Source organism: Euphorbia lathyris, chromosome 7 (assembly GCF_963576675.1).
Source record: "Euphorbia lathyris chromosome 7, ddEupLath1.1, whole genome shotgun sequence".
NCBI classification, from domain to species: domain Eukaryota; kingdom Viridiplantae; phylum Streptophyta; class Magnoliopsida; order Malpighiales; family Euphorbiaceae; genus Euphorbia; species Euphorbia lathyris.
Genome location: NC_088916.1, coordinates 48,545,987 through 48,618,075, shown reverse-complemented (window position 1 = coordinate 48,618,075; position 72,089 = coordinate 48,545,987). Strand labels below are relative to the sequence as shown.

General features: G+C 36.7%; 2 protein-coding genes across 2 annotated transcripts; one reads left to right on the top strand and one right to left on the bottom strand.

Moving 5' to 3' along the window:
- The first annotated feature begins 38,568 nt into the window (after positions 1-38,568).
- On the top strand, positions 38,569-48,890 carry LOC136234816 (kinesin-like protein KIN-4A). Its single transcript, XM_066024300.1, has 26 exons — positions 38,569-39,086; positions 40,170-40,316; positions 40,418-40,567; positions 40,904-41,157; positions 41,286-41,473; positions 41,585-41,709; positions 42,153-42,189; positions 42,325-42,416; positions 42,537-42,647; positions 42,721-42,834; positions 42,945-43,038; positions 43,151-43,263; positions 43,631-43,726; positions 43,812-43,925; positions 44,030-44,146; positions 44,288-44,368; positions 44,653-44,724; positions 45,106-45,199; positions 45,431-45,462; positions 45,540-45,637; positions 45,718-45,816; positions 45,960-46,181; positions 46,691-46,853; positions 47,427-47,597; positions 47,676-47,987; positions 48,447-48,890. The coding sequence occupies exons 1-25, from the start codon at positions 38,916-38,918 to the stop codon at positions 47,886-47,888; spliced, it is 3,168 nt and encodes a 1,055-aa protein (XP_065880372.1). The 5' UTR covers positions 38,569-38,915; the 3' UTR covers positions 47,889-47,987; positions 48,447-48,890.
- A 1,471-nt stretch (positions 48,891-50,361) lies between these two features.
- LOC136234984 (uncharacterized) lies at positions 50,362-52,467 on the bottom strand. Its single transcript, XM_066024489.1, has 2 exons — positions 52,246-52,467; positions 50,362-51,084 (listed from the first exon to the last, which is right to left on the bottom strand). Exons 1-2 carry the CDS (start codon positions 52,396-52,398, stop codon positions 50,719-50,721), a joined length of 519 nt encoding a protein of 172 aa, XP_065880561.1. The 5' UTR covers positions 52,399-52,467; the 3' UTR covers positions 50,362-50,718.
- Positions 52,468-72,089: the final 19,622 nt, after the last annotated feature.

Sequence of the window (72,089 nt, the reverse complement as noted above, 5' to 3'; positions counted from 1 at the left end):
TCTTATATTCTTCCAATAGAATAATTATATTGTTCCAACAGAATACTTATATTGTTCCAACAGAATTGTTATATTGTTCCAACAAAATATTGCAACACATAGTACTAAAAGGTAAGACCAAAACATGTCCAAAAAATTATCAAAAAATTCTAACATATGTAAAACATAATTTTAAGAAACTTTAATTCTTGGCTCAAAACGAGATTTCTTACGGTTTTGACCCAATAAATTGTTGAAGCATGTAAAATGGATAAAATTAAGGAAATTGTTTTATTGGAACTAAACCTTAAGAAATCCTGCTTCCATCCGAGAATTAAAGTTTCTCAAAATAGTGTTTTACATTTTCTAGAATTTTTTAAAAATTTCCTGGATACTTTCTGTTTTCTCACCGGAAAACGCCCACCTAATCGCCGGATTCCGTTGATTTGGGATTAAACCGTAAGGAATCTCACTTTGAGTCAAGAATTAAAGTTTCTCAGAATGATGTTTTACATTTTCTGGATTTTTTTGAAAATTTTTTGGGCATTTTTTTCTCACAGAAAAACAAATCGCCGGATTCTATTCACCGGAATTTTTTTTACCTAAGCTTTTGGGATCTTAAAATGACCGTCTATTTAAGACGAGTCCAACGGTATAAAAGTTTTTGAAAAACAAGGTTGGAAAAGTCGAGAAAATGCATTTTAAAGAAAAGAAATAAAACAATTTTCTTTTTCCTTTTATTTACAAATTTGCCACTTACAAAATTGGTCCTTATCACATAATAAGGCTTGTCACACTATAAGAAATGTGTCACACCTGATCTCTCCTATATATATATATATATATATATATATATACTCAAAACTACGTCATTTTGAGTATATAAATCAATAAAAATCAATGAAAAACACTACTGCTGATGATGGGATTCAAACCTTGCACCCTTCTATCTACATTCCACCATACTTACCACTAAGACACTTACTTCTCTTATGCATTATATCATGCGCGCTGCTTAATATATCATTGTGCTAGTAGTTCTATTGTTTAATATTTTTTTAAAGGACTATTGTTTAATATTTGACGCATGCACTTATTAATATCGATTAAATATGCATAATAATGAATTATTAATAAAAAAGAAATATGCATAATAGAAAATTATTAATAGAAAAAAATGCAAGAACATGCTCCAATTTCTTATTTATTTAATTCCTTTATATTTTTGTAATTTATGTTATATAATTTTTAAAACATACGTTAGAACATATATTTTAACTTTTAAAACACGAACTATGAAGTTTAGAACGTACGACATATTTTTTTATAACATACGTTATGTTTTTTAGAACATGTGTTATGTTTTTTCGAATATGAGTTATAAATTATATTATAGAACAAATAAAAAAACGATCCAGATATCTACTGATTTTTTTAGAACATTATACTTAATTTTTGGAACACAAACTATAAACTTTAGAACATACGTTATGTTTTTTAGAACATACGTTATGTTATTTAGAATATGAGTTATAAATTATATTATAGAACAAATGTAAAAATGGTCCATATATTTATTGATTTTTTTAAAACATTATACTTAATTTTTAGAACACAAATTATAAAGTTTAGAACATATGTAACAATATTTAGAACATCGTCCTTAACATTTTAAAACATAAATTACAAAAATATAGAGAAATTAAATAAATAAGAAATTAGAGCATGTTCTTAGATTTTTTTCTATTAATAATTCATTATTATGCATATTTCTTTTTTTCTATTTATGCACATTTCTTTTTTTTCTATTAATACTTCATTATTATGCATATTTAATCGATATTAATAAGTGAATGCGTCAAATATTAAACAATAGAAGCTACAAGGGTAGTAGTATATTAAGCAGCGCGCAACATAATACATAAGAAAAGCAATTGTTTTAGTGGTAAGCAATGTGGAATGTAGTTGAAGGGTCCAAGGTTCGAATCCCCTCATCAGTAGCAGCGATTTTTATTGATTTTTATACTCAAAACGACGTAGTATAGGATTAGGCTATGACAAAAATAAAGTATAGGATTTTGATCCAAAATGGAGCTTTTAATGAGATAATTCATCATAAAGTCCGGTTAATTTTTTTTTCCTATATGGTGCTTGTTTAACCGGGTTCAAAACCGATTGAGAAGCTTCTTATTTCAAATTGTAAGGAAACCGGAAGCTTCCCTACCGGTTTCCAATATGTGTCAGCCAGAGACTGACACAATATGGAATATATTCCAAAATCAGAGAGCTATCGGCCTCTCTGGTTTCTTCTTTGAAACCGGTAGCACAGCTAAGCAGTGACTACACATTCAGGGTTTCGCTAACTGTGAATACGTATAACGTCAACCGGAAGGAAATTTGGAAACATACTCCCCCCCATCCCCACCATTTTCATTACTCTTATTTTTTATATCCCTCGTCCCACTTCTATTATTTTTCTTCAAAAACACTATAATTTCTCAATATCACTTCTATGACATATTAACTATCATTAAAATTTACCTACAAAAAAAAAAACTATCATTAAAATTTGGTATCTTTGTCCTCCAATTTCTCAACTTATTTTCCAAAAAGATTAAGGTATGTATACAAATGTGTATAGTTAAGTAGTTATTTTTATTATTTAGAATAATGTAGATGTGTATGATTAAGTAGTTATTTTTAGTTACAATTGGTATCAGAGCCGACTCTCCACGTACGATGTGTGGTTCGGGGACGAACCAGGCGGAAGCTGGTGGGCCTGTAACGACCCGGTCCGGAGTGGGTGGCGCCGGGGTAAGAAGGCCTGAGCAAGGAGCGGCCCTAAGGGATGGCGATGAGGACAGGAATGAACCGAATCCCACATCGAAAATGGAGAGGGAGTGATTGGGGCTTATTAGTAAGATGAGAATCCAATACATGCAGACGCGTTTTAAAGCCGTGCGGCCCAATGTGTTGGAATTGGGCCAGAGCGGACAATATCTACATGGTATTGGACCAGGGTGTTACAATTGGTATCAGAGCCGACTCTCCACGTACGATGTGTGGTTCGGGGACGAACCAGTCGGAAGCTGGTGGGCCTGTAACGACCCGGTCCGGAGTGGGTGGCGCCGGGGTAAGAAGGCCTGAGCAAGGAGCGGTCCTAAGGGATGGCGATGGGGACAGGAATGAACCGAATCCCACATCGGAAATGGAGAGGGAGTGATTGGGGCTTATTAGTAAGATGAGAATCCAATACATGCAGACGCGTTTTAAAGCCGTGCGGCCCAATGTGTTGGAATTGGGCCAGAGCGGACAATATCTACATGGTATTGGACCAGGGTGTTACAAAATGTGTATGATTAAGTAATTATTTTTATATTTTACAACAATGTAAATATGTATTATTAAGTAGTAATCACGAACTAAAATAAATTTTGTATGTAGAAGTAGTAATTATGAATTTAAATAAAAATTTTGTTTGTAGAAGTAGGAATTATGAACTAAAATAGATTTTGTATGTAGAAATAGTAATTATGAACTTAAATAAGAATTTTATATATAGAAGTAGTAATTATGAACTACTTTAATAAGAATTTTGTTTGTAAAAGTAGTAACTATGAACTAAAATAAGATTTTTGTTTGTAGAAATAGTAATTATGAACTAAAATATATTTTGTTTGTAGAAGTAGTAATTATGAACTTAAATAAGAATTTTGTTTTAGAAGTAGTAATTATGAACTAAAATAGATTTTGTATGTAGAAGTAGTAATTATAAACTTAAATAGATTATATATGTATGTTTGAAAAAAAAAAGTAGACATGTTCATGGACCCGATGGCCCGCCCAGTCCGTCCAAACCCGTAGATAATGGGACGTGCTTGGTCAGACTAAATTTTTATCTAGCCCGGCCCGACCCAAGCCCGAAGATACCCATGAATTTATAGGTTGGGTTTGGGATCTATTATAAAAGCCCGTCTTAGCCCGACCCGGCCCGTAAAATATTAGTATGTATTTATATTTTATTTGTATATTATTACAGGTTATATGTTAATTAATAAAACTCAAATATAAAGATCAAGTCTAAAACTTATCCCTATCCTGTTATACAAGTTATTCATATATTTACTTATTAATAATATATAATAATAATAAAACTAAAAACTATTTCAACCTAATATATAAAACATACCTAAACAAACCTAATCTAAACATGATTGTTTTTTTTTTTCACATTCCCTGCCTACCTCCCTCCCTCCATCTCCATACCCATTCACTTTAAACCTCACTTTTTTTTATAGTACTGTTAATTGTAATTTCATTGAAATGTTTCATTAAAAAAAAAAGTTGAATTGAAAATTGAAATTTATATATATAAAATATCAGTATGGGCGAGCCTGGGCTGGACCTAGGATTAAGGTTTTTTGATCCAGCCCGGCCCGGCCCGAGCCCGAAACATATTTAGCATGGGTTGGGCTGGGTTTGGGTAGAAGTTTTTATTCATAAGCCCGGTGTAGCTCAGCCCAGCCCATGAACAGGTCTAAAAAAAAAGTAAGTTAATGATATTTAGTAGAATGAGTAAGTTTATGAACCAAAATGACTAAAATGGTACAACGTAAAAGTTTAATAATTTATCAATGTTGATTATATAAATTCTTCTAATATGGCCCATAAATCGTCAATTATCGGTCCTGAAGTTATTATTTGTTGAGGTCTGTTTTGGTAGGCCATTTGTTCCAAGTTATCCTACATAATATACAAGTAGTTAAATGTTATCTCAATATTTCTAACATCAAACATACTTCTAACATAATTCTAACATTTAATATATTTAACATAATTCTAACATTTAATAAAATTCTAATATTTCTAACCTTTTACATAATTCTAATATTTCTGACCAAGAAATGAAGCCGGTAGCAGAGCTACTGACTTCTCCTTTTTATATTAAAAAATAGAAACCGGTAGCTCTGCTATCGGTTTCTATTTTCGTAATTAAAAAAAATCCGGATATTAATAAACCGGTAGAGAAGCTTCTTGCAATTTTCGAACCCTGTTAAATAAGCACCTCATAAAAAGCCCAATTTTGGGTCAAAATCCTCTCTCTCTATATATACATATTATAACTGAATATTTATAATGCATATTATATATATATATATATTTTTTTTTGGTTTGAATAATGCATATTATATTTAAAAATAGTTACTTCAATAATTTATAAAATATGGTATTTATATTATGGTCTAGCTGGGCTTAATATTACTTTTTATAAATATCAAATTCAATTTATAGGGATCTTGGGCTTAGGCCAGGTCCATATATGATAATGGACCTCTAATGCACAACGGCCCTAAATGCCTTCAGGCTCAATTGATAAACTATTGGGTCAAATACATGAATATCATAATAATTAAGTACAAAATTACAATTAAGTCATATCACCAAACTTAATTTTTAATATGTCATTATTCTTTATATATTATAATTTTACACCATAATTTAAAAAATCTAGACTCCAATTCATAAATCATAAACCCAAGAAAATATATTCTAGACTTCTAATTTATAAATTTTAATCTTTAAAATATATTAAAAGTACTGATTTTACTAGTTTGACATAATAAAAAATTATAACTTGATATAGTTGTAAATGATTTTTAAAATATGAATTTCTGTGTAATTTTTCCTAAACTATTTTAGGCTTATTTGCTAGAAAATATTAGATAAGGGATTTTTTTTGAAAAATAAAATATTTTTTGGTGTTTAACTACAATACTAGAAAATGAAAATGGAAAAAAGTTATGAATATCTATTGTTTTTAAAATGGTAAGATGAAATAGGGTATATAGTACCAAAAAGTAAAACATTTTCTTTACTTTCTTCTTATATTTTTGTGTTAAATAACCTAATATTTTACTGACTTATTTTTTTAAACAAGTAAATATCGAAAAATCAGGAAATATTTTCCTGCACAATATTTTTTGAGAAATAAATAGGACCTTAGACTTTAAATTCCTAACTTTTACAATTCACTTTGACAATGATTTAACCTATGAATAAGTAAATAGTAGCAAGTAAAATGATTAATGAATGTTGAATCTTTAAACTAATTAAGGTGTTTGATGATTAAAAAAAGGCTTTTAAAACTATTAATTTTTTTTGGTGGAAAAACTATTAATTTTTTTTGGTAGGAAAAAGAAGGAAAAAACAAAACACTACAACAAGTTAGTCCGGGATTATCCTAGGAAAGCTAACTTCCACATTATCTTCCGAAAGCAAAGACAAAAGGAAATCAGGGGGAGACGAGAAAATCGAGACGCCAAAGCCCTCTCATGGCCTTTTGTAGCAAGCCGATCTGCCATCCGATTCTGCTCTTTGTAACCATGGCAGAAGTTGATACTATCGAAAGAGGAGCAAATCATTATAATTGCATTGATTAAATTATGGCTCCCTAAGCACATAACCCTTTTATCAAAAATTAAATTGACTGCTTCGAGATTGTCTGACTCCAAGAGCAGCTTCCTAATTTCCAGACCCTCTGCCATCCTAAGCCCAGAAAAGATACTCAGAGCTCAGCAATAAACGAAGAGCCCAAGTCCAGATTCAATGTTAGTAGTTTTTAACTTATTTGATAACATGATTTAAAATATTAAGTTAAAAATCACTTAATTTGGTGAGTGAAATAATATTCCAAACTTTTATGTAAGAATTGATTTATATACTTTTTAAATATATTAAATTTCCATCTCTAGTAAAAAAATCATAATTTTTTTATACCTTAAAAAACTTCATATCTTTAAATTCAATACTTTATTTTTCTTATTTTATCAAACAACTTTATCATTTAACAGTTTCAATATTTATAATATTAATCATTTAAAATTGAATATTTATTTTTTTGAATGCTTAATTTTGAATTTTATAAAAAAGATATGAAAATGGTTTAGGAGAATTAAAAAATTAGATATGTTTAAAAAATTAGTTGACCAAAATAGTTGTGTTTAGTAAAAGGTTAGAAGAATTTAAAAGATAAATAGGAGATAGACAAAAACAAGTAATCTTGACCAGGAAAACAGAAGAGAAAAGGAAGGGCCATAGTGTTTGATTGGTGGGGAAGCTTGATAACAAAATGAAATAATGAAGTTAACCTTTAGATTTGATTGGTGATGGATGGGCTAACCCTAAATATCGAGTTCAACATATAGAAAAATAGTAATTTAAGTGGAGAATTCTGAATTCAGAACCCCACTACTTGACTAGAGGATATATACTCATCAATCTTTGCACATGTTATGTTTCTCTTTCTTTCTTTCTTTTATTTAAATAAAAAACAAACTGAATAGATATTCTTAATCCTAATTAAAGAAGACAAGATATAGTGAATGATAATTATGTTAATTTGGAATTATGCAAATGATGTCTGTAATGCATGAAAAAAAGATTATGTATTAAAAAGAGTGCACTGAGTAACAAAAGAGGTAGCAGGATTAATAATGGTGGTAATAATTGTAATAAAGAAAGGAGGGTGTGATTATAGAGGGAATGAGAGAGAGAGGGGACATAAAAATGTTTGAGTAATTGGATTGATATGTAATGTAAAGGAAGTGGAGCATGTGATTCTTATTACCTGTCCACATGGGGTAACAAAAAGAAAGATGGATGCCCCAACCATTTTTACAGGAAGGAAAAAGAAAAGCTACCTTTGATACCAATATGCTAATGCTAATGCTAATGCATGTGCCTTCCTCCAGGGACTGATTGAGAGGGAGGTTTGTGGGGTTTGAGCATCCGTTGATTGGTTATTAGAAAATGCTAAAAATTTTATGAAATTATCTAGCCGGTAGTAAAAATATAAAAAATATTAATTGAACACCCATAAATTATGAGAGACAGTGAATTCTGAATCCGTCACTATCTTCCTCCATTTCTCTTCTCTTACCAAAATATGTACTACCAAGTTTCCAACTTTTACTTATGATACGTTTTCTATTAAAAAAAAATTAGAAGAAAGTTTAGGTAACAAGATGTTTATTCATTTCCAAACCCAACAAATATCAATTCTTACATTAATATTGGGAGCAAAGGTAAAAGAAATAAGAATATGTTTTTCTTACTAAGGTATGGGGATGAATGGGAATGCCCATACATTTCCCCAAAATTGGGGAGCAAAACTTTGGACAGATGATATTAAGGATACTTGTTCTTCTACATGACGCCATCACATTTTATTTTTCAACTTTCTATTTAGGAGATAATCATTAATAATAATTTCCATAAAAAAATAATAATAATAATAATAATAATCAATTTGAAGTTGTAACAAATTGACCTTAATTTAATATTGATGGAAAGTGTCTTGTATATATACTCTTATATTACAGGATGTTCATTAATGCATGCATGTAATTTAGTATGAAATAAATCCATGATCACTAAAGTACAAAGTATGTGTAGAGAGATTTTACTATACACTTCAGGCCAATAATTTAATGTTAAGTAACATTTTAGTATTAAGTAATCAATTAATTAACTATATATGTATTTTAATTATTTATTTATATAAAATTCTAAACTTCAAAATATAAACTTTTAAAAAATAAACTCGCAACCCTAAATTATAAACTCTAGACCCTAAAATATATAACACAACACGAATGATGTAACACACCAGCTATATAGTGATGAAAAAATGTGAATACTTTGAAGATCTGGTTTCAAATTATAGTGGATCCTCCTCACCCTTTATCTGGACGTTCTATCCATGCTTCCAAAAGCTCATTTATTTATGAATTAGAACATCCCACATTCTAACATGTTTAGGAGTTCTTACCGCACAAATAGCACTACCAAAAAAATTTACTTCAATTAGAGTTTCTTCCTTAGTAAAATAAGAGTTAGTTTTCTCCTAATTAAACTAGGAGTTTATACTCTTATATAAATGGTATGAACTCCCTTCAAAGATGCATAATTCTCTTATTTCTTAGGAGTCCAAATTGACTTGAGCGTCAGAGTATCCGACACTAGGGTCTAGCCAAGCTCTCTTTTGCAGCGTCATAGTAACTTTATCGACATGAAAATACTAGTTAATAACCACTAACATGTATATTGATAGTTAGTGAGATGTAATATAGATGGAAAGAATTAAAGAATAGAAAGAAAGGGGACCCAAGATAGAAATAGTTGATTATGATCTGAACATAAAACAACAAAATAGATCCACTTTAAAAATGAAGTGTAAAGTAGCCAAAATGTCGTTATTGAGGCACAGAAATGGAAGGTTAAGATTAAACAAAAAGTAGGTAAGATGGGTTCAAAAAGAGATTAGTGCAGTGCAGGCAGTTGTTATTTGGTCAGCATCCAATCGGCAACGGTGAGATTGTGAGAAAATCCAATGAATATAAGTTAGGTAATTTCTGCTGTGTTTCTCCATATTCCTTGTAAATAAAGCACACTCACACTCACTCTGTTGCCAGAAATTGATATATATCTGGATGGGTTTTTGCTTAACTTGGAGTCCAACTCTACCCTTTCTAGACAGTTGCACCAGCAACCGTGAATATGCACAGAATGTTTCTTTTCTTTTCTTCTTTTTTGTCTTTTCCCTTTTTTTTTTTTTTTTTAAGATTCTCGCATAAATAGAATTGCCTAGCAAACCTACCTATATCTCACTTTTTTATGAGACTGGAGGACAAATTCATTTATATCCACATCCGTACCATCAATACACCTATGTTTTTATATTATTAAATGCCTAATTACCCAGATTTAACATTCTAACCAAATTATTAGTGTTAAAACAAACTCGGTTTATTATAAAAAATATATGAATTAATGGCAGCAACCAACCAAGTGGGGTTACAGCCTAAAAAATGATAATAAAGAGATATAGCCATGAAAATAGAAGAAATTATAATTCATGTTAAATAAGGAATCCATGTCCTTTTATTTCTTAACTTACTCCGAATGCGACCTTTTCCATATAAACATCAGATCCACCCTATAAATTACTGCACTAATCTTAATTTTGAAATTTCAAAATCTATCTAATATCCAACTTAACCATTACACATTCCAACCTAATTTATATATATTCTTCTCCTAAAAATTTTTTGGTCTTGAAACTTTTCCTAAACCCTTCCTCTCCACAAACTTTTTATTAATATTGTCAGACTCAAATCGGGCTGACCGGTCCGATTAGGAACCAGTCAAGTCTCTATCTTTAATCATGATGTGTTTGTTAATTTTCAATAACAAGTAAGCAGTGGTAAATGTAGGATTGGTTCGTTGGGGGACCATAAAAAAAAAAAAAATTTGCTGAATCAAACTCGCTCAATTTTTTTTACATGTTATCATCTGAGTGATCTATAATCAATTTTTACGCACCAATGTATAACTTCTCAAAATTAAGCTACATTTGGACTGGAAAAGTAAGATTAGATAATTTTTAACAAAGTAAAGAAATTTATTACCTATCACATATTAATCAAGTTGGATTATGTAATTAAATACAAAGTCAATGAGTTAATTAACCATCCTAAACCTTAATTTATCGGAAATTGGAGGTCAAAACATCCATAGTAAGGAGTAGTTCCAAAGGTTGGACCCCCAAAAACCATCCATGATAAGGGTGGTTTCGACGGCATGAAAACCCGGACTCGTCCAGGTCCCCCTCTGTCTCCGCCTTTGCAGATAAGAATCAGGATAAACTAGGACCCATCGGTCCAACCGGTACATGGGGTGACCCCAATTTTATATTTTTATGCCTTTTTAATTATATAAAAGAAAAATTAAAATAATAAATTAAAAACAATTATTTTTGAAAAACTTTAATAATTTCATAATCATAATTCGCGGAGTTTTATATTTCTATTTAAATAATGAAAAGCTTAATTTTGTAATATTAACAGTTTGATGCGAAAATTATTATAATAAATTGAAATATGGTGATGAAGAATCTGTCTAGCTTATTAGGTTACATTTAAGGTATATTGAATACCTTTTGACCTAATGCTCTCACCGACCTCTTCGTCCCCAACCAATCCCCCATTGCCGCCACCGATTACCCCCCCTCCACCTGATGATTCCGCCGCCGGCAACCCCCAGTCTCCATCAAAAGCTAGTCACCCACGATCCTATCGAGACATACTTCAAGATACCCCTATGAATGAGCCAAACCAGCCCACCTCAGACCTTCGTGAAACAGGTATGGGTAAAATCGAAGCCATTGACGGCAACCCCCTCTTCCCGGATATCACCATCGCACCTGAGCTAGTTGAAGAATGGTCTGCTTCGTGGTCTGATGCACTGATAGTGAAAATTCTTGGGAGAAACATTGGCTATATAGCACTTCGGAACCGAGCTACGGAACTATGGAAAACTGAAGGCAGTTTCAATATGATTGATTTGGGTCATGGTTTCCATCTTGTTACTTTTGATAAAGCCTCGGATAGAGAACATGTGATGCAGGATGGTCCCTGGATGGTACAGGGGCATTACTTAACTATTAGAATGTGGTCTCCGACCTTTGTTCCGTCCCATGCCACTGTGGATTCGACTCTGGTTTAGGCCAGGATACCTGAATTGCCTCTGCAATTCTATCAGCCCGAAGCCCTGATGTTAATTGGTAATTATGTGGGAAAAGCAGTACGAGCAGATAAGAATACAACAGGAAAAGCTAGGGGACGGTTTGCACGAGTCTGTGTGGAGATTGAGCTGAACAAGCCCCTGGTGGCCCAATTTCGTCTCAATGGAAGCGTCTTCCATGTGGAGTATGAGGGCCTTTACATAGCCTGTACTAAGTGTGGAAGGTATGGACATGGGAATTACTCATGCAATTTTCAGGGAGGACAGACCCCAGAGTCGTCTAGCATTCCTATCTGTAACTCGGGCCCTGCTGAATCACCTCAGTTCCGCACCCCAGCAGGCCAAATAACACAAACTAGCCGTGTCAGTAATCCGGATCATTCTTTGAACACAAATAATTCCACAGATGACAACGAAAGTTCTCTACATGGGGAATGGATGTGTGTCCCAAAGCGAAAATATACCCCTTGTGGAAGAACTAATCAACCACCTAAACAATCCAGTGAACCGATTGAACAGCTCCAGCACACAACCGTGACTACTCCCGAAACGGATAAAACAGGTTCCCCTACTACTGCACCCAATCCTCTGTCTTCTAAAGTAACTAACTTCACCTTTGAGGCAGAGCCTTCAAGGGTATCTGTTTTTTCCAAAGGAAATGCGGCTGGCCCCTCAGTGAAAAGGCGTGTTGCCCCTCGCAATAGCTTTGGTTCTTTATTGAATAACGTCGCTGACTCTACAATGGATGTGGAAGCCGCAAGGAAAGGAAAGGAAAATGCCTATCGACCGGATCAGCTTCCAGACCGAGCCAAGAGGAGTCGACCAGGTATAAGCATCAGAGAGCCATTGACGATATGTGATTTAAACACCTTACAGCTGGTTCCGGGCAAGCCTGCTGCCCAAAGTTCCTAATATGGAGGTTATGCCCTGCTTTTTTATCATTATGATCTTGTCTTGGAATTGCTTTGGAGCCGGTGGTAATGAGTTTCATCGGGCTCTTCGACACCTGTTATTTATGTATCATCCTGATGTTCTGATTCTTTGTGAAACCCGCCTTCCATCTTCCCGAGCTGAGGATCTCAGGCGTAAACTTAATTTCTCAAACTTGGAAGTTGTTGATGCGGAAGGCTTTAGTGGTGGGATATGGGTTTTCTGGAATTCCTCTGTAGTCTCTATCCAGATTATTGCTCGCGACAGGCAGTTCCTGCATACTGAAGTGACTCTGTTAACTGGTGGGACAATGGGGGCTTCCTTCTATGCGACAATGGTTTATGTTCGTCCTCAACTTGCTTTCAAACGGGATTTTATGGATAAAATGCTCCGTCTTCAACCAAGTATTCTTTCTCCTTGGATGTTGATTGGGGATTTTAACTGCATCAAAAGTCTAGAGGAAAAACAAGGAGGGGCCCCGAGTATCTTGGACCGCTGCTCTCAGTTTGCTCAATGGATCAATTCTATGGAACTTGTGGACTTGGACTTTCTGGGCCCTAATTTCACTTGGTTTCGGGGTAGCACCGTCAGAACCAGAATTGCTTGCAGGCTTGATCGGGTACTTTGTAACACCCATTTCCGCCTCCAATTCCCCGAGGCAGTCCTCAGGCATCTTCCCAGGAATCGTTCTGACCATGTCCCAATTTTACTGGATCTGAAATTGCAGACTAGGGGCCCGCCACAGCGCCCTTTCCGCTTTGAAGATGCTTGGACACAACATGCGGCTTTCGATCAGTTCGTTCAAACCACTTGGAATGGCTCTGCTCCCATCTCTGATAGCCTCACGGCAATGACTCAAGAGCTAATTCAATGGAATAAACATGTTTTTGGCAACATCCAGATGCGTAAGAAAAGATTGTTTTGTAGATTGGAGGGAGTACAACGCAACCTTACTGCTCGGGTCACTAGGGGTCTCCTCCGCTTGGAATGAATTCTGCTTAGAGACCTAAACTTAACCCTCTTACAAGAAGAATCCCTCTGGTTTCAGAAGTCCCGGATCCAGTGGCTTAAATTTGGAGATATGAACTCACACTTCTTCCATTTAACCACTGTTATTCGAAGAAGAAGGAATAAGGTGGACTGTTTGCGTGATATAAATGGTTTATGGGTTTGGGAGGTGGCGGACATTAAGAATATGGTAACCAATTTTTTTTTGCACAGCTCTATACTGAGGAAAATGAGTCTCGTCCTCCTCTTATAACGGATTGTGGCTTCCCAAGTCTTTCTCTTCCTATCACGGGGGATCGGCAGGCTAGGTTTTTGGGTAAGGCAGTCCACATGGCCTTGTTTGATATGGGTGCTTTTAAGGCCCCGGGGCCTGACGGTTTCCAAGCTTTGTTCTTCCAACGGTATTGGTCTATCATCGGAAAGCAGTTTACTGAGTCTATCTTACAGGCCCTGAACTCTGGTATTATTCCCAATGATTGGAATGACACTTTCCTCTCTGTCATCCCAAAAGTTGCAGCTCCTGAGACGATCTCCCAATTTCGCCCTATCAGCTTGTGTAATGTCAGGTACAAAGTGGTGACTAAATGCGTGGTTAATTATTTGAAGCCTCTTCTCCGGTCAATTGTCAGTCCGACTCAGAGCAGCTTTGTTCTGGGAAGGCAAATATCAGATAATATCATCATTTTGCAGGAAACTATCCATTCCCTGAAGAAAAAGAAAGGTCGTAAAGGAGCTATGGTCCTTAAACTGGATTTAGAGAAAGCGTATGACAGAATTTCTTGGACTTTCTTACAGGATACCCTCCAGGTGCTTGGACTGGATGAGCACCTCATAAAGCTCATTATGGCTTGTGTCTCAGGCCCTAGAATGAGAGTTCTATGGAATGGGGAACCCCTAAATCCTTTTACACCAACCAGGGGCCTTCGACAAGGAGATCCCCTCTCTCCCTATCTTTTTGTTCTGTGCTTGGAGAGGCTGGGACACATGATCACTAATGCGGTAAACCGAGGAGACTGGAAATCTGTTAAATTATCTCGTGATGGACCTTCTTTATCTCATCTGTTTTTTGCTGATGACATTGTTCTGATGGCTGAGGCTTTTGTGGAACATGCCTATCTTATTCGGGAAATTTTCTGTGACTTTGCGGACTGCTCAGGCCAGAAGGTTAGCTTACCTAAATCACGTGTCTTTTTTCGACAAACACTACTGAGTCCACATGTCAGAGTGTGTGCAACATTTTAGGTATTGATAAAAACTAATGACCTGGGGCGCTATCTGGGCATGCCTATGGTTCATAAACGGGTAACTAGAGCAACCTATGGCTATATATTGGATAGAGTCCAATCGAAACTTGCTGGTTGGAAGGCTAAGTGTTTAAATATGGCTGGTCGGCTTACTTTGGTGAAATCAGTGATGTCTGCCATCCCAAACTATGCTATGCAAACGGCTTTAATCCCCCGTGGTACTTGTCAGCGCTTGGATAAACTCAACAGGGGCTTCATTTGGGGATCCTGTGGGGCTACACGCAGAATTCACTTGGTTAATTGGGAACTTGTCTGCAACAAAAAATGTGAAGGCGGCCTTGGGATCCGACAGATGGAATCTTTTAATCTAGCCATGCTCACTCGCCTTAGTTGGAATATCCTTACGAATCCAAGGGCGCTGTGGGTACAGGTGATAAAGTCGAAATATGGAGGAAGAAGGAATGGGTTAGATATCTTTCAAAATAATTCCGCTGCTTCGGGAACCTGGCGCGCCATTGTTGCTGGGAGTGACCTCCTGTCACGAGGAGTAATCAAGCTCATCTATAATGGCAATGGAACAAGCTTTTGGAAGGATCGCTGGTGTGGGGATGCCACTCTTGAAGCTGATGCTTTGATTTCGCTGGATGAGAGGATGATAAACTGTCCAGTTTCTAGCTTCTGGGACAAAAATCTGAACACATGGCACTGGGACCTTCTTCAACTGCTGCTGCCGCCTCTTAAGTTACAGAAAATCGCAGCCTATGCCGTGACTATTGACTGCGATGTTGAGGATCAATGGGGTTGGAAAGGATCGACGACGGGGGCTTATCGTGTGGCGTCGGGCTATGAAATGCTGCGCGGATCAGTTGCTGGCACTAGAAATGTGGAAATTTGCCCTTTAATTTGGAGCCAAGTTATTCCTGAAAAGATGAAATTTTTTATCTGGCTCATTGTGCAGGGTGGCTTGCTTTGCAACTCGAATCGGGTAAAGAGACACATTGCTACGTCTAATTTATGCTCAATGTGCAGGGACGCTGAAACGGAAATACACCTCCTCCGGGACTGCCCCGCTGCTCGTAGGATCTGGTTCGATATTTTGCCCCATAATCTACGCGCTCGATTCTTTTCCTCACCTCTCATGGAATGGCTACAAAACAATTTGGCAAGCTCGGACTCCTATCAGAACCTAGAATGGTCTCTGCTGTTCTGTTTCAGCGTCTGGTGGATCTGGAGGTGGCGGAACCAACACACCTTTGACGGAAGCCCGCGACCGGCAAACTATAAGGACCACATTATCCGCCTTTGTATGGAGTTTCATCAGTCCCGCAAGGCTAGTGCGACTAGTAAAGAGAGATCTCCGCAGTGCATTTGGATTCGTTGGCTTCCTCCGGATTCGGGATGGGTTAAAATCAATACGGACGGTGCTTGCAAAGGAAATCCTGGATGTGCGTCCGCTGGAGGGCTAATTAGAGATGATAAAGGCATTTGGTTGGGCGGTTTTGGTGTGAACTTAGGAATCTGCACGGTTACCCTAGCAGAATTATGTGGCCTTTTCTATGGTCTTCGCCTCGCCTGGGACAGAGGTTATAGGAGAATAATTATGGAACTCGATTCGAAGACAGTTCTAAGCATGATACAGGAGAATTGGGATCCCCACCACCCGTATGGCTGGCTTATTCGTCGTTGCCATACTCTAAAGGCGAGGGATTGGTCTATTAACTTTACACACACTTATCGGGAAGGCAATAACGCTGCTGATTGGTTGGCGAACTTCGCAGGTTCATGTTCCTTGGGTCATCATGAGTTTGATGTGCCTCCTGCAGGCCTCCAAGTAATTCTGTCATCTGATGGCAGAGGTTCGATGCTTAGTCGTTTTGTCTCTTCTTAGCTTTTGTTTTTCTTTTTCTTTTCTCTACTTTTCTTTTCCGGGCCTTGAGCCTTCCTTGTCTACCAAAAATTAGGTTACATTTAAAAAAAAAAACAATTCTTTTTTTTTTGTAGAAAAGGAAAGGAAAGCAAAGTAAAAAAATAATTCTAATTTCTTTCGTTTATCATAATTTTAAGTTAAGGCTTAATACATCATTTGCTCCTTGAACTTATTCAAAAAACTTGATTGACCCCCGACTTTTAAAATATCCCGACAGCCACCTCAACTTGCTTAAAATTTTCTGATAGCCCATCAACTTGCATAAAATGTAGTTATTTGGTTGCAAAAAAAAATCAAGTTGCATGCGGAAGGTGTGTTGCACGGGTATTGAAAAAGTAAAACGATCAAAGTCGGGGTATGAGGTTCTAATATCAGATAGGGCAAGTTTTATAGTTTAGCAAGTATGAACTTTCTTTTTAATATGTTTTAATCTATTCTATGAATTATGAATTATGTAGCGGCCTCTTGCCAAATAAATTGGCAAGGGAAGACTTGCCCCCAGTACACCCTTATGGTGGGACCTCTCCCCGGACCCTCGCTCAGTGGGGACGCGTAATGCGACCGGGCCGCCCTCTTATGAATTATGAATTATGTAGTAACATTGCAAGCCGCGTGCAACACTTCTCCCATATGCAGTTTATATTTTTGCAACTGAGTAATTGGTTGATTACATTTTAAGCATATTGAGGGAGTTTTTGGGACATTTTAAACAAGTTAAATGGGATATCGGAATGTTTTGAAAATTCAAGGGTCAATCAAATTTTTTAGACAAGTTCAAGAGAATGGATGATGTATTAACCCTTAAATTATATATATATATATATAATTTATTATGTTATTTTGTCTAACCAATTCAAATCATTTGATTCAACTAAGTGACTCATGATTTAAATATGAAATCTGATTTAATGCCTGATCCAATTCTGACAATATTATTTTTTTCTCACGAAAAAATTATATTCATTTTACTTGCCATTTTTAGCTATTAAAGTCCAAGTGTTAACTTTTAGAGATAAAATACAAATTGTCTTCTAATACTTTTGGAAAAGTGTAAAATATAAAATTTTGTCATTAACATTTCCAACTTGATGTAAATTGGGTTTTAAATAATGGCACATGAAGCAAATTTGGTTCGGATAACAAAACTCATAAAACACGATTTTTATTTAGAGCTAAAAAAGGCGAAAACAAATGATATAGGATAACTCCGCTCATCGAGAACCACCCCTCATATAGGGATGATTAAGAAGTGGTTCTTCTTCTGTCCATTCCTCTATTTTCATCTGTAAGGTGGTCTACACCGGCAAATAAAAGGTTATACATTTTTTTTCTTTTGCAACCTATGCTGAAAGAATGTTATTTTTAATTTGTCTATCCTTCTATCTTCATCTACGAGCTACTTATTGCATCCCGAATAAATAAAAGGCTATGTATCTTTCTTTTTTTTGTCGCAACCTAAAACAAAATAGAGTCATTTAAGTTTCAGTACAGGAAAAAACGAAAATTAAACTTTATATATGGATGGATAGAATTTATCTTTTACACTTCAACTCAATATTAGTCCATGTTAGAACTATTTTTGGATGAAATTTCATCATATGTTATGTTAGATTACAAAATATATATTTTAAAAATTTGGAGCATAACCTAATATTGAGATGTTAATAGAGAGTATTTGGAGCAAGAAAGGAAAGGAAACATGAAATGATGGTTCGGGTACGGCCCACCGGCATTGATGAAAAGCTTTTAGCACGCTCTCTTCTATCATATTGATATTGGGTGAGGTGAGGAGATACCATCCATCCATCCATCTTCCAAATATTATAATATATGATTTGGACCTTCAACCCTATTGGCCCTCTAACTATTGTTTTCAATGGATTAAATTATATGCTTTTAAGGGTCCCCTCCCCTCCCCTCCCCTCCCCATTTTCGAAAATTAATATATCTCCCCTAACTTACCTTTCTATGCCATTGATTGAACTCCTTCATCTACTTTCTATCTTTCTTTTCTACCCTTTTCTTTATTAACATCAACAACCTTAATTACTTTCATCTTTCACATTAAAACTACACCCATCATCCATTCCTTTCATTTTAATCATAGAAGTTAAATTAATTTCATTTTCTTTTCGAATTTCATAAATAATTTGGAGTAAAATTGAGGTTGTTTGTAATTTACTAAACATTGGGGTAAATTTAAATCTTATCCCAATTAAATAATATATATGTAAATGTCCAAAATTTAATTTATAATTTTTGCTCACTATCTATTGTTAGCAAGGAAAGTGAAACCGAAAGTGATACTGAATCAGCAAGCATAGGATCAATTTCATTCTATATTTGCTTATAAAGTTTATAATACTCATTTTATACATATATGATATTCCCTTAATTATAGAAACTAATTTTATATATTTTATTGTCCCTTAAAAACCCTAATAATAACTATTTTTTAATTTGCTGCTAAATGATTTTTATATGTTATTCAACTTGGCATTATAAGTCAAACTGAGCCAATACAAAATGAATTTTATATAGCATTCAACTTGGCATTATATATATGTCAAACTGAGCCAAACATATATTAGCATAAAATATATATTGGTATTGTTGGTTTTTATCTTTAACTTCCAAAAATGGGTAATGAAACTAGATTTATCAATCAATATTCAATAGATATATATGTTTATTTTGTATAGTGTAAATTCGTTGATTTGCAATAGAAGAAACGAACTGTGACTCCATTTGGTGTCTAGATGAATATTACACTAAAAGAGCAATCACCGTGGATTCAAAAACTAAGAACGCTTTCATACAGCGCAAATTTGCAATAGAAGAAACGAACTGTGGCTCTATATCACTGATCTAGATGAAGGCTACACTAAAGGAGCAATCACCGTGGATTCACAAACTAAGAACACACACCGAAATGGATGGAGGCAGCGACTAGGTAGAGAGAACGGAGTGGAATTGCCTTTTGCAGTTATTCGAAGTCTCTATGTATTGTTGACGAGTGCTTAAAATAGCAAGTGTATTAGGCTTCCTTTTATTCTTATTCTTGATTATGTGTATTGCTTTAGAGCCTTTTTACTTGTTTTATCATATAGGCACTTGCAGGAGTTTATTTGGAGAAAAGGAAGCTAGTAGGAGTAGTGTTTTGGAGCTGTTTCGTTTGGAGTTGCAGTTTTGTTGCTAGTGTTGGCTTGGTCTTGCCCAAGACTAAGGAAGGTCGACTTATGCAAAATTGCCAAGTCAGCAGAAACATGAATTAACTTATCTCTCAAGACTCTAGACGTATTTTGAACAACTGAAGATCCTAAAATCAAGGGAAGATAAGAAATTTTGTTAGGTTAGGGATTTAGTTCTCCTTCCCTACTTAGATTAGGAAGCCTAAACATTATTTAAAGGCATTTCTATTGCTTTGTTTTGGGTACGTTTTCTTTTTGGAGATAATCAGATCTTAGCTAGCTTTATTTTTCCAGAATTTCAGATTGTCTTTGATGGTTATCATAGTCGCATACATGACTATGTGTAGCTAAGCACTTTACTCGGTTAAGGGATTAATCAAAGGCGGGCATTATTTTTCATCGTGAAATTGTTACTCTTTAATTTAGAATCTGAATTTATATTGGCTGTTTGCATGCTTGTTAATCTATAAAGTTAGACCATCATTGAATGTCCAGGTAACGGTTCGGCTGGACTTTTGCTTTTTCGTTCATTGAACAACATTAAAAAGTAGGATCTGTAATCATCTGAATATCTTAACAATGATTAAGCGCATGAACATGTGATTTGGTTTAAATCGGAGTCGCTAAGAGTTCGGTTAACTTAGATTGGGTCTTTCTAATTCATAATGCATTCGATAGATTAAATTCTAACGCTAAGGTAAAACTGTTTAATCGAATAAGGGCTTATTTTTAGGAGTACTTGGATTTGCTGTACAATCAAGGAAGGATTAGGTCGGGTGTTAAGCCCAAAATATACCTAAAATATCATCAATATTTATATCAGTTTTGTTACGAATTTGTGATGTTTATATCTATTTAGAGTACTTTTACGTCCGAATATGTTTCTTTCATACAAGGTACCTAAATATTTGGTAAAATCCAAATAGGAGCGAAAAAGGTCAGAAACGAAGGAAAAACCCTACGAAAAGAGTCAAAGACGAAGAAAATCAAAACGCACCGAAACGAAGACGGGAAACAAAGTCGACACCGGGAATAATCACCCGTGTCGCGACCGAGATTCCCTATTCTCGGTCGCGACACACATTGCCCAGTCACTTCTCTCCTCCATTCTGAAGACTGAAAACTTACCCCCCAATCTCGATAAGTTCATATTTTCAGGCAGCACATCTTACACATGTTCGATTTTAAAGATACGCGTCCGTTCGAGTGGATAGAAACGTCTCTTCGCAGCAGACACGTCCCTTAGACACGACTCTTCAACATCTATAAATAAAGAGTTGATTCAGAGTTGTGGATGACAATTAAGAGTTAAGATTTAGTACAGAATTTATGCAGAAATTCTGAGTCAAACAATTTAGAGTTAGAAGTTCGATTTTGTAAAAACGATATGATGTACATGTTGAAACACCTTTCCACAAGATTTTGATTTGACAAAATCATTCATGATTAAGAGGCAATTAAATTTAAATGTTTTGATTTAATTGTACTAATGTGTTTGTTCAATATTGAGTGCAAGAATATATATATAAAGTAAAGACATGACAAAAGTCAGCACAAGCAAAGCTGAGCAAAACGGAAACTCAATGTAAACGGAGTGGAGTAGAACTCAGAAGCAAAACGAAGCTGACTAAAGTTAAAGATTTCTTCAGAAGCGGTTAAACAGAACGGAGCTGACCAAGAAGGAACTCAGCTCAGAAGTTGAACATCCAAAGATAAAGTTGAGTGACAGTCAGGACAGCATGAAGGATTCGTTCACTAAAGGACAAAGTCTGCCAATCTTCTGCACCAATAATTGGAACCTCGAAGACACACAAAAGACTAATTCCAAGAGACATGGGTCATTGGATTATTGGTAAAAGACAACTGGCACAAAAAGACAAGCCAAACGCAAGAAGAAAAACCTGACGCCTGAAGAAAACTGAGAAAGGGAATGGCGGAACAGTCTGAAGCTGACCAGAAATTATTCCCCAAAAGAGCCGTTTTGGTGTTAACGGTAACAACAATTCAAAGGATCCAAATCTGCAATTTCCTTCTATAAAAGGACAATGAAGAACCTTGGATCATCACTGAAGCATCAAGAGAAAAATACAAAGAGAGAAAATCTTGAAAGCACTCAAATACAAAAAGATCTTACACCAATTTTTCTATTCTCTGTGTAAATGCTAGATTGATTGTTGTGTAATCATCTAAAGTGTTCTTTAGTATAAAAAGAACAAGTTTCGTGATCAATAGGAATATTGAGAGTGTTAAGCTGAGTGCCTGGTTGTAAGCATTCAGTGGTAGAGAAATCTAGGTGCTGGGTTGTAGCACTTAGTAGGAGTTAAGTAGACGAATAGAGGAAGGTACTCTTGCATATTCAACTGCCTTGTAATTGGTTTGTGCTCTACCGTTAAAGAGCTCAGTATTGGATTCAAAAAGCCCGGAGGACTCTGGGGACTGGACGTAGGCAGAGAGGCCGAACCAGGATAAGTGATACTGAGTAATCTCTGAACTCTCTCTTATATTGTATGTGTTGTTTGCTATATTTACTCAGCATATAAATTGCCTAAGCTGACCTTGAGTAAATAAGTGGTGCTGAGTTAGAAGCTGACCTCCAAGAGTGTCAATTCTTAACTCACAAGAAAACAACTTTAGTCAACATCTGACTAAAGCTGTCTTGAAATATATCTCACCAAGCTGACTAAAAGCTGAGTTAATAAACTCTCAAAATAACTTCCAGTCAGCTTAATTAAAACGCGAAAAAGTTATATTAGTTCATAACCCCCCCTTGGAACTAATTACTAGGGACCAACAAGTGGTATCAGAGCCTAAGCTCACTACTCAAAGATTTGACAATCTTGAGCTGATCCCTAAAAATGGGTGAGAATAGCACTCGGTTCCTTCTAGGAAACCAAACAACACAGATACTCCCTGAGGGACTATCAATCACTAGACCTCCCCTATTCTTTGGGTCAAATTATACATTCTGGAAGAATAGGATGAAAAACTTTATTCAAGCCACAAACATGAGTGCATGGCTTGCAATTGTTCAAGGTCCACGTGTGCCATACAAAACTGTTAACGATGAGAAAATTGTTAAAAGTGAGGCTGAGTGGACAGAGGATGACCTCAGAAAATTATAAAATAATGCTTCGGCTATAAACATGCTTCACTATGCGTTAGATGCTGCAGAATACAATAAGATTTCAGGTTGCGAATCAGCACAGGAGATTTGGAAGAAGCTTGAAGTAACCTATGAAGGCACAAGCAAAGTTAAGGAGTCTAAAGTCAATCAACATATGAGACTCTACGAGCTGTTTGAGATGAATGAGAATGAAGACATCTCAGAAATGAACGCAAGGTTCACAAATATTATAAACGAGCTAAAAAGGCTTGGAAAGAACTTCACTGAAGAGGAACAGGTGAAGAAAATTCTGAGAAGTCTGCCTAAGAGTTGGCAAGCAAAGAAAACAAAAGCTCAAGACTTGACTACCTATAAATATGATAAGCTGATCGGATCCCTGCTGACTCATGAAATCTCTATGAAAAACTTTGAAGCTAAAGAGAAAGAAAAATCAGAAGATAAGAAACAAAAGTCACTTGTCATGAAAGCTGACTCGACTGAAGCTGAGTCAACTGATGATGAGGAAATAGCCATGTTCACCAGAAAGATGAAGAAGCTGTTCAGAAGGAATGATAGAAACGGCAAAAGGTCATTTAGAAGAAATGACAAGTATAAAGCCGAGTCAAGTGACAAGTACAAGAAGGACAGCTCGAAGTCTGTCACATGCTTTGAGTGTCATCAAACTGAGCACATCAAGTCAAGCTGTCCCAACCTCAAAAAGGAGAAGAAGGGAAGCAAAAAGGCTATGGTAGCCACATGGAGTGACAGTGATGTGTCAACATCATCCGAAGCTGAGCAAAATGAAACAGCCAATATATGTTTCATGGCAGATGATGGAGCTGACCAATCCCAATCTGAGCAAGCTGGCCTCTCTGAAGATTCCGAGTAGGAGGAAAACAACAATGAGGTAACATCCTTACTTTTGCTTAGAAATGAAATGGTAAATGCCCTGAGTGACTTATATACACTAACTAAGAAGTGTAACAAAAAGATTAAGGCACTCAGCAGGCGCTGTGATGAGATTGAAGAGGTCAAACTGAGTGACCTACGATATCTTCTCCAGGACAACTCCGACTTGCATACCAACATGCAAATCTTACATAAGTTTGTCACGGAGGTTCAATCTGAGTCAAAGAAACTTAGAAAGGATATCACAATGTTACAGAGTCAAGGGAAGGGCTCAAATAGAAATAAACCCCATGCTGAGTACGCAAATACTAGTCAGCATAAGCAATTTACTCAATGTGAGTGTTGTGGAAAAAGGGGACACACAAAGGATGTGTGTTGGCATAACAAGCGGATTGTCCAATGTGACTTCTGCGGAAGAAAAGGGCATACCACAAAAGTATGTTGGCATGCCCAACACAATAATGCTGACCATACTCAGTTCAACCCACAAAGGGTACCTTTTGTGATTTCTGTGGTAAGCCAGGCCACACCATAAAAGTATGCCGTCACAAGTTAAAATATGATTTTGCACCTGTGTATACTAACAAGAAAGGACCCAAAAGGCATTGGGTACCTAAAAATGAATAGTTTAAACTGCAGGTCAGCTTGACATGCGTGGAGAAGTCAAAACTATGGTATATAGACAGCGCATGCTCAAGGCATATGACGGGTGATGAAACTCAGTTCATCACACTAGAGCTTAAACGAGGTAGAAGTGTAAGCTTTGGAGACAACAAGAAGGGTAAGATAGTCGGCTCAGGTACTATCGGAGGTAACCCAACTATTGAGTCTGTCTCCTTAGTTAAAGGTCTCAAATACAATCTGCTGAGTGTAGCTCAGCTTTGCAAGAGCGGCAGAAAGGTTGTATTTGATGATACTAAGTGTCAAATACTTGAGGGAAATACAAATGAATTGATTCTAACTGCCCCTCGTGTAGAAAATGTATACATGTTAAACCTAGAAAAACAGTTTTCTAAAAACATATGCTTGGTGTCTAAAGAGGACAACTCCTAGCTATGGCATAGAAGACTTGGGCATGTCAGCATGGACCTTCTTGCCAAATTAGCTAGAAAGCAATTAGTTGAGGGATTACCCAAATTAAAGTTTGAAAAAGATCAACTGTGTAAAGCTTGTCAGCAAGGCAAACAAACTAAAAAGTCATTTCATAGCAAAAATATTGTCTCAACCAAAAGACCATTGGAATTACTACACTTGGATCTTTTCGGACCTATCCAGCCACTCAGCTTAGGAGGTAAGAAATTTTCCTTGGTTATTGTAGATGATTTCTCTCGGTACACTTGGATCATCTTGCTGAGCAGCAAGGATGAAACTTTTGAGATGTTTACCACACTGATTAAAAAGCTTGAAAATGACAAAGACCTAAGAGTAGCTCACATTAGAAGCGACAATGGTGGAGAATTCAAAAACCAACAGTTTGATGAATTCTGTGAAACCAGTGGTATTGACCACAACTTCTCTGCTCCTAGAACACCTCAACAAAATGGGGTCGTTGAAAGGAAAAATAGAACTATTGTCGAAATAGCTAGGACAATGCTGAGTGAAAATAGGCTTCCAAAGTACTTCTGGGGTGAAGCTGTTCACACGACATGTTACATACTGAATAGGGCTCTAGTTAGACCTATACTTAAGAAAACCCCATATGAGCTTTGGAAAGGATGAAAGCCCAACATTGGATACTTTCGTGCCTTTGGGTGTAAATGCTTTATACTCAATACAAAAGACAACCTTGCTAAATTTGATGCTAAAGCTGACGAGGCGATCTTTTTAGGGTACTCAACAAACAGTAAAGCATATAGAGTATTTAACAAAAGAACTCAGGTTGTAGAAGAGTCTGTGCATGTTGAGTTCGATGAAACTGACCCTACAGGTAAGCCAGCTCAGCCTGAAGAAGATGAACCAAGCTCAGCTTCCGCTGATCAACCAGAAGCCTCTGTGTCATCTATACAGGAGCTGACCCAAGGTAAGCAAGAAATTGAAATATCATTTGCTGACCAATCTATTCCTGTAGAGATTGTAGAAACACCTCTTCCAAACGACTCAACATTGCCCAAGGAAATAAAGATCCCAAGAGGACATACAGAACAGGCCATTCTTGATGCTGCCAACAACAAGTTGATGACCAGAGATCAGCTTAGAAAATACCTTAGCAATGTTGCCTTCGTCTCAATGCTTGAGCCAAAGAATTTTGCTGATGCTGAGCAAGATGAATATTGGATAAATGCCATGCAAGAAGAACTTGATCAATTCACCAGAAATGAGGTATGGGATCTAGTACCTAGACCTAGGAATCAAAAGCCCATAGGAACCAAGTGGGTCTTTAGAAATAAACTAGATGAGCATGGAAATGTGATTAGAAACAAAGCTCGACTTGTAGCCCAAGGCTATAGTCAGCAAGAAGGTATAGACTATGGAGAAACATTTGCACATGTTGCTAGGCTAGAAGCTATACGTATATTGTGTGCCTATGCTAGTTTCATGAATTTTAAACTATACCAAATGGATGTGAAAAGTGCATTTCTTAATGGCCTTATAAACGAAGAGGTATATGTTAATCAACCTTCTGGGTTTGAAGACTCAAAGTTTCCAAACCACGTTTATAAACTCAAAAAGGCCTTATATGGCCTGAAACAAGCTCCAAGAGCTTGGTATGAGAGGTTGACCAATTTCCTGCTGACCAGGAACTATGTCAGAGGAAAAGCTGACACAACCTTGTTTATTAAGAAAAAGGGTAAACATACCCTACTTGCACAGATATACGTAGATGATATAATATTTGGTGCTACTAACGAGTCCTTATGCAAAGAATTTAGCCAACAGATGCAAACTGAGTTTGAAATGTCAATGATGGGTGAACTCAACTTCTTCCTTGGACTTCAAATCAAGCAAGGTAAGAATGGCATCTTTATAATTCAGTCTAAGTACACCAAGGAAATGTTAAAGAAATTCAGCATGGTAGATTGCAAACCAATATCAACCCCCATGGGTACTGATACTGTCCTATGCAAGGATGAGAAGAGTAAGTCAGTTGATAGTAAGCTCTATCAAGGTATGATAGGTTCTTTACTCTATCTCACTGCTAGTAGACCGGATATTCAATACTCAGTATGCTATTGTGCTAGATATCAAGCTGACCCCAGGGAATCTCATCTAACTGCTGTGAAAAGAATTTTTAGATACTTGCAAAGCTCAGTTGATGCAGGTCTATGGTATCCAACCTCAAATGACTTCACACTCATTGGATATACTGATGCTGACTATGGACAAGATAAGCTAGAACGGAAGAGTACTTCGGGAGGATGTCATTTCCTTGGAAGCTGTCTAGTATCTTGGTTCAGCAAGAAGCAATCATCCGTAGCTCTATCTACAACTGAAGCTGAGTACGTGGCTGCTGGAAGCTGTGTTGCACAAGTCCTATGGATAAAGCAACAGCTTGAGGATTATGGAGTCAAAACAAAGACAATAGAGATCAAATGCGACAACAAAAGTGCCATTGATCTATCTAAGAATCCAGTCCAACACAGCAGGATGAAGCATGTTAGCATAAGACATCACTTCATCAGAGACCATGTACTAAAAGATGAGATCAAGCTGACCTATGTGCCAACAAATGATCAGCTTGCAGATATCTTCACTAAGCCCTTAGCACGAGAACAATTCAATATACTGAGGGAAGCCATTGGTATGTCAAATCCACTCTAAATAATTCTGTATGATTGAATGACTGCTATACTGAGTGAAAATTTGAATGAATGTGCAAATGCCATGCTAAGTAAATTAACAATAAATATCTACTCTCTATTAAGTTTAAAAATAGAAAAATAACCTCATGCTAAATAGACATAAACATTGAGTGGTTATACTAAGTAGATACAAATGTTGAGTAAATATCCTATGCTGAGTAGATAGACATATTGAGCCTTCATCTTATGCTGAGTAGAAGCACATACTGAGTGCTCAAACGTATGCTGAGTTATTTAGAGATAGACAAAACATGGGCACTCAACATCACGAATGCTTCGAATTCTAGAAAAATCAAAAAAGAAACCCACTCGCGTAAAATGAACCTACACGTGTAACCTCTGGCACCTTGGAAAGACGCACATTAATGGCAAATCCCATGCGCCGAAGATGTCATAAATGACAGAATCTTTGTCGGTTGAACGTCCCTAGGTAAAACGGCTAGTTAATGAATAAGGGCCGCCGTAAATCTATATAAAAAGTGGAAGAATCCCCACTCTTCACTCTTTACGCTTGTAATCTCCAGCAATCGAACTTCTCTCTCTCCTTAAAACCTCAAAACCTTCAACAATGGCTTCCGGCAAAGACAAAACCCCTAAAACTCAAACCTCAAACAAACCCACTCAGGCTGACCACGCGGGTCCTTCGACGCAAATAGAAAGGAAAATGATCAAAGTACACAAAAAGGTCAACAATCTGAAGGTTCTGAAATGCAGATGGTTCTCTCCAGGATTCATCACCTCTGAGAAGCCCTTTTGTGACTGGATCGAGAAGAACAAGTGGACTGGTCTCTTCTCTCTCTCGGGAACAACCTACCCTAGGTTAGTACGGGAATTCTACTCAAATCTATATGTTGATGAAGATGACTCTGATTATTTGGAGACAACGGTTAAAGGTCAGAAAATCATTGTCACCCCTGCATATCTAGCCACCTTACTAGATTTACCAGACGAAGGAATTGAGTTTAGAACAACAAAGGAGAAAGTGCCAAAAGACACGGCTGAGAAGCTCAAGGGGTTCTATAAACCCAAGGATCATAAGGGTGAAATACCCAGCACCTGTATGGGTAAAGAACAAAAGATGGTCCACTACATGCTGACCAACTTTATCTTCCCCAAACTCAGCTCAGCTTCATCCGCCTCCAACTTCGAGCAGTGCTTCATCTGGCACATGCTGACCTACACTCCACTCAACCTTCCCGTCTTCCTAGTTGGAGCTCTTCAACGAGGTGGTAAGAAACTCCGCTTGGGATCTCTAATCACAAAAATTCTCGAAGACAAGCAGATTGAGACGAAAAATGAAACAAGTAGCTTGGGGAGTGAAATCACTGCAGTTCTGCTGGATGGACTATTATACAATCAACCCTTGAAAGGATATGAAGGAGCTGGAGATGCTGAGGAAGATGAAGAAGCTGAGCAACCAGATGCTGAGCTTGAACATGAACCTGAAAAAGAAGTGGAGACTCATACTGAGTCTCCTAAGATAGCTCAGCCTAAGCAAAAGAAGAAGAAGAGGAAGGCTCTTGAAACCTGCTCTAAAGACATCCATGCTGTCCCCAAAAAGGTGAGACTTATGTCTCCGGAAAAAGCTAAAGCTGACAAGGCTAAAGAGCAAGCTGAGTTAGCAGAGAAGAGAAAAAGGCAAGAAGAGCCTCAGGATGAAGAGGAAACCCCTGAATCCCCTTTGATGAAAAGGAAGAAGGTTAACACCTTACAAATAGTTGAAACTGCACCACTCGATGAGGCTATCTCTACAGGTCATGGAACTAACCTAGACGAAGCAGCTGAGAAAGGAACTGAGCAACAAGCTGTAGATGAAACTCATGCTGAGGAAGAAGTTAATACTGAGCAGGAAGAACATACCAATGTTGAGAAATCTCAGGATGATGCTGAGCAGGGAAAAAGAGAAAGTAATGATATTGAGGGTCATATTGAGCAACTTGTAGAAGAGGAGACAGTTGCTACTGAGTCCAGCGACGAAATTCAAGCTGACCCTTCATCCCCAAAAGCTCCGACACGACGAAGACTTAAGAAGAAGGCGCAAAAGCAAATTGATCTTATGGACGACTTTCCTATTGATGAGCTTGAAACCGATCTCTCCACAATCCAGTTCCAGTACTTCTCGAATGAGACTGAGTCACCACCAGAAAATCCTGTAGAAAAACAAGCCTCTGTTACTCAGGATGAGGAACAAGCCAAAAACCCTGAAGATCCAATCCAAGCTGCTCCAGGTGGCACACCTCCTGTTTCAACTTCACCTCTCCAAGCTGAGAAGACTCCACCTTCAACCCAACATATTGATGACTCAGCTCCAGAAATCCATCAAAGTCCAGTTACCAATCAAGGTACTCAATCTGGCAAAGAACCACCTCCTCCACCACCATCAAGCTCAACACCAGCCTCTGAGCCTAATGCTGATCAATTTGCATACTTGAATGCTACTGAGTCAGGACGCCATGTCATTGCTTCTGCTCAGTCCTTGCTTCAAGATTTAACCACTCCTCAAGCTGATGCACACCAATCCACTCAAGCTGAGTCCTCTCAACTATCATGTATTACTCGGCTTCTAAATGAACTTCGAGGCCTTAAGGATCTGGTCAGTGTTATTACTGCGGTTCAAACTCAGCAACCAAATCAAGGCCATATAGCCAAACTGACTGAAATGATGCTGACAATGGCAACCTATATGAATTCGCTTGAAGGCAAAATTCATCAACTGTCAGAAGTCAATCCAGGGTATGCCACTTCCACTGAGCTTCAAAGCTATTTTGCTAAGCTATCAACGGAATTGACCACCTCTAGCACAACTGCTAATCCTGAGTCTGCTACCTCTGCTGAGTTGCAAGACTGCTTTACCAAGCTAAATGCTGAGCTGACCAAATCGAGTACACCCGGCAATGCTGAGTTTGCCACCTCTGCCGAACTTCAACAATGCTTCACCAAGCTTAATACTGAGCTGACCAGTACACGTGACTTAGTATCCTCCTCTTCTCAGTGTACTATTGACCAACTAAGTGAAGCTGTCAGACTCCTCAACATAGACAGAGCACAGATGGATGTTGATCCAGTCTCCAACAGTGAACTCATGAGCTTTTCACAAGCTATAATGAAGGCAATGCGCATCAACAATGCCCAGCGGATGTTTTATGATTCTGCCTTGCTCAAAATGTACCATCAATCGTTTGGTCAGCTCATCGCCTCGCTCACCTGGCTCAGCAAATCCCATGAATGCCTCCTTAGCATGATCAGCAGCTCCCTTCGGGTTCCTAGGCATGTCCAGGACGATAGTGTACCAGTAATTGATGGCTTGGGTGAAAGCACTAAGAAGCTTCAGCGCTACTCCCATTATCTCTCATCTGCAGCTCGAAATGAAACCTTCCTCTACAAACCCGATGATGGCAAAACGGGGGAGACAAGTCAAAAAGGAACTCAGCCTGCAGGTAATGCTTCAGGGAATAAAGAGAAAGGCAAAGGAATTGCTCAAGATGATCACTCGGCTCAGAAAAAGAAGAAGTAGAACTAGATATAGTCTAGTGAATGTTGTTTATTTAGAACTTGCATAGAAACATTTATATGTTCTGCCTTATTGGTTAGCTTTATCTTTTCTTAAAAAAAATCTATGGCAAGTACAATTTCCTCAAACTGGTCGATCAAATTGAACAAACAAATTAAGAAGTAAAGAATACTCAGTTATAATAACACGGAGTCATTTCAAAAATATCAATCATGGGGTAACTTATCACTGAGTTCCGTAATTACGTATTTTGCCAACATCAAAATGGGGGAGTTTGTTGAAACACCTTTCCACAAGATTTTGATTTGACAAAATCATCCATGATTAACAGGCAATTAAATTTAAATGCTTTGATTTAATTGTACTAATGTGTTTGTTCAATATTGAGTGCAAGAATATATATATAAAGTAAAGACAGGACAAAAGTCAGCACAAGCAAAGCTGAGCAAAACGGAAACTCAATGTAAGCGGAGTGGAGTAGAACTCAGAAGCAAAACGAAGCTGACTAAAGTTAAAGATTTCTTCAGAAGCGGTTAAACAGAACGAAGCTGACCAAGAAGGAACTCAGCTCAGAAGTTGAACATCCAAAGATAAAGCTGAGTGACAGTCAAGACAGTATGAAGGATCTGTTCACTAAAGGACAAAGTCTGCCAATCTTCTGCACCAATAATTGGAACCTCAAAGACACACAAAAGACTAATTCCAAGAGACATGGGTCATTGGATTATTGGTAAAAGACAACTGGCACAAAAAGACAAGCCAAACGCAAGAAGACAAACCTGATGCCTGAAGAAAACTGAGAAAGGGAATGGCGGAACAGTCTGAAGCTGACCAGAAATTGTTCCCCAAAAGAGCCGTTTTGGTGTTAACGGTAACAACAATTCAAAGGATCCAAATCTGCAATTTCCTTCTATAAAAGGACAATGAAGAACCTTGGATCATCACTGAAGCATCAAGAGAAAAATACAAAGAGAGAAAATCTTGAAAGCACTCAAATACAAAAAGATCTTACACCAATTTTTCTATTCTCTGTGTAAATGCTAGATTGATTATTGTGTAATCATCTAAAGTGTTCTTTAGTATAAAAAGAACAAGTTTCGTGATCAATAGGAATATTGAGAGTGTTAAGCTGAGTTCCTAGTTGTAAGCATTCAGTGGTAGAGAAATCTAGGTGCTGGGTTGTAGCACTTAGTAGGAGTTGAGTAGACGAATAGAGGAAGGTACTCTTGCATATTCAACTGCCTTGTAATTGGTTTGTGCTCTACCGTTAAAGAGCTCAGTATTGGATTCAAAAAGCCCGGAGGACTCTGGGGACTAGACGTAGGCAGAGAGGCCGAACCAGGATAAATGATACTGAGTAATCTCTGAACTCTCTCTTATATTGTATGTGTTGTTTGCTATATTTACTCAGCATATAAATTGCCTAAGCTGACCTTGAGTAAATAAGTGGTGCTGAGTTAGAAGCTGACCTCCAAGAGTGTCAATTCTTAACTCACAAGAAAACAACTTTAGTCAACATCTGACTAAAGCTGTCTTGAAATATATCTCACCAAGCTGACCAAAAGCTGAGTTAATAAACTCTCAAAATAACTTCCAGTCAGCTTAATTAAAACGCGAAAAAGTTATATTAGTTCCTAACCCCCCCCTTGGAACTAATTACCAAGGACCAACAGTACACACATTGTTTACTTATTAATTACAAACACAGTAGCGATTAGATTTAGATTAAGATCTGTACAAATTAGTTTACATTTTGGTAGTAGAAGAACCATCTCTATTCCGAAGATTCAGCGAGAAGATTAAGTAGCGGATTCGACCCCGGAGCCTGACAAACTCTAACGAGGTTTGAGGAAAGGATTGATGACCCGGAACTCCCATGTCGTTTTGAATGCTTCCATGATTTTTATTCTCTGTAAACTTATATCAAATTCACACTTCATCTAATAAAGTTCATGCAATTCAATATATTTTTATGTAGCACTTCTGTAAATGATCCGAAGTGAATTCTGGTGTTTTCATTAAAACGTAGTTAAATTCAATATCTTTACAAGAAAACTTTATTGAACACTTAGGCAAATTCATTCTTCGAGAATTAATTTGGTTAAGGTAGCAATCTAACCCGACCGTAGGAGGATTGTCTGCGGTTCAAAGCCCTTCAATTGAAGGAGTTTACGTTATTACACTTTTATAATTTATACAAAGTTTAAAGTTGTTTTCTTTGCTTAATGCAAACGAACACAATAAATCTCTTATTTTAGACACTAAACGTTTCTGTTTTGTAATTCATATTCAAAATAGAATTTATTTCTAACATTCTACATATTCTAACCTAATTCTTATTCGATCAATTTCAAAACCAATTTCAAATAACGATTATCTATATTTATAAACCTTAAAGTCGTATTTAATCTACACATAAATAAGTTTTTGTTGAAAAACGTTCCCTGTGGGATCGATATCTTTTTATTACTACAAGCGAAACCATGCACTTGCGGAAATCGCTCAACATCGGAAATGAATAAGGAACGGTTATAACCAATCCAGATCATGTTAATTAAGATAATGTTTCACCGTTAATGATCGATGGGAAATAATTGTTTGTCCTGCGGAATTTCCCTTAACTGAAGTTCCAACATACAGATTTACCAACTCAATTTTACTTCCAGCTCTTATTTGTTTTGTTCATTTTACAATTCAATTCACCATAATTAAAACCCCCCAAATTTCACTTCACGTTTATTTAGACTTGTTTAAAGTTACAATTATGCCATAAAATAATCCCTTGGGTACGATCTCAGCTTACACTATGTACAAATTAATTATTGTAGGAAAGCTAATTAATTTTGGTGGTTTCGACACCCATCAATTGTTAATACTGTTTCGGATTTAGCCTCTCTAGCTATCTATTTATAGATAGGTTAAACCTTAACCCATAAGGTTGCAATCGGGCTTAATGGATTGGAAAATGGGCCAAAACCCGTTCAATCCATTAATTCCTACATCTCCTACTTGCACGTAACGAAAATATACTCCATCACTTTGTCTCATTCATACTCGCAAATAGTTCGTGCAACCAACATACAATCGAGAACTCAAATGATGTAAACTCATTGGAGATATACAACCTCTTGCATTACATGCGTAATTAAGAAAAAAAAGGTATGTTTTATCCTAGCCTTCACATCACATCCATTGTAACCATTATTATCTCAACAATTATCTATTTCACAAGCGTGCACGAACGCACAACTATCCGAATTCGTGAAACATAGAACTTTAAGATGTGAACTTAATAGAGTCTTTCTCTCTTACTACATTCTTTCCATAATAATTCAATTTGCTTACCTAGTTGGCCCCCTTTTGAGCTGAATTAGCACCTAGCTCTTGAGAGCATTATTCTAAGGTAGCCAAAATGAGTTACACTTCTTGAACTAGTTGAGGGTATCAAGGTTAACGTTTTGAGAAAAAACATGATTTCACGAAGTGAGTCCCACACTGTGAAAAAATGTGAGATTGTCCCTTTTTTCCATCTCTTGGTCATTAAGCACGCATGGTATGAAAAACATGTGTTATTATGTTTAATTCCTTCCATTTGAAGGAAGCACATATTTGTGCTCAAAGCAACACCATATGAAGGTTTCAGTTCTGATGTACCATAACATCCAACCTTAGTCTCTCTCATTATAGGACTACCTTCGGCTGTCTAAGGTATAAGATTTTATTAAATGACTCTGATTGAAACCTCAAGTTATTAATAATCTTTTGTATACATACTTATCCACTTGTATGTATATCTCTATTTTGCAGTGTAATGAGCTTGTATTCATTGTTATAGCAAGACAACCTCAATTGTTGATCAAGTTCTCGTTTACTAAAAAAATTAGTCTCATCCTTATCTTTATCACTATAGTAACAAAACAAGGATAAACACTCGTATGAGTGGGCTACTTCTTTGTCCGGCATGCTCAATGTTAAATGTTCACATACAACATTTACATACATGTATTATAATAAATTCAAAAGTACTTTATTGAATTAGAAATACATGTTCCAAAAATTATATATAATAGAAGTGTGTTTATCTCCTTAACAATCCTTAGGACCTAATATGTTTCACAAAAACATATCTCTTGACAAGTTTTGTTAGAGGGTCAGTAACCACATCATGAGTTGAAACATAATTCATACAAACTTTTTTGTGTGCAACTAAATTTAGCAAAGTGATACTTAATCTCAATATACTTTGCTTTCTTATGAAACCTTTGATCCTTAGCAAAAGCAATAATAGACTGGCTATCACTGCTAATTATTACTAGAGAACTTGCAGTAATAACGTTTAGGTGATCCAAAAATCTATTCAACCAAACACCCTCTTAGGCTACTGATGAATAAGACACATACTCAGCTTCCATGGTGGATAAGGCTATACACGTTTGTTTCTTACTGCTCCAAGAAATTGCCCCATTTCTAAGCAAAAAGACATAGCCAGACGTGGATTTCCTCTCATCCAAGTCTTCTACCCAGTTTGCATCTGTGTATCCTCTTAGTGGAAGACGTTTTCCTTAGTAACATAAAAAATAGTTAGTCGTTCCTCTAAGATAACTCAGTATTTTCTTCACAGCAGACCAATGAACTTGTCCTAAGTTGGATTGATATTTGCTTGACATCTCGATGGTATGGCAAATATCAGACCTAGTGTATAATATGACATACATAAGGCTACCAACCGCATTTGCATAAGGAACATTTTTCATTTTCTGGATTTTTTGTTGTGTCTTTGGCCACATTTTTAGCTTAGGAGATGATCTTTGCTCATTGGACTATCTATGGGTTTGCAGTTCCCATATTGACCTACTCAAGAACTTTGTTGATGCAAGTCTCTTGAGATAGAGCCAATAATTTCTTAGAGCGATCACGTGTGATCTTGACACCAAGGATATATGTTGCTTCTCCCATATCTTTCATCTCAAAACTTGAACTAACCCAAGCTTTGGTTTGATTTATATAAGTTTTGTCATTCCTTGCAATTAGGATATCATCGACATACAATGATAAGCGCTTGGTACAGACACAGTGGTCTTCTTCAATCTCATTGAAGCCATTTGGTGTCATCTCATTATGCAAATGAAGATACCATTGCCTTGAAGACTTTTTAAGTCCATATATTGATTTGCTCAGTTTGTAAACCTTTTGTTCGCTACCTTCTTGAATGAAACTTATATGTTGTTGCATGTAAATTTTTTCTTCCAATTGTCCATTGAGAAAAGCAGTCTTAACATCCATTTGGTGTAGCATTAGGTCCAAACTCGCTACAATCATGAGTATGAGCTTTATGGAAGTAAATCTCACAATAGGAAAAAATGTCGCCTCGAAGTTTATTCCTTCGTGTTGCGTATAACCCTTAATGACTAGGCGAGCTTTATATCTTTCGATATTATTGTCAACCTTGGGGTATCTTTATATTAGTAATTTCAGAATCATCACCTACAACGTGACAATAAGATTTGGAGGAGTTATCGAGCATTGGAGAATTAGACCCACCATGATAAAGGGGATCCCATGTTGAAGTGTCGGTGAAAGAAATGACGAGCTTGTTGGGAGTATAAATGTTAAATAACTTTTGAAAATAAACAATATATTATTTTATTTAATTGAATATTAAAGATTTACATTTAAAGTTTAGGGAGAGGTATAACCCCGGTCAGAGATAAGGAAAACCTCAAGGTCACAGAGAAATTTACGAGGTGGTTTACATATTACTCCATCTATATAAGGATTTCAACAATGACAGTGAAAATCGAATCTAAATAAAAATATCAGAAAATAGTTACTTTTTTTTTTTATCTATGAGTAGAGATGACAATGTGTCCTCTACTCGTGGATAACTGACACTAACCGACTATTATATAATTGACTTTTATCTATTAACTTTAACCACTAAGTCAATTTATTTTTATTGATTAATGTGGATTTATAGTTTTAGAATTTGAAATATTTATTAAATTTATATATGAATTGCTTATCGATGATTTATTGAATTTATTTTTTTTATTAAATTTGTAATATTTTTTGTTTTATATATTGATTTTTAATAGATAATAAATATAATTTTAATAAAAACATAGATGAGATTTATAAAGTATAGTGAAACGGGCACCAGTAAGTTTGAAATTGAGCTAAATTTCAAAAAACATGCAATTAGATGAGTCCTGTGGACTGCCAGTGGCATGTCTGAATGGAGACACAGATGTCTGATGGAAAATGAGTGAATAATAAGATGAATGTATTTATTAATCATCTGTAAGAAAAAAAAAACATAGGACTTTCTGAGTTAATAGAGAAAATGAAAATAAAAACAAAAAAGAAGAAGGGGTCCACAAGGAAGATTGTATAGACACTGAAAAAACTAAAAGAGCATGTGAGATGGGGGAGACCACCAGCTGGCTCTGGCTAATCTTAATGTGTGGGTCTCTCTCTCTCCTCTCCCGTCCCTTTCTTTCTTTCTCTTCTCTTTCACGGATCCCTTAACTAATTTATATATGCATACATACCCCTCCTCTACTCTCTATATGTGCCCGTGAAGTGATTACTTATTCTAAACAAAATTGCCATTTCAATAATGAGTGCCTGTCAACCCTTTCTTCTATTTTTGTTCAATCCTTCCCTAAATCTTCTTTCTTCTATGTTTCTACCTTATTGGAAATTATATATCTACCTTAATTAACCATATATACATACATATATACCACTCTAATCTAATCTTCCTAATATTTTCCGATAAACAACTATGGTCTTAATCGTTATATAGAAAACACTACAATTTAAATCTTACTAATATTTATCAATTGGTGCCGTTTCAAATCTAATTTACACCAAATGTTAAAAGTTAAATTTAAACTGTAACTAAATTTTATATTTTTATATTTTCCCTGTTTTAATTAAGTATAGAAGTGAATAAAGTGTTTGGGAGCAATGGGATTAATATTGGAAGTAAAGAGGGGTGATATGTATTAAACCAAAGTGAAAGTAGTATATTTATGATTGGGCATCACGTGGGATATGTGCTGTTAAGGACCCTTGTTTCCACCTTATTCTGGGGACAATCATGAATCATAATACGGCATTTGCACTTGAAATATTAAAATTAATTGAGGGTAGAACCGTAAAAACGAAACGGGGGATGAAAAAAGAAGGTGAGAAAGAGCCGTTAATAGAGAGAAGGGGTAAAATAGGAAAGAGTGATATGAAAGTCTGAGCAGAAACAAACGTGTGCAGTGAAGGCAAAGGGAAAATGATAGTGGTTGTTGTCGTAGCAGTTACCCTCCCTTTTTTCTACTTCTACTTGTAATGTAATGTGTTGCCGCTCTTTCTTTGCCTCAACTACCCCTCCTTTCCCTTTCTCGCTCTAAAACCGCCATTCTTCACTGTACCACACACCCATTCTCTCTCTGTCTCTCCAATTTAGAACTTTGCAACAAAAATAAAATAAAATAATAAAAATATTTACGATTGTGTAAGAAAAAAGAATAACAACTCAGCCTCAGCAGCTCCTCTTTGGGGGGCTACTATTGCTGTTGCAGTATCACTTTCTTTGTCCTCAAATTCTCCATTTTCTCAGACAATCAGAACGGTTTTCTTTCCCATACATTACTGATTTTTCATTTTCATACCCTCCCTGCCTCCCTCCCTCTCCTCAATCTCCTCTATTTTTTTTTATTTAATTTTTAACCATGGAAGCTCCACCTTCTCATTCTCCTCCTTTTTCTCCATCTCGTTCTCCTCCTGCTTCACCAGCTGAGGATTGTTGTGTGAAAGTTGCTGTCCATGTCAGACCACTCATCGCCGATGAGCGGGTTCAAGGGTGTAAAGATTGTGTCACTGTTGCTCAAGGAAAGCCTCAGGTACATTTCCCACTCTTCAACAATGTCAGTCAGACTTCACTGTGGCCTTTTCCTTGGATTATTTTTTTACCGAGTAATGTTCGTCTGTTTTTCTCTATGACGAACATGTTGTTTAGAGATCTGGATCTTAGAGTCGGTCATTCAATTGGTGATGGGTTGTCAGTTTATTTTTGATCGAACGGGATGTGTAAGAATAAATCATCTTTGACTTCAAAGATTGTGATTGTGCTCTCTCAGACTAAATTTGGATCGGATGTTCACTCAGTGACTGGCATTTCCAGGGGTTTTTTTTTGGAGGCTATCTTTTCATAATTTGGCTGTGTGAGCTATCGATGGGGAAATTAGATTCAATTGAGTAAAGTTTGAGTGATTATCTAAATTGTTCGTTTGTCAATTTAGGTAAACTGTGGATTGCATTTCTTGTTACCCATTCCTCTTTGGGAATTGTTTAAATATGGGTTTCCTCTAACGGAATTGTTTAATTATGGTGTTTCCTTGCTTTTTAGGAAATCTCTTGAATAATCGACTACGTCCAACAGCCTCAACTTCTTCTTTTTTTTTTTTTTTTTTTTTTTTTTTTTTTTTTGTTATTTGGAGAATAAATTGAGTGGAAGAACTCATAATTCAATTCTTAGAAACATAACTGCTAAGGACTTTCTGTTTAGCTCAGCGCCAACTCTTTTTCGTTCTTTTCTTCAAGAGATTTGAGTCATTTATGTTCGGTTATGTTTCATACTAGATTATGCATCAATTATTAGTGGTCTAATTCGGTTATAAGACCTAGTCAGAGCTTCTGTATCTTTTCGGAATTCTTTCAAGTGATATCCTCTCACAGTAGTTAAATTTTTTAGAAGAGATTCTTCTTATTAAGAAAAGCAATCGAATTTTGGTGTCATATCATCCGAGCACATTAAAATTATAGGCGCAGAGTTTCTAGCAGCAACTTTCTGCTGCAATTATGTTGATACCCTAATTTCTAAATTTATTTAATCTTATAAACCCTTCAACTTCATCCAAGCAAGATTGATTGTTCCTCCTTCAGTAACTTCAATCCCTGAGTTCATATGTCTGACCATATTGCAGGTTCAGATTGGTCCACATTCATTTACTTTTGATCATGTCTATGGGAGCAGCGGTTCTCCTTCAACTTCCATGTTTGAAGAATGTGTAAGTCCACTAGTTGAAGGCTTGTTCCAAGGATATAATGCAACGGTTCTTGCTTATGGTCAGGTAAAGCTTTATAACTCATGCCAAAATTTTTCAAAAGGGATAAAAGAAATGCATCTGCAATGTGGTGTCCATTTATGATTATCTCGTTTGATCTTTTGCAGACAGGATCTGGAAAAACATATACCATGGGCACTAGCTTCAAAGATGGTTGTCCAACAGGAATAGTTCCTCAGGTCATGAATGTTTTGTTCAGCAAGATTGAAACTCTAAAGCATCAGATAGAATTCCAACTGCATGTTTCTTTCATTGAGGTGCGTTCAATTCTTCCGCTTCTCTGTATCTGAAATTACTGTTAAGCTATTTCTTTTTTCCCTTTCTGAAATTAGTATATTATCAGTCACAGTGCATGCATGAACATAAGCTTTCCAATCTAGATTGCAAATTTCTTGCAAGTTTGAGTGATAAATGGTATATAATATGTCATATTTTTCATCTGAATCCCTTGACTGTTTATCTTGCATGTTATGTACGCCACTTCTTCATCTGGACAATGACTTCCTAATTATTAGTTTCTAACAAATATTTGCATCTCAACAAAAATGGCGTTTTTGTGACAATTTACTAACTGGAAGATTTTTATGCAAAAGATTCTAAAAGAAGAAGTATGGGATTTGCTGGATCCTGTTTCTTTAAATAAGTCAGACACTGCAAATGGGCATACAGGAAAAGTACATGTCCCAGGAAAACCGCCAATACAAATTCGTGAAACGTCAAATGGAGTTATTACACTAGCGGGATCTACTGAAGTTAGTGTTAGTACGCTGAAGGAAATGGCTGCTTGCCTAGAACATGGATCATTGAGCAGAGCAACTGGGAGTACAAACATGAACAATCAGTCAAGGTGGATTATGCATCTTATAGTTGTTACATATGTATTGGTTACCAAACTACTCTGAATATGCAGCATCAGTAATTTCTTACTGTAAAAATGGAGGTTCTGACATCAGTTTTATGAATTTGTTTGCACAGTCGTTCCCATGCAATCTTTACCATTACATTAGAGCAGATGCGGAAGCTCAACCCTATGTTCCCTGGTGACGGCAGTCCCAATGAGAGTATGAACGAAGAATATCTATGCGCCAAGCTACATTTAGTAGATCTTGCTGGATCAGAGAGAGCTAAAAGAACAGGTTCTGATGGTATGCGCTTTAAGGAAGGTTAGTGGCGTTCTTTTAAACTAAAAGCAAGTAGATTTGCCTTTTGGTTTACATAATGTATGAACAGTTTTATTCCTTTTCCTTTTGATAACAGTTTCATCTTTTGAACAGGTGTTCACATTAACAAGGGCCTTCTTGCACTTGGTAATGTTATCAGTGCACTTGGTGATGAAAAAAAACGCAAAGATGGTGTTCACGTTCCTTATCGAGATAGTAAACTGACTCGACTCCTGCAGGTATCTTGCACGTAAAAATGCTGAATTGATTTGATTATGTTACAAATTTCACTTATTTGATAAGAAATGCTCTTTTAGAATACCTCAAATGTGCGCATGTGTGTGTGTGTGTGCGTATATATATATTGGTTTGCTTTCATAGATAAAAGTGATGCATTTAGGATTTACTAGATGTCTGGAATAACAAATGGTTACATGGTGAAAGAAATGTAAATGTATGAATTTCTGCGAAACCATACAAATGTACCAAATTTCTATTTCGTTGCAGTAATTGATTTACAATGCTTTCAGCTAATCATTATCTTGTACATAGTGTAATTTCGGGGTCTTCGATATATCTAGTGTAATTGGTCACAAATATTGTATATAAAATGGACAAGGAAGCCTCAGAATCTTTTTGTTTTTTTTTTAATTGTTAATTTTCCCATTTATGTGTTCTGCAGGACTCACTCGGTGGTAACAGTAAAACTGTTATGATAGGTAACTTTGTATACTTTTCTCTCATCTCCAATCCCCAACTTTAAAATCCTTTTTTTTTTTTTTTATTTCCTTCCATGTCTTGTCCTTGGGTTTCCAAGTTTTTTCTGACTGCATGTGAAATTTTCCCTTCCGTAGCTTGCATTAGTCCTGCTGACATTAATGCTGAGGAAACTCTTAACACTCTAAAGTATGCAAACCGTGCTCGCAATATCCAAAATAAGCCAGTTGTAAGTTTCTTTTAATATATTCTGATTTCATTTTCTCCCCTTTCCTTTATTGGAGTGGAGATAGTAATCCATTCATTAAGTCTTATGATGGCGCTTTTTTCTTTTTTCTCCTTTTGACAGGTCAATAGAGATCCAACATCCAGTGAGATGCTAAGAATGCGACAACAATTAGAGCATTTGCAGGCTGAACTTTTTTCCCGAGGAGGAGGTTCTTCATCAGATGAAGTACAGGTATCTGGCTACTCTTAAGATATAGTCTGGATTAGTTGTTGTATGATTTCTATAATAATCTATTTTGGCACAGATTCTCAAAGAAAGAATTGCTTCACTTGAAGCTGCTAATGAGGATCTTTGCCGAGAACTTCATGCATACCGTATCAAGTGTAATCCAGTAGATCAACGCGAAACAGATGCTCAAGTATGTGATAGGTTTTTTTCTTTTTGGATATTGGTGATTTTGCTCTTCTCATTTTTATAAATGATTGCAGTCCTTTGGATTAATTTTATGGCATAAATAATTATTGTTAGGATGGTAGTACCTGCTACGTAAAAAGCGATGGGCTTAAAAGAAGTTTGCATAGTATAGAGCCAACAGATTATCAAATGGGAGAAAACATGCCAGGTAAACTCCTATTTTCTAACTGCTTATGGTTATATTATATGTATTTGTTCATTTTCTGCAGGTGTCTTTGTTTGGGTTTAACAATCTTATTTGTAATTGCCAATTGTAACAGCTGATTCCAGGGAAATCGATGAAGAGGTTGCAAAAGAATGGGAACACACGCTTCTGCAGAGCACAATGGACAAGGAATTGCATGAATTGAATAGGCGTTTGGAGGAAAAGGAGGTGCGTCTCTTTCTTGTTTCATGATGAGAGATGAATATTTTTTTCCCGGCGTATTGATCTGCAAAAGAAATATACTTCTCATGCTTAATTTTACTTCTCTTTCGTATTTTTACCCGCTTGTTGCAAATGCATCTATAAAATGTTTATTTATTTTACCAAGGAAGAAATCAGGCTAAGTAGTTTTATGGATCAAATCAGAGGCGAACTTAAAATCTGGTTGTCTTTGGCACCTGAAATGCCCAGACTGTAGCATATTCAGATCAATTGAAAATTCATCTGTCATCTGCTTTTGTCTTGCTCATAATGCATCAGCTAGTAGTCAGTCAAGGTAATCGCATAACATCATTTTTGGTGTTAATATGAGCAGTCAGAGATGAAACTTTTTGGAGTTGATCCTGCGGTGCTTAAACAACACTTCGGCAAGAAAATTACTGAATTAGAGGATGAAAAAAGAGTTGTGCAGGTAATAAAGGTCTCCTTGAGTTTTGATAGATTTTTCCTTGACAGAGAGGTTTGGAGAAAGATCTTATACTTGACTATTACTGCAGCAAGAAAGGGATCGCTTGTTAGCTGAAATTGAAAATATGTCAGCTAGTTCTGATGGGCAGACACAAAAGATGCAGGATATACATGCACATAAATTAAAATCACTAGAGGCACAGGTACCATGCTAAACATTCTGTATGATTTTTTATTTAAGGAAAAAAATAAAAATCTGATAATTATGTGCAAACTTTAAACAATCTTCACAATATATCCACATCAGATTCTGGATCTTAAGAAGAAACAAGAGAACCAGGTTCAGCTTTTAAGGCAAAAACAGAAGAGTGATGAAGCAGCAAAAAGATTACAAGATGAAATTCAATCTATAAAAGCACAAAAGGTACTCTGTTCTGCTACATTTCAAATTTCTAATTAGTTATGTCAATTATTTGTATTGCATGCGTTGCAATTTTTCGTTTCTTTTCCTTCCTCATTTTTGTTTATTGCGGCTTCTTCATCCTCTTTTCATATGAGGGTGTAGGTTCAGCTGCAACATAGGATAAAACAAGAGGCGGAACAGTTTCGACAGTGGAAAGCCTGTAGGGAAAAAGAATTGCTGCAGGTGCTTTCCTTTCTCTTTTCTCTTACTGTTCCACTCCTTTAATCTTGCTGTTGTTTTGTGTGATTTGGTGTAGAACAAGTAGTTATGAATTATAGCAGTCGTTTGTTGGTAAAGGCATTCTAAATATCACGCATGTTAAAATAAAAAAGACCCCATTGTGTGTTGTGCTTAACAAGTAATTTATCATTACCAATTTTTATTCTCTCTTTACATGCATTTGATAATCAAATTATCAATGTTTTCATGTATTATTCTATTTGTTTACAATATATTTGCAACTGCAGTTGCGAAAGGAGGGGAGACGAAATGAATATGAAAGGCACAAACTGCAAGCTTTAAACCAGCGCCAAAAATTGGTACGTAATTGAGTCTATTTTTATTGCCAATGCAGTTTGCTGAATTTTTTTCAGCGGTAAGCTACTTGAGTAAATATGACTAGTGCGTCTGGTTGTCTGTCATATTTAAGTAAGAAATTAAAAAAATGTTGATAAAATTTAGAAGCAGCAAATGTTAGCTGGGTGAAAATCAACTTTTCCATGAAGTATTATGGTTATTATACAAACAGAATGAGTGTATATATACAAGGAAAATTTATGCTGTCAACTTCTTGAAATCTATGTATTTTTTAGTCAATATTAACTGCAAATTGATTCAGGGAAGGGGTCTATCATAGTTACTACTAGTTATGGGAAACATGAATAATTTTCAGCTGTTTATTGGAACATTTTCAATTTCAGGTTCTTCAAAGAAAAACAGAAGAGGCTGCAATGGCAACCAAGCGGCTGAAGGAGCTTCTTGAAGCTCGAAAATCTTCTTCCCGTGACAACTCAGGTATGTTTATCATTTTCAGTTGAATATTGCTCGTATGACTTGTTATATGGACACCTATTGATCCATTGCTTTAAAATGTTTACCACATGTAATCGTTGAATCTTGTGTAGTCATTAGTCAATACTAATTACTGAATGCCTTGTGCTGCATTTTTCTTGTCCTACTTAAAACATGGTGTGGTCACACTGTTTCTTTCCTTTTTTACAATTACTAATAGCGTGCATGTTTCAGCTGTTGCTAATGGGAATGGAACAAATGGACAGGTAATCATCTTATTATCTTTATGTTCATCTGATTATTATTGTCGCATTTATTATTCTAATACATGTTGCATACGCAGAGCAATGAGAAATCCTTCCAACGTTGGCTTGAGAATGAGCTAGAAGTGATGGTGAATGTGCACGAAGTTCGCTTTGAATATGAGAAACAAAGTCAAGTGTATGCACTTAATCCTATATGATGTAACTCTTGGTCTTGTTCTCTATTTTTATAGTCTTATGTTATGATGGAATCCACAGACGAGCTGCACTTGCAGACGAGCTAGCTCTCTTGAAGCAAGTAGATGAATTTGCCTCGAAGGGACTAAGTCCTCCTAGAGGAAAGAATGGATTTGCTAGGTACAAGTTTCACAAGAACTTTCCATTTTTTATTATTCATTATTCTCTCTTTCCGCTACCTACAATCAACACATGAAGCAGACAGGAAAGCAACTGTCTGAATACTGTTGAAATTCCTTGAAGTGCTTTTCCTAATTTTTCAGGGTTTCTTCCATGTCACCAAGTGCAAGAATGGCCAGAATATCTTCACTGGAGAGCATGTTAAGCATATCATCTAATTCACTTGTAGCAATGGCTTCACAACTTTCAGAGGCAGAAGAGCGAGAGCGTGGCTTTACTAATCGTGGACGTTGGAATCAGCTGCGTTCGATGGGAGATGCAAAGAACTTTCTCCAATATATGTTCAATTCTTTGGGAGATGCAAGGTGCTTCGTTTAAAAAATGCTTTTCTGAATTATATAATCTATTTTCAGTCCTTGAAAGTTCATAGTTTGTATTCACTATCTCAATGCAACTTAAATGCTCTATCAGCTGGACATTGTTCAGTGCAGCATAAAGTCAATCTGTAGTCTTTGGTACTGTAGCAGAAATAAAATAAATCATTAGATTTCAATTAAAAGCCTTCACCAAAAAGAAAGAAACAGCAAGACAAATGAAGTGGTTATTCCATAAAGCCATTCATCTAAGTAGTGATAATAATATTAATCAACATCCCCTGATTTTCACACGAAGAGGGCTGAGCTTTGATTGCCTCCTAGAGAGTGAAGTTGCTTCAGTCTTAAAAGCCCCTTCGTTGATTGTAATTTGTATGGTATTTGGTGATACCTCTCTCTAACTGTGACAAAGGAAAAATCACACTCCATACTAGAGGATCTACGTTTTATGTTGGTTGGTAAGATTTGCTCACGTCAAATAATTTTCACATTCTGAACAGGTGTCAGATATGGGAGAAGGAAATGGAAATCAAGGAAATGAAAGAACAATTTAAGGAACTTGTTGGCCTCTTGCGCCAGAGTGAAGCACGAAGAAAGGAAGTCGAGAAGGAGTTAAAATTGAGGGAACAAGCTGTTGAAAATGCACTAGCAACACCACCCTCGGTAAGATATTTAACTCTGTACAACCATTTACCTTCATAATTTAGAGAATAGTTTTGGAATTCAGTGAAGATTGTAGAACCATTGCAATGCAATCACACAATTGGCACTGAATTGAGGATATAAGAAAATTCCTCTACATTAACAGTCTCAGATAATACATATTGATTAAAATTTATCATTGGAATTGTTCCATAAGTAGGTATTACATTCATATAAAATAAGAACAAAGTTCATGATGAAATTATTTGAACTTCAAAAAGACACAAGAAAAAGTTTTTTGAGAGCTATTTGCATGAGATTCTTACTAAATTCATCCTTAGGAGAAAGTACTTAAATGATTATGACCTACTCCAATCCTTTCTTTTTGTCAAATATAAGTTCGTCTTGGCAAAGATTATCTATGGCGTCTCCAGAAAGTGGAGTCTCATTTTGTATATTTTAGAATATATATAGAGTAAGTGCATTAATGTTCTCTAACACTTTCATCTGGCTCGCTACATTCGTGGTGTGATGTGCATATTTGTCAAATTGATATTATCGTCAATGGAAGGACTAATATTTGTATTTATCCAGGTTTGCAATGACCACTGTAACTCCCAAAATTCACTGAAACATTTTGCTGATGAAATTAGTGGTCCCTTGTCTCCAATGTCTGTTCCAGCACAGAAACAGCTAAAATATACACCAGGAATAGCTAATGGTTCGGTCAGGGACTCGGCAGCATTTATGGGTCGGACAAGAAAGGTATTTTTCATTCACTATAGGCTCAATCTGCCTTTTTTTAGTGCACTAAGAAGCTAGTGGTGTTTACTGTTGGTGCAGATGGTACCAGTTGGGCAGTTGTCAATGAGAAAATTATCAGCTGCTGGAAAGGGTGGGAAGCTATGGAGGTGGAAGAGGAGTCATCACCAGTGGCTTTTGCAATTCAAATGGAAGTGGCAGAAGCCATGGAGACTGTCAGAATTGATTAAGCACAGTGACGAAACAATCATGAGGGGAAAGCATCGTGCACAGGCTCTGCCACGTTTGGTGTGATTTTCTGTGATCACTAGATTATTCCTTCCTAATACTCATCTTTGATGTATAAGTTGGATCCCGACCCATAACATAGAGCACAGCTACAAACAAATGGAGGTAAAGATATGCTGAAGGTTTTATCTTAAGTTTTTTACTTGTTCCTGCTAAGGTATCATACACTGGTTCTATAAAATGTATTTGAAAGGCAATTTCCTGGGAAATCAGTTTTTTCCCCTGCATTACCAGGGTTCAAAACCAACTGTCCATCAGAAATTGAGAAACTATGGCTGAGGAGATAATCTTGCCCAGGATGTCAAAATGACTAGTTGGTGTTTGTGGCAGCACGGTCGAGATTTATACATCAACTGAAGTCAATATCAGTGATCGTACATGAACAAGAGTCGATATTAGTGATCCTTGATTCGTAGCTTTGGTTGACTGTACCTTTCTATATGTTATGAATTATCAACTGAAGTCAATATCAGTGATCATACATCAGCAAGGCCATATTTAATGCATCACTTTTATGAATTATCTGAGAAATACCATTAATGTGCCTCTTTTGTACAAATGCAGTGTTGGAAGTGGTTGTTGAGGAACTATGCTTATAGCCCTCATGGATGAGCTGATTTTGAAGACGTTAGATTTGTGATCTTGGAAATTTTTCTTTTTTTGATTTGATTAGCGCCTTCGGAGCATCTTGTAAAGCGGTGTTGATGCTGCCAATCATTTTGAAAAGATGTCCAGAAGCCTGAGATGGTGTTAGTAGTGATACAGTGGTAAAAGAGTTAATGGTTCCGGGTTTAGTGTTTGTTGCATATACTATGTTTGTCAATAACAACGGTAAGGGAAGATGACCGACCCAAAAAAAAGTATAGAAATGTATAACAAAATGCCCAATCTTTTTTTTCTTTTTCCCATTCCCCCCACTGTAAGTTCCTTAGGTAGTTTGTTCCAATGTTTATTATGTGTAAAAATAGTATTGATTCTATTGAAAGGAGTGAGAATCATTTAATTTTATTTGACGTTTTACCTAAATAAAAATTAGATTGGTATAACAACTGTTGCTGTGATTCTATGTAAAAGTAAGAGTTGTTTTTTCACCCTGTAATAATCTGCCTGATAAACTACCATAATTTTTAGCTATTCTTTGCCCAAGTTCCTACAATGTATCGATTGGACTCGTTGCAATGTCATAAGATAAAAAAGAACTATAATACACTCCTATAATTCTTCCAGTGCAAACCGATCAATCGAAAAAGAAATAATATCATCTTATCCGTGTTAAAAAATATACAAGTAGAAGACAGATCATTGCAGAATTTTTTTTATAAGAAGACAGATGCAATGGAAATAAATGCAGAGAAGAAAAGGAAAAGGGCCTACATCATACCATGTCCTCCAAGGTTGTCCATGTCAGTTTGTCCTTTAACTCTCTAAAATTAACATAACGTGTTGTCTCAACCAGAGAAGATGTTGATCTGTAAGGAGCATGCGCCACGCGCCTTTCGATTGACTTCTATATGCAACGTAAGATGTTGATCTGTAAGGAGCATGTGCCACGCGCCTTTCGATTGACTTCTATATGCAACGTGATTTTTCCCTTTAAAAAAATTGACTCTCCTGACAATTGCAGATGGAAAGTCACGCATGGTCATCTTCTCCGGTTGAAGCAAAATAAGGGGTGTTTTATTTTACTTCAAGGGAGTGGAGTGACTAATGGGATGATGACTCTTTAATTGGAAAAGTGATCAAAATTGACAACTTTAGGACCATCCATATGATTTAGGCCAAAGGAAAATGACAATTGCAGTTCTTACATGAACATCTGAAATGATATTCTGTTTATAAATCCCATTCCAGGATTTATGTGAACTATTTGATCATCTGTTTATACAATCCGTGAGAAATAGGAGGAACAACAAATTCTAATGTTATCTATGTATTCTATCTGATATAAGTGCATGAAAAATAATAATTATATTAATTTCATTCAGATTGTCTCTATAAATCTTGTTATCACATTAGAAGAATCCCTACTTGCTACAGCAAAAGAATTAGATGTTTTTTTGTTTCATGAAATCCCATTCCAGGATTCATGAGAAACTCTAAAATATGAGGCACAACCAACTTTAATATTTTGTCAAAATTATATTGTGTTATTATATATTCTATATGATATAAATGTGGGAAAAATGACAATAGCCACATTTCAGTCAGATTTAAAATATCCAATAAAAAATTATCAATCCTACTTGATATAACCAGAGGAGACATAATACCTTCCTTTCTAGGTATCACGGTCTTTCACTTGTATGGAAAGCATACAATTGCCAGTTAGGTAGAAAAACAACTCCATCATCTTCCAATGATAAATTTGAAGATTTTTTTCTCTAATATTATATGATGAGACCCTGTATTCAAATCAGTATATATGCATGCTAAATCAACATAATTGCAGAAAAGAAGATATAACACTGGAATAGAGATGAAAAGAGAACATAATCAGACCTTAATGAACAACTCAATACAAGATTACATACATACAGATACATATCTACCAATCAATCATTACTCACAATTCTTCTATAAAACCACTCAAACAAGTGCAATTTGCAAACACTCTACAACTAGTGTTGCAATGGAGCAGATACCTTTTAGCATCATTCAATTTTTCGACCAACAAAAGGTTTCCTATAAACCCATTGTTAACCAGCATCTATAATCACCCTATTCTGGAGCATTGGATTTCAAATATATCCTTTCCATCAAAGCTATATATCGTCAAATTCAGAACAGGGAAACCCGTGCTAGTTATTGCACGGGGAAGATATTGTTTCCGTCAACATTAGAGCTTGCAACACCAGTATGCATAGTGTTCATCTTTGCGATGGTTGCTAACAAGGCCACCACACTGTAAACATATGAAACTGCTCCCATCTGAGAATGCATCCAATACAATCTGCGTCCGTCCAGTTTCTGCAAGTATAGAGTTTCTCTGAGCATCTGTCGGAATTGATATCCCGCTTACATTATTTGGAGATGCTTCAGATTTGGAAGGCTGGGCCTCAACTATTGCACATTCAGCAAACAAAGAAGCAAGTTGATCAACAGCAGTGTGCTCTTGCATCCTATTTATATACAGCTGACGAGCACGATTCAGGGACTGTAATACCGCCTCATCCCCACCTCTGGTTCTCATTGCCATCACAACCTGTCGGACACATTAGTTGAACAACACATTATATATTTTCTTTCTTTCTGCGAGATTATTGTCTAAAATCAACAGCTCTAAATCTGATTTTACAATCTTTAACGACCTTCTCATATCAGTGTTCTAGTGATAGTAACACAATCGAATGTAGAAATCAAAGAAAACGTGGTTGTGTCAAAAGCTCACCAAATACCCAAGGTAACAAATAACAGGTGTAGATGTACTAACAAGAAAAAGATAGAACTTAGGATTTAGGACTATTTTTCATTCCTCTCTGTCATTGTACTGAACACAATCCAAAAGAAAAGAGAAAGAACCAAAAGGAAAATGATTTAAATGTATTAAAGATAGGGTGGCAATTTCTGATTTAGAGAGACAACTCGACTAACACGATACAATTATCATATTTCGAGCATTTATATAATATATAACCATATGGAATATCTATATACATAATACGGTTTTGACATGAAACCCGAAATTGTGGCCCCTAATTAAAGATATTAATACTATCACTGTAATATCCTGTTTCAAAGTTTGCCAGAGAAAAATTGTTGACAAAGCATTTCAGCTTGACTTCCAGATAGATATGATAAACATCAAGATCATCTAATACCACCCAAAATTCTAAAAAATGAGAAACCTAATAATTTCTGATGGACATGCTTTTCAAAGAGATTCCAAAAGCTAGATTTAAGACTTACAATAATATACCAATGTACCTCCATTCCCCTAAATTTAATTTTTATTCAAGAGCTAGAGACATAACCTCTTGTGATTGAATCCAGGGCTCCAAACTAAGTCTATTCGGCTATTGTATAATACTTCTATATTTGAAACGGGTAATGTACAATAAACTTCTTTAGAACTTAGAAGTAAGATCTTTCAATTCTAGATAGCATATACGGTGGCAATGTTAACTTGATGATGCAGAAATGTGGCGTTAAAAGAATCATTAGAAAGGAAAAGGTAAATCAAATTACTTTGGAGATCGGAAATAGCCAGTCTTTTCGAAAAATTAGAGAAATTGGACAAGAAAAGATGAGATTAAAGCGGAAAAACATTAGACGAATTGGCTAAGAAGAAATGCTGGTGAAAGTGGAAGGAGAAATCCGATGCTCGGATAATAAAAAATGAAGATAAAGAAGAAATGAATAATACCGCTTGGAGAGCCTGAGTAGGATTGCCCTGGTCAATAAGCTGGCGAGCCAAAGTGAGTAACTGTCTAACGTTGTCGTCGTCGTCGGGAGGAACCGCCGTAGAAGCTCCTGTATCGGTCATCTCGGTGTCCGCAGAGTCCATGCTATCTGACATTGGAAATCAGGTTTTGAGCTGTTTATAGTTTATTTATAGGTTGAGAAAATGCATCGGTTTTTTTTTTTTTTTTTTTTTTTTTTTTTTTGCTGAATTAGAAACAAAAAAATCCAGAGTTGATTTTCCATAATTGAAAAGAGAGGATTCTAGCAATTTCCAGTTGAAATTCCAGTCCGGGAGACACTTGAATCAGGGTTGGGCTTTCATCTATCCTTATGGCCTCCAACTTTCATTGGCCCACACAAATTCTGTTTCATCATGTGACCACCAATAACACTGCTTTTAATAAATGAAAATCTATGTTTTAAATTTTTTACTGGGAAATTTACTTAAAATATCACTTTTGAAGTGATTTAAAAAGCAATTGGAAACATTTTACAGTTGATTTATTTTTTGATATTTTGTATCTTCTAAAAAAATTGATGAAGGGTGAAGCTTTATACAATGAAGTTAATGATAATGTAAATGATGAGAAAGCCGTTGATGATGATGACAATGTATGTTTGAATTATGAGAATGAATATGAATTAAATGTTTCTAAAATGATGTAATGGAGTTTGATGAGAATAATGTTGTTGTGGTGATGATAATGATAAGCATGTGTGGTAAAGGATGGTGATTGTGATGATAAACATTGTGAAGGTGTTGAGAATGAGCTTGCTTCTATTGCTTCTGTATTTTCTATATGTTTGTAGAGTCTTTTGAATTTTTTATTTTTTATTTTTATTAGAAGTTGGAACGAGAATGTAGCAACTCCAGACATCCCAACTATGTTGGCACCCCCGGAAATCGATCAAAACTCGCTCAAAAGAAAAAAATGATTTATCTTTTGAATTTTTTATTTAATTTCTAGCAATTCTAAGGATGATGATGTTATACTTGAAGAAGGTAAGAAATTGGTAGAGATTGTGAATGAATCAATGAAGAGTGATGGAAAAGATGATGAGGAATTTGATAAAAATCAAGCGATAAAAGCTTATAATAAATTGAACGTAATATTAACCCTTTTTTAGTTTTTTTCATTAATACTTTTCATTTGTTTTTTTTTTCCTTTTTGAAATTAAGGTGATGTTGGGTGTCATTTGGACTTTCTTGATCATGTTTTGTTGGAGAAAGTTGTTAACGAGGCGATTGAGATTTAAGAGATAAATTTATCTTTAGTTAATGTGATGCATTTCAATGTTTTTGTTTTTAATTTTTGTAAGGAAAGTGACATTGTTGATATTAAAGATAATGTTGTCACTATTGTTACAACTGAAGATCTTAGGTGAAATCAAAGAAAAAAAAGATGTTAAATAAGATTGTTTTGGAGGAATTAGACTTTCAATATCCAGTTTGATTCATATGCAATTTGTTTTTTAAGAAAATAATAATTATTCAGAGGCATACTGGATGACAAACTTGTTGAGTGGTCTGATGCGTCTTTGAGTAAGCTTATTAGTGATTGAATTTTGAAGAATCTTTTGGAGAGGATTATGTAAAGTTTTTTATTACTATTTTTGTTATATATATGAGAGGGATCAAGTGAAAACACCTCCTTATATGAGAACACTCAATAATGACATTATTGTAAATATTTTTACGGTGGTAAGGATCTTTCTGATCTACTTCTTCGATCTTTTTCTCTTATTTCCAATCTCCTTCTTTTTTTGTTTCTTTCTTTTTTTCATGTTCTATTCTTTTCATTTCTTTTATTTATTTCTTCTCTCTGATGGTTCTATTTCGGTTCAGATATGTCAAAATTAATTACTGATGAACATTGGTGTAAGGCGAAAGCGACAGACAAAATCTGAATCATTCATGGTGTTGTTCATATTCTGAATTCTAAATGTTTCAATGTTATTAATAAAACTTTTTAGAACACATATTGTGACATATAGAACACATGTAACATTATTTAGAACATTTAACTTAACTTTTTAGAACACATACTATAAAATATATTATATATATTCCAACATAGTTGTGTTATGTATAATTCTAAACGAATGACTTATGTTCTACAACTAATGTCCTATATTCTAAAATTAATGTTTTATGTTTTTAAAGCATGTTTCTAAAGCCATTAGAGTTCATGCATAAAACTTTTTAGAATGCAGATATAAAATTTAAAACATATGTAACATTATTTAAAACATTTTACTTAATTTTTTAGAACACATGCTATAAAATATAGATCATATACTCATATGTTTTAAAACAAATGCCTTGTGTTCTAAAACTAATTATTTAGAACATTTTATCGAACTTTTTAGAACATATACTCCAACATATGTTTTAAAACTAGTGTCTTATATTCTAAAACTAATCTCTTATATTCTACAATAATATCATTAATGGGTGTTCTGACATAAGAACCATTCTCACATAAGAATCATTCTTTTTTTTTTTTGCATGAAAGATTGAGACGCGATTAAGTGGTTAGACATCCCAACTAGGTTGGCACCCCTAACACACCACATCAACCCGAAATATTATTAATAAAAAAAAGAAAAATTACAAAGGGAGAAAAAGAAAGAGAAAAAAATGTTCAAAACAGAGAAATTAAGGAAATCAAACATGAGTAACACTGCAAAGGTCGTAAAAAACAGACGATTGACAAAAATGAGGAGCTGAATGCCACCATGTAATAGCCGAAGCTGTTTTGCCAAAACGAGCAAGCTGATCCGCCGCCTGATTGCCCTCTCGATAGATATGAGTGATTCTGCAATTCATATTCGAGACTCTAGATAAACACTGAAGCCAGTCCTGTCTAATTTTCCAGGGGGCCATAGAAACCTTTTCGTTTAGCATATCCACTGCATATGCAGAGTTCGATTCAATCCAAAGATTGTGCCACCCCCGTTCCCATGCAGATTCTACTGCGAAAATAATGGCAGACAGCTCGGCAATATGCGCATAGGAATTAGAGAGGTTAATAGCATAGCAGCCAATAACAAACCCACGAGAATTTCTAAAAATCCCACCAGCTCCGGCGATACACGGCGCACTGTCCGCCGCGCCGTCGGTATTAACTTTTATCCAGTTCGACGGCGGCGGGCACCAACGAACAATGATAGGGTCCGGCGGCGGTCTAGCACGGCTCGGCAAATTAACAATCCATTTTGGTTCCTGAATATAAAAGTAAAGCCAATTCTGCAAGAATTGGATTGAAGGGAGTGTTGGTCCCATATAATATGATAGGATTAGTTTTAAAGGGGGGGGGGAGGTTAGGAACTAATATAACTTTTTCGCTTTTAAATGCTGACTTAATTGAATATTTGATTATTTAACTTAGTTTCAGGTCAGCAAGGCTGAGTGATGTGTGAGACAACTTTTAATCAGATACTGACTAGAGCTGTTTCAGTCGAGAGTTGGGAAGTAACACTTAAGTTAGTTTCCAACTCATCACTCAAATTACTCAGCTTCAGCTTGTACAGATTATTTACTGAGTGATTTTAAGCAAGCAACACATACAAATATATATCAAGAGAAGAGGTTAGAGTTTACTCAGCAGACTTATCCTGGTTCGGCCTCTCCGCCTGCGTCCAGTCCCCGGAATCCTTCCGAGCTTTTTCAATCCTCTACTGAGCTCTTTAAAGGTAGAGCACAAACTGTTTACAATAGCAACTGAGTATGCAAGAGTACCGTCCTCTATTCGTCTACTCAATCCTATCTACCACTGAATACTATAACCGAGTACTCAGCTTCACCTTTCTAACCTTTTACAAATGATAAGAAATTGTTCTTAATACAACAAAGAACACTTTAGATGACAGAATCAATCTAGACTTTTACACAATGATTAGAGTTTGGTGTAAGAGCTTGCTTTTTCTTTTCAGACAGTTTCTATTTTGTATCTTTGACTTAGTGAAGATTTGTTTGTCTGTCTATATCTCTCTTGTATGTGTCCTTATCCAAGTGATGATTTGGCCTATTTATAGCAATCTTTGGGGTGCCAATGATTTGAATTCTGACATAGCCGTTGTGGGAAGAACGGTCTTCTTCGTCATCACGTGGTCAGCTTCCAGAGCTGCAGGCCAATCCTGTCTTCTGTTTTTAGCAGGAGCCAGGCTTGGCAGATTCGTCTTTTTGTGCCAGGTTTGTCTTCTTGCGCCAGGTTTGTCTTCTTGCCAAAAGTCAGATGGTCCATGCGTCTCGAAAAGGTCCGTGCAACGGATTTCCAAGACTTCTGATTTGTGTCAGACCTTGTCTGTCAAGTTGATGGATCATTGACGCTGACTTGATTATTACTCAGCTTGACTCAGCGGCTTCGCCTACAAGCTTTTCTTAAGAAGAAATTTCTTTTCTTAAAGCTGAGTTGTGTTCTTACTCAGCGTCTGCTGTGTGACTTGCTTATGCTGACTTTGTTCTGTCTTTCTTTTATAGACTTTCAGTTCCTGTTCTCGTTAGTTAACTTACTCAACATTGAACAAACTCATTAGTACAATTAAATCAAAGCACTTAAATTTAATCGTTTTAATCATGGGAATAATTTTGTCAGATCAAAATCATGTGCAAAGGTGTTTCAACAAACTCCCCCATTTTGATGTTGGCAAAAGTATTCAATTAAGGAACTCAGTGTTGAGCTTCCCCATGATAGTTGACCTTTTTAATTCTTCTGAAAATGCTCCCTCGTAAGGGTTGGATCTACTGACTTAGTTCAACTCTAAATCTTCTAAGATCTAATCGAGAAGAGTCTTAGGTCAGCTTTCAGAAGTAGGTCAATACTTGGAACATTTTACTCAGTTTTGATTCTTAGTTAAGTTCAGGTATCAGAGTTGGGTTCAGGTATCAGAGTTGGGTTCAGGTATCAGAGTTGGGGTATACTGAGTATATTTTACTTGTTTAATTTTATGTTCACAAGTTTTAATTGATTGTTGTTCAATGAGTAGTTACATGAGACAGTTCAACACATAAACAAAGCAAATAAGCATAACATATATAAAGACAGTTTGTAGATAAGATGCTTATATATAGATAGTCAGCTTTAACAAAGAAAACAGTGCCATATACAAAATACAAGTTTCAAGCTAAGTCTAGTTCTTGTTCTACTTCTTGATATTGGCTTGAACTTGGTTAGATTTGGCTTTGGGCTTGGCAGTTCTTTGTTGCTGACTTTGGTTGCCCGGGACAATAGAAGTTGAGCCATAAGGCTTCTGCTGAGTTTGACGTTGAGTTCCATTAGCTGGCTGTTTATCTTTCTCCCCCGTTTTGCCAGCATCACCGGACGGAAGGGGAGGAGCATAGAATTTCCCCTGTTGAACAACACGAGTCAGTATGGTGGAATACTGTTGCATATGACTCGTACTTTCTTTAAGACCCTTAAAGACCTGCATGCCATCGGCCATACTTGAAGAGGGGATTTTAATGTGTGCGCTGAGCATACTGAGTAAAAACTCAAGAGACTTCCCTATCCAAGTAATAGATTCCATCATCTGTGCATAGGATTGATAGTACATTTTGAGCAGTGCTTCATCTGGCACATGCTGAACTACAAACCACTCAATATGCCCATCTTTCTTATTGGGGCTTTCCAACGTAGCACCGGGATCCTTCGGATGGGCTCTCTCATCACCACCCTAATCGTTTTCAAAGTTTGATTAATGTCTTTGGCTATTGGTGTTGCAGAGGGGTCAGCTTTCCTCTTCTTATCTCTCCTGAGTCGTTCAGCAGGTGCTGCTTCAATCACTACACCCTTTCCTTTCTGAGGTAACTCAGCTTGTGCTTCTTCAACCATATCTCCCTCAGCGGGTGCTTCTTTAACCATGGTTTCCTTACCTTTCTTAGGTTTGATAGGAAGGCTGTGAGCTAATCCGAACAGAATTGCTGAGGTAATCTCAGTTCCCTCTACGTCAATTTCCCCCTTTAAGCTGACCTGGTGATCCTAAAGAATTCCGGTGATGAGAGAGCCCATCTAAAGGATCCCGGTGCTGCGTTGGAAAGCCCTAATAAGAAAGACGGGCATATTGAGTGGTTTGTAGTTCAGCATGTGCCAGATGAAGCACTACTCAAAGTTTGAGGCTGAGGAGGAGGAGTTGACCTTGGGAAAGAGAAAGTTGGCCAGGATGTAGTGAGCTTGTTTTTTAGGCTGACCTATGCTGGTGCTGGAGATCTCTCCTTTGTGGTTTTTGGGTTTACAAAACTCAGCAACGTACTGAACCCGCTTATAATCATTCGTGCATCGCAGTTCTGCACCTTTTGCTTTAAGCTTTAGCAGGATAGCAAGGTTAGAAGGGATGATGGTGATTTCCTTATTCTTAACCTTGGTGACCAAATAGTCATCGTCGTCATCAGCGACCTTTAGGTTTGCGTAGAACTCTTTCACCAGTTGTGGGTAAGTAGTTCCAGGGAGAGAGAAGAGGTCAGTCCACCCATTCTTTGAAATCCAGTCACAGAAGGGTTTTTCTTCCTCGATGAAGCTTTCGGAAAACCATCGAGAATGATAGACGTTCATGTTTTTGATACTGCTGAAGACTGGAAAGAACTTCCTTTCCTTAGGTTGCTTGTTTTTCTTCTTCTTCTTCGAAGGAGTCATTTGGTCAGTGTGAGGGTTTTCAATGAGGATGCTTACCTCGGGCATTGGTTGGTCATGCTGGCCATGGGTCTGTTCCTGAGACTCTGAGGAAGTCTCGTGATATTCCTGCTCAACGGGAGATGGAAGATTTATGTCGGAGCGGTTGTCATCGTATTGCTCACCGGAGATATTCTGGGAATCGTTCGACATGGTGTTCTTGAGGATTTTTGAGAGAGTTAGAAGATTAGGGAATTTAGAGAGAGAGAGAGAGATCAAGTGCAAAATTTTCAAGCGTAAAGAGGGATTAGTGGGAAATCGTCCACTATTTATAGCCGGTGCGTGTTGATCTGATATGTCATAATGGCGGTTCGTTTTTGAATCAATCAACGACATTTAATTCTGACATTAATGACACATTCGACGCATGGGTTTATAATCATTACGATTACGTCATCCTAGGTGTCTACATAAATACGCGTGCAAGTATTCCACTCAGCATCTAAGATACTAAACGTTTGGTGTTCTGAGTGTTTAGTTTAGCGTAGAAGGGGTTCATATTATGTGGAGTAACTCAGCATTTAGCAATCACTCAATATTTATAGCAATTCATCAAATAGTGATTTCATAGTATTCATATCTACTCAGCATATGACAGTTACTCAACATGTAATAATTACTCGGCATGATATAATCACTCAACATACTCAGAATTTTATTGAAGAGGATTAGACATACCGATAGCTTCCCTTAGTATGCTGAATTGCTCACGACCCAATGGCTTCGTGAAGATATCTGCAAGCTGTTCATCTATTGGAACATAAGTCAGCTTGATCTCACCTTTGAGTACATGATCTCTGATGAAGTGATGCCTTATGCTGACATGCTTCATCCTGCTGTGTTGGATTGGATTCTTTGACAAGTCAATGGCACTTTTGTTGTCACATTTGACTTCTATTGTTTTTGTTTGAACTCCATAATCATCCAGCTGTTGCTTGATCCATAAAACTTGTGCAACACAGCTTCCAGCAGCAATGTACTCAGCTTCAGTTATTGACAGGGCAACTGACGACTGCTTCTTACTGAACCAAGACACTAGACAGCTTCCAAGGAAATGACATCCTCCTGAAGTGCTTTTTCGCTCAAGCTTGTCTCGTCCATAGTCAGCGTCAGTGTATCCAACAAGTGTGAAATCATTCGTGTTGGGATACCATAAACCTGCATTCACTGAGCTTTGCAAATATCTAAGGATTCATTTTATAGCTATGTAATGAGATTACTTAGGGTCAGCTTGATATCTTGCGCAATAACATACTGAGTACTGAATATCTGGCCTACTTACCGTTAGATAGAGTAGAGAGCCAATCATACCTCGATATAATTTGCTGTCTACTGACTTACCTTTTTCATTAGCACAGAGCACAGTGTCAGTACCCATTGGGGTATATATTGGCTTACAATTTTCCATATCAAATTTCTTCAATATCTCCTTGGAATACTTTGTCTGACTAATGAAGATGCCATTCTTGCCTTGTTTGATTTGAAGTCTAAGGAAGAATTTGAGTTCTCCCATCATTGACATTTCAAACTTAGTTTGCATCTGCTTGCTAAATTCCTTGCACATTGACTCATTAGTAGCACCGAAAATAATATCATCAACATATATCTGTGCCAGCAGGGTATCTTTACCCTTTTTCTTAATGAATAAGGTTGTGTCAGCTTTTCCTCTGACATAGTTTCTGATCAGCAAGAAGCTGGTCAGCCTTTCGTACCAAGCACGTGGTGCCTGCTTCAGGCTGTACAGAGCCTTTTTGAGTTTATAAACATGGTTTGGGAATTTTGGATCCTCAAACCCTGGAGGCTGACTAACATAAACCTCTTCATTTATAACTCCATTAAGAAATGCACTTTTAACATCCATTTGGAACAATTTAAAATTCATAAAGCTAGCATATGCACACAATATTCTTATAGCTTCTAATCTAGCTACGGGTGCAAAGGTCTCACCATAATCAATACCTTCCTGCTGACTATAACCTTGAGCTACAAGTCTGGCTTTGTTCCTGACTACATTTCCTTGTTCATCTAGCTTATTGCGGAATACCCATTTTGTTCCTTTGGTCTTTTGATTCTTTGGTTTAGGCACTAAATCCCATACCTCATTTCTCTTGAATTGATCGAGCTCCTCCTGCATCGCATTTATCCAGAATTCATCGTTCTCAGCTTCTGAGAAGTTTCTTGGTTCAAGAACTGACACGAAGGCTACATTGCTGAGATATCTCCTGAGTTGATTTCTGGTCATCAGGGTGTTCTCAGCGGCATCAAGAATGCTGCTTTCAGAGTGTCCTCTTGGAACCTTGATCTCCTTTGGTAGTGTAGTGTCTTCAGGGATAGGTGTTTCAACATTTTCTACAGGATTATATTGGTCAGCAAAGATAATTTCAGGTTCGTTCTTACCTTTGGTCAGCCCTTGAGGTAGTGACTCTGTAACCCTCTCACTAGGATCACATGATATCTCACACAATATCATTTACAGACATGTTTTAAATTCTCTATCATATAAACTTCAATCTCATATAAACTTTACATATTATACATAAGAGAAAGCATTTACAATTTACAATACACGTTTAATTCATTATCCTACATAGAGGATTTACAAAACAAAAGTACATCACAAGACTCCAAAATGCCTAGATGAAAACATATATGAATGTGGGCAGACTCATATATTAGGGTTTTAGGGATGTTACAGACTCAGTGGCTCTATTTTGGTCAGCGGAAGCTGAGCATGTGTCATCTTCGGTAGGCTAACTTGTTTTCCCTGCAGGGTCAGTTTCATCGAACTCAACATGTACAGACTCTTCTAAGACCTGAGTTCGTTTATTAAACACCCTATATGCTTTGCTATTTGTTGAGTACCCTAGAAAGATAGCTTTATCAGCTTTTGAATCAAACTTAGCAAGGTTGTCTTTAGTATTTAGAATAAAACATTTGCAACCGAAGGCACGAAAATTTCCAATATTGGGTTTTCATCCTTTCCAAAGTTCATAGGGGGTTTTCTTAAGTACATGTCTGACTAGAGCCCTATTAAGTATATAGCAAGTTGTGTTGACAGCTTCACCCTAGGAATACTTTGGAAGCCTATTCTCACTCAGCCTTGTCCTAGCTATTTCAACTAAGGTTCTGTTCTTCCTTTCAACTACCCCATTTTGTTGAGGAGTTCTAGGAGCAGAAAAATTGTGGTCAATGCCGCTAACTTCACAGAATTCATCAAATTGTTGATTTTTGAATTCTCCACCATTATCACTTCGGATGTGAGCTAATTTTAGGTCTTTATCATTTTCAAGTTTTCTTACCAGTGTTGAGAACATCTCAAATGCTTCATCCTCCTGGTAAACATGGCCATCTCCTCATCATCTGATGAGTCAGCTTCGGTTGAGTCAGCTTTCATGACAAGAGATTTTTGCTTCTTGTCCTCAGTTTTTTCTTTAGCCTCAAAGTTTTTCATGGAGATCTCATAGGTCAGCAGAGATCCAATGAGCTCATCATACTTGTATGTGGTCAGGCCCTGAGCTTCTTCAACAACTGTCTTCTTTGCTTGCCAGCTCTTGGGAAGACTTCTTAGAATCTTCTTCACTTGTTCTTCTTCAGTGAAGTTCTTGCCGAGTCTCTTAAGCTCATTGATAATGTTTGTGAATCTTGCATTCATCTCCGAGATGTCTTCATTATCATTCATCTCGAACAGCTCATACAGCCGCATATGTTGATTTACTTTGGACTCTTTGACCTTGCTAGTTCCTTCATAGGTCACCTCTAGCTTCTTCCAAATTTCTTGTGCTGACTCACAACCTGAAATCTTATTGTAATCTGCAGCATCTAACGCACAGTGGAGCATATTGATAGCCGAAGCATTATTTTGTAATTTCTTAAGGTCATCTTCTGACCACTTAGCCTCGCTTTTGACAGTTTTTACACCATCAATGGTTTCATAGGGAATAAACGGGCCTTGGACTATAGCTAGCCATGCACTCATATTTGTTGCCTGAATGAAGTTTTTCATCCTGTTCTTCCAGAATGTATAGTTTGACCCGAAGAACAGTGGAGGCCGACTAATAGATAATCCCTCAGGGAGTATCTGGGTTGTTTGATTTCCTGGAAGGAAACAACTGCTGTTCTCAGCCATTACAGGGATCAGCTCAAGATAGTTTTATCTTGAATAGTGAGCTACTGAGGATACCACTTATTGGTCCGGTATAATATGATAGGATTAGTTCCAGGGGGGGTTAGGAACTAATATAACTTTTTCACTTTTAAATGCTGACTTAATTGAATGTTTGATTCTTTAACTTAGTTTCAGGTCAGCAAGGCTGAGTGATGTGTGAGACAGCTTTTAATCAGATACTGACTAGAGCTGTTTCAGTCGAGAGTTGGGAAGTAACACTTAAGTTAGTTTCCAACTCAGCACTCAGATTACTCAGCTTCAGCTTGTACAGATTATTTACTGAGTGATTTTAAGCAAGCAACACATACAAATATATATCAAGAGAAGGGGTTAGAGTTTACTCAGCAAACTTATCCTGGTTCGGCCTCTCCGCCTACATCCAGTCCCCAGAATCCTTCTGAGCTTTTTCAATCCTCTACTGAGCTCTTTAAAGTAGAGCACAAACCGTTTACAATAGCAACTGAGTATGCAAGAGTACCGTCCTCTATTCGTCTACTCAATCCTATCTACCACTGAATACTTTAACCGAGTACTCAGCTTCTCTCTACCACTGAGTACTATAACCGAGTACTCAGCTTCACCTTTCTAACCTTTTACAAATGATAAGAAATTGTTCTTAATACAACAAAGAACACTTTAGATGACAGAATCAATCTATACTTTTACACAATGATTGGAGTTTGGTGTAAGAGCTTGCTTTTTCTTTTCAGACAGCTTCTATTTTGTATCTTTGACTTAGTGAAGATTTGCTTGTTTGTCTATATCTCTTTTGTATGTGTCCTTATCCAAGTGATGATTTGGCCTATTTATAGCAATCTTTGGGGTGCCAATGATTTGAATTCCGACATAGCCGTTGTGGGAAGAACGGTCTTCTTCGTCATCATGTGGTCAGCTTCCAGAGCTGCAGGCCAATCATGTCTTCTGTTTTTAGCAGGAGCCAGGCTTGCCAGATTCGTCTTCTTGTGCTAGGTTTGTCTTCTTGCGCTAGGTTTGTCTTCTTGCCAAAAGTTAGATGGTCCATGCGTCTCGAAAAGGTCCTTGCAACGGATTTCCAAGACTTCTGATTTGTGTCAGACCTTATCTATCAAGTTGACGGATCATTGACACTGACTTGATTATTACTCAGCTTGACTCAGCGGCTTCGCCTACAAGCTTTTCTGAAGAAGACATTTCTTTTCTTAAAGCTGAGTTGCGTTCTTACTCAGCGTCTGCTGTGTGACTTGCTTATGCTAACTTTGTTCTGTCTTTCTTTTATAGACTTTCAGTTCCTGTTCTCGTTAGTTAACTTACTCAACATTGAACAAACTCATTAGTACAATTAAATCAAAGCACTTAAATTTAATTGTTTTAATCATGGGAATAATTTTTTCAGATCAAAATCATGTGGAAAGGTGTTTCAACAGGGAGTTCATTTTAAAAAATAGCCATATTTCTAATGTACCAAATGTACCAAACAGCAGTTATAGCAGCAAAATTCCACCATTTTCTCATAGAAATATGTAAACGAACAGCTCTAATCTCACGGAAAAGACTCCCAAAGGTCAGCATACTACTACGGTGGATGCCTAAAACAGAGAAAACAACATTCCAAAGACTATTCGACACTGGGCACGTGACGAAAAGATGATCAATTGATTCAATATGACATTTACACAGCTCACATCTCGAAGCAAGAGAAAACCCACATACCTGTAAATTGGTTTGCACCACAATTTTCCTATAAATCACTAACCAGCAGGTGACAGACCGCCTAGGCGGCACGGAGGCATTCCAGAGGAATTTGTTCCACTCAACTGGAGTGTTGTTGCAGAATGAGCTATAAAACCCTTTGGCAGTATACATACCTGACATAGCCGGCTTCCACATACAAGTATCGGTTCCGTCCCGACTGCTAGAAACCCTATGAATGTTCAATTGGACAAGATCAGGTAGACGATGCAAATTAGTCCAGGATTCATCATCGCGAAAGGAGTGAAGCGGATCATAAAGCTTGCATTGTATATTTGCCGGGATGCCCAGCTGATTTGCAACCGTCGGTGCAATCCAAGAGTCCGTCCAGAAATTCAAATCGGAATTGTCTCCAAACCACCATATTACTTCCAAACTAATCTGCTCATAAATTGGTCGAACAGAGGCCCAAACCGATGAGTTTGAAATATAGCGCTTAGGCATACCGGATTGATAAAGGAAACGATTTCGCAACAAAGAAGGGATATAACCATTCGTTTTAATCAAATCCCAGCTGAACTTGCTAAGAAGAGAGTTGTTGAACAGTTTGATATCCTTAATACCAAGCCCCCCAAATTCATACAATTCACATCACTTTTTCCATTTGACAGTAAGAAGCTTTCTCTTATCCTTGTCCCCAGTCCAAAGGAAGTTTCTGAGCGCTTTAGCAATCTTTGTTGTGAGAGAGGAAGGCCATTTATAAATCATAAGTGAGTGAATAAGAGCACCCGTTAGTGCAGATTTTATCAGAGTTAGCCTTCCCGCTAAAAAGAGCGATCGCCCCTTCCAGAGACTAAATTTAGCAAGGAAACGATCCATAAGCGGCCGTAGATAACGAGCCCTTGGCGCCGCTTGAAAAATTGGTACCCCAAGATAATTAAACGGCAGGTGAGCAACACGAATATCCAGAATATTAATGAGCCGATTCCTGCGCTGATTGCTGATACTGTTCCCAAAATAAATTACAGATTTATCCAAGTTAACCGTCTGACCCGATGTGGATGCATAAAAGTTGAAAAGATCCTTGACACATTTTATATTTTTGAGAGTAGCCCTGCCAAAAATTAACATATCATCTGCATATAAGAGGTGAGAAGGAAAAGGAGTAGTGTTGTGATAAACCATGGGTTGAAATTTGCCTTCACCCACCAACTTGGCCAGCCAACAACTAAAGAAGTCTTCTGCAATACCAAATAGAATTGGAGAAAGCGGATCCCCTTGCTGAACCCTACATGAGCAGCTAAAGTAGCCCTTCTACCTCCTCTAAAACCAATTGACATACGAGCGGACCGAAGAATTTCCAAAATCCAACTTCTAAATTGCAAAGAAAAACCAAAAGATTCAAGAACTGCTAGAAGAAAATTCCAGTCAATGGTGTCAAAAGCTTTCCTGATATCAATCTTCAAAGTCATATTTCTGCCAAAGCAATTATTGTTTAACATATTTACCCCTTCCGAGGCCGCAGTAATGCAATGATGAATGCTCTACCAGTAATGAATCCGAATTGATTATACAAAACAATGCGCGTGGCGATAGGCGCCAACCTGTCAGCAAGGATCTTTGAAATGATCTTATAGTTAAAATTGCTCATGGCGATAGGTCGAAAATGTTGAATTTCATTGGCTTCAGCAACTTTGGGAAGAAGAGTCATAATACTAGAATTCATACCAGGAAGCATACAACCGGTATCAAAGAAACTTTGCACCATCTTACAGACATCAGAACCAATTACATCCCAAAAGTGCTGGTAGAAAAACCCCCCATATCCATCAGGACCCGGGGAGCTATCACGGCTAAGACTGAAAACCGTAGTACGGATCTCATTAGGCGATGGCTGCCGCGTGAGAATATCATTTTCCACCAAATTGACCAAATCCGGAATAACCGCAGAAACAGAATCATGATCAATAGTTAGCCTGCTGCTAGTAAATAGAGTGGAGAAGTATTCTACAACATGCTGAGAAATGATATTCTCATCATCAACCAAAATTCCGTTAATGAGAAGAGAATCCATTGATGATTGAATTTTTCGTCCTTTTGCCGAACGGTGAAAAAAATTGGAGTTCCGATCCCCCGCCTCAAGCCATTTTTCTCTGCTTTTATCTCGGAGAAGCAATTCTTACTGGTGAAGCTGAAGATTAAGCTCGCTCTGAGCTTCTGCCTCAATCAGACGCCAGTTCTCATTCAAACCCTGCACTGAGATGTCTCTTTGAATTTTAGCTAACCTGGACTGAGCAGCAGCAATATTTACTTCCACCCTACCGAACACTTCTCTGTTCCATAAACGCAATTTAGGCTTCAAAGATTTAAGTTTATGACAAAGTAGCTGCGCCGGAAGAAGAGAAACATTGCTGTTACTCCAATGATCGGTGATCAAACCCCTTAGAGATTCATGTGTAGTCCACATAGAGAGGAAACAGAAGCGGGTCTGCCAAGCTAAGCCATTCTTGCATACCAAAAGCAACGGACTGTGATCAGACTGATGACGAGGGAGGACAGAACAGCTGATTGAATCCCAGTAATCCATAAAATCATCAGACACAAGAGCTCTGTCAAGCTTACATTCAACATGTTCTGGACCAATACGACCATTAGACCAAGTAAATTGCATACCAGAACTATCAATTTCCGCAAGACTGTTATTATTAATAAAGCTGCGAAAGTCCCTACAACTAATGGCAGAAGGACTACGACCCGTCTTTTCGTGAGCACCGATGACTGCATTGAAATCACCGATAACCAGTTTTTTTCGATTGCCCACAACACCACTGAGTGAATCCCAGAGCATACGTCTTCTGCCAAAAAAATTACTGCCATATTCGAAAGAGAGCTGAGAATAATTCGTGGCACTTCCATAGTTGATCGAGAGGTGCTGATCATGGCAAAGAATCAGAGAGCAAAGTTGAAGAGTACCAATTTTACAAAAAAGCCAAATAGAATTACAAGGATTTCCAGCGACAAACTGTTGGAATTTAATGTCCTAAATACAATTGTTTTGGATATTAATATTAATGAATAAATTGTTTATTTGGTCATTTGTTTAATCAGATATATAGCATTAATATGTAACTATATATAAAGGCACAAATCTTTCGCAAAGGAAGTAATCCTAAGTTTATTCAAGTAGTTATAAAGTGTTCATACAAGCATGAAGTGAGACTATACTTTATAATAGACTGATAGACTTAAAGTAAACCCAAGTCAAGTAATATGTTATAGGGATTGGCATATTGCTGTTGAGACTTGCATGTAACAGTGTTTTCTGTCGAGAGAGAAAGCTGATCTCACAAGCTTTAGATATTCTGATATCTAGACAGTTACATGGATTTGATGAAGGAGTTCATAGGATTGGGACCCGACTTGAGATAACAGAATGGAGTGATTTATCTAATGTGTCAACTGTTCATCTCATCGGTATTAGTAGATATAACTAATCCTCAGACTCAAACATTCATTAATTAGTAATTCTGGATTGTGGAGTCTGATACTTTGATTCTTTGCGAGCACGGTCCAATAGGTGAGAGCCTAGGGTGTGTGAGAGCAGGGTTGGGTATCACGCGAAGTAATTACAGAATGGTTAATGTCAGATTGAGCATTCGTCACTCTCGATAAATGGGAGATATATCCAAAGGGCCGCTTGTGGTGAATTGACTGAAATCCTTGCAATGTGATACAGTTAAGAGTAGAAATAAACATTTCATTTAACTTATCTTTCAGAGTGAATTCAACCTGTACAAGTAAAACCGGACTCTTCGTTATATGTAACCTTGACACATTCCATGGTTATAAAGAATTGACCGACAGGATATAGTTGATGAAGGATCATATTATACTGTACCTAATACAGAAAGGTTAATGTCAGTTATCAACCTGACTTCTTAATTGCTCTGGGGGAATATCATAGGTTCTGCTAGTAACAGCTCTCGACGGTATTCCGTTATATATATATGTTGGAATTAATCGTAATGAATAATTTCAAATGATATATACGGCTAGTGGCAATAAAGAACCTAATGGGTCGCATATGGGACTTGGAATCGGAGGAAGAAAATGTAATTAGTGGGACATACATATATGGGCCGAAATTTGTATTAATTTAGGGATAAATTAATTTGATTAATAATTATAATTTGATTATGGTTATCAATTAAATTAAAAGATTATCTGATAATATTAATTAGAAGTTTTTATGTGATTGAAACTCTAATTAATTATCCCTAACATTAATTAATTATTAATTTGATTAATAATAATTATCTAGATATAATTAGTTATTATTTAGATAATAGTAAAGTGTTTATTTAATTATCTAATTAGGAATCCTATTCCGAATAAGATTCCAATTATTTAATTACCTAACACAACTGGGATTAGGGTTAAGAAAAGTCTATAAATAGACTCCCTAACCCCTAAAATTCGACCAACACACAAAAAAGGGAGAGGAGGAATCGTTCCGTCTTTCGTCTCGGCTAATTTACTTTATTTCTTACCCCCTCTTTGATCTCGTATCGATTTCTGTTAGAGGCAATCATTGCGATTGCTATTCATTGAAGGTTGATCACTGATTATCTTTCGGTTTTGTGTTGAATCAAACGTTCGTGGTTCACGAGTTGATAATAACAAGTTGTGGGCACTTCGTTTGCAACAGTAGATAGTTCATCACTAAAGGTATTACTATCTATCCCTCTTTATATGAAATAACGATTAACAGATCTTGGAAAAGGAAATAGATAAAATAGATAAAATTTTATTATTCCGCTATGCCTAGGCTTGTCTATTTTCCTACACAAACTGCATGCCAATAGAATTCCAGAAAGAAGAGTGAATCCTATCCAAAGCAACCATAGGTTCAGAAATACATACCAGATCCGGATGATTGACAGAACATATGAGTTTTAGAGCCCTCTGCGTACCAGGGTTTTTAATACCCCTGCAGTTCCAGTAGAGAATGATCATTGAGGTAGTGAAGAACTGCCCCGCTCCTTAGAGCGGGAGTCTGCCCCAACTTTTTTTGTCTTGGATTTAGCTTTCTTCCTAGTAGTAATCCATTCGGTATTCACCTCAGGGATGCGGTTGATATCAACCATTGGTGAAAAAGGCTCCGGGGAACCTTCAAAACCCGAAACAGAAATGTTATCTTTATCATTTTGCTCACCCCAGCTTTTGTTTTCTTCCTCATGCCCCAAGATGTCATTGTTAGCCGATTGATGCAGCACAAGTTGCAGAGGAGCAACAATTTCGCCCTCCTCTACATCCACCGGATCCTGAACAGAATTTTGAGTATCCTTCCGAACCTTAGCCTGCTCAGAGTTAGTACGATTCGACCCCTGCCCCTTTCCAGACTGAAAAGTCCTCTGGGACTGTGGCTTAGGTTGTTCCTTGAGATTTCTCCTGCATTTGGCTGAGGTATGTCCAATTGATGAACAAGTTCCACAAAGCGCCGGCAAATGCTCATACTCAAGATAAACTCATTGCTTATAACTATCAGTGTCAACTCTAAGCTTTGATTGGATTTCACAAGAAAGATCAACATCAACTAGCACCCTAGCATAATGCCCAAATTCTCCATTCACAGTGTTATGATCAAATCAAATCGGAACTCCAATCACCCGAGCAATACTAGCAATTATTCGAGTATCCCAAAATTTCCAAGGCAAATTATACAATCTAACCCAAACTTGGGCAGACGTGGACTTGTGAGTGTCAGGATTGAATCTCGGAGTCCAAGGTGTGAACCGAATGATGCCCGACTTGAGGGAAATGGTACCCATTCCCCAAATAGTTTGCAAAGCGATATTATCAGGCATAATAATTTGATAAAAACCTTTACCCAAAGATATAAGTTGCCAATCCATAGAGCGTTTCCATACCTGGTTCAAACGTTGCTTCAAATCAACGTGCTTCCAAGGGCTCTCGCCTTTGTTCAGTGAGATCCTCCCAATTACCGAGTGTTGGAACAATTTCACCCGCTCCTCGTATATTGATTGCGGTATTTTGACGGCACGGAACCCTCCTTCTCTAGAAATCAAAGGCTGAAACGGAGACGGAATAGCAGTAGAAAATACTGATTTCTGAACCATAGCAGCAAAGGTCGGAGCCGGAGCAGTGGCCGGAACAAAAGCCAGAAAAGAGGCTGGAGCAGATAAGAATCATTCTCACATAAGAAACGTTAGGCATTAGTCGGGCAGATAAGACCCTTGAGGATTAATCAGATTTTTATTTTTGTATTTTTTATTTCTTAATCAATAAATTGTTATATAAATTCAATTAAAATATGTATTATACTGTCTAAAAATAATAATAGCATAACATTATTTAATATAGAAAAATACGTATATTTGTAACATATATTTATAAAAGTGTGCAATCACCAACATTTCAACAATAATATTATTGAAACAACTCAAAACTGAATCATCATAAAGTAAAAAATAAATTCACAATAAAAAATACTTTTTTTCATCGTCACTTAGACGACACCTAGGTGGTTCAGGCGGAGCCCAGACCGCTTAAAATCTCCTAGGACCAAAAAACACATGGAGGGACTAATCAGAAAAAATTTGGGACAGATTTTCGATTTTGAACACCTAGACGGCCTTGTTTTTTTTATGATAATGATAATATTTCATTAAATAAGAAGATTGATAGTACAATAAGAAAGCAGTAAGATACAACACCTCACATAAGTATAGGCTATGCCTAATAAATGATCCACTAAGGCAATAACATGACTACAAAAAGCAGAAAAAACCATAAAAGGTACCACTAGCATAAATACCAACATATAAGTCATATATTTCTCGAAACTCCAAGTTCGCAGAAAAGCATTTGTAGTCCATTCTCCAACATTAGAACCATTCTGAACCTTCGGATCTGAGTCACTTCTTTCGCAATCCTGTAGATCTAGTGGTCTACGGATAAGATCTACCTTTTCCGCTCTTGCTAAAACAGAAAAGGTTACAAATGAAAAGATAACGAACAACAGATACAGTTCAAACATGGTTAGAGATCCGAAAAAATATATGAAATCCAACTAATTAAAAACTATCAAAACAAAATTAGGAAAACATAAAAAGGGGAGGCCTTCTTCCTCCTCAACGGTTTAAGGAGGCCGTCTAAACCAAACAAAATTGAAGGAAGACCTAGTGAGAGAAGCCTTCTGCCTTCTCTCTAGGTTTCCTCAAGACTCCCCCTCTTCCTGCCCTCTCCATTTTTCTTTTTTATCCCCTTTTCTACACTCTCCAT

What these genes read in the sequence shown, in the direction of transcription:
- LOC136234984 (XM_066024489.1), bottom strand. Translation starts at nt 52,398, where the DNA reads ATGTCAGATAGCATGGACTCTGCGGACACCGAGATGACCGATACAGGA. An exon ending in CTACTCAGGCTCTCCAAGCG is followed by an intron (nt 51,085 to 52,245) that starts GTATTATTCATT and finishes TGTGTCCGACAG; the next exon opens with GTTGTGATGGCAATGAGAAC.
- LOC136234816 (XM_066024300.1), top strand. Translation starts at nt 38,916, where the DNA reads ATGGAAGCTCCACCTTCTCATTCTCCTCCTTTTTCTCCATCTCGTTCT. An exon ending in AACATGAACAATCAGTCAAG is followed by an intron (nt 41,158 to 41,285) that starts GTGGATTATGCA and finishes TTGTTTGCACAG; the next exon opens with TCGTTCCCATGCAATCTTTA. An exon ending in TTATGGGTCGGACAAGAAAG is followed by an intron (nt 47,598 to 47,675) that starts GTATTTTTCATT and finishes CTGTTGGTGCAG; the next exon opens with ATGGTACCAGTTGGGCAGTT.